Below are 71,698 nucleotides of genomic sequence, written 5' to 3' on the forward strand. Positions count from 1 at the left end.
CGTAGTGGGAAATGTTATTCATGCAGTAGTGGATCAAGGTATGCAAGGAGCAGAGGTTATGATAAAAGGTCCCGATCTCAAAAGAGACGCAAATATATTTATGAAGTTGTTCCAACTTATTGATTAGCATTAACCCTAGATCTTTACCCTTAAGAAATGAATCAATAATTTCTACTCAAGCTTCATCGTAGATTGTTTCCATTACAACCCAACAAAAAAAGAAGGGTTCTACTGGGACAGGACAAATGATGTCGAGCCAAGAGTACCTTCATTCCTATGTAAAATGGTGGACGTAAGTATCTAAATAGGTGCACTTTGGGAATATGCTATTTTAATAATTTTTTGACTTTTTGACTAAAATATGAGGTAAAAAACTAATATGTTTGGAATAATTTTTTAGTTTGTTACGAAAAGATGTGCACAAAAGTAGAGAGAAAAGAGAATCTTTGGCTCTGTTTGGTACAGCTTTGGAACGTTAGTTCCAGGGCTTATTTTGCACATGAGGTTTGTTTACGAGTTTCAAAATTAATTCCACACTCACTTTTGAAAACTCGGTCGAAGGCGGAAAAATTTGGACTAACCGAACCTCCTACCGGTCGTTCGGCCGGTTGACCAGAAAAGTGTAATTTTTTTTTTTTTGCAATTGATACATGTTAATTTTTATATATTTGAAAAAAATATTTTTTGAATTTTTTAAAAAAATTTATGAGCTTTAATAGAATTTTGAGTTGTGTGTTTAATTATGAGTTGTAAGTTTTTATATCAAATATTATATGTCACATCAAAAATTCCCCACTCAATTCAAAACTCATTTGAAAACTCTTTTACCAAACAAATTTTTCACATTCAAATCATAATTTCAAAACTCATAAACTCAAAATACAACTCTTTTACTCTCAAATCATATTTAAAAAGCTCTACCAAATAATACCTTTGACTTTTTGGTATAAGTTATAAATTTTTTAATTTTTTTAATAACCTTTTGACTTTTAAATTAAAACTATTGCATATCACAGGAGGCTTTATTTAAGAGATGGCAAACAAACTATAAAAGGGACCAATTGTTATAAAATTAAAAATTTCAAAAGATAAAATATAATTTATATTTAAAAAATTCTCATTTATAATTTATTCTAACTTTTTTTAAGAATTGATTTTTTTTTTTTTTTTTTTAATGTCCCCGATGAGGCCTCAATAATCCTTTAAAATCAGGATTGGGTTCGGCTGCCCACCGCGCAACTGCCAAGTGTAACACAGTAATCCTGTGTTCCCGAGCCCGTATTCCCAAAACTCTATAAGGAGGGGAGTCCTCTGAACGATTAGGGTTTTGCTAAGACCAGACCCATCTCCACTTTACCTCCAATCTCGCACTCTCTCTCTAGGGTTTCAACAGTAACATGGAACTTTCGAAGAAGCGCAAAGCCGACGAGAACGGTGGCGCATTCGCCGCCACAGACGGCGGCGCTCCGCCACTCCTCTCTCCCGACGACGCCCGCAAAATCCTGGAACCCTTCACCCGGGAACAACTTCTCGACATCCTCCACCCCGCTCTCCTCCGCCACCTCGACGTCCTCTCCTCCGTCCGATCAATCGCCGACTCCGACCCCTCCCGCCGCAAGCTCTTCGTTCGCGGCCTCGGTTGGGAAACCACCACCGACAAACTCCGCACCCTCTTCTCCTCCTTCGGTGACATCGACGAAGCCATCGTCATCACTGACAAAGCCACCGGAAAGTCCAAAGGCTACGGCTTTGTCACATTCAAGCACATCGACGGCGCAATCGTCGCCCTCAAAGAACCCAGCAAAAAAATCGACGGTCGAATGACGGTCACCCAGTTCGCCGCCGCTGGAATTTCCGGTTCCACGGCAGCGAGCGGCGGCGGAGGAGGCGGCGGCGGCGGTGGTGTTGATGTTTCGTTGAGAAAGATTTATGTTGGGAATGTTCCGTTTGAGATTTCTTCGGAGAGATTGTTAGGGCATTTTTCGGCGTATGGTGAGATTGAGGAAGGGCCTTTAGGGTTTGATAAGCAGACAGGGAAGCCAAAGGGTTTTGCTTTTTTTGTTTACAAGACTGAGGAGGGTGCTAGGGCTTCACTTGTGGATCCAATGAAGAACATTGATGGGCACCAAGTGATGTGTAAATTGGCTGTTGATGGGAAAAAGGGAAAACCTGGTGGTGGTGGTGGTGCTCCGAATGCGACCGGAGTGAGTGGTGATATTGGGTCTGGTGTTCCTCCAACTGGGTCGATGCCGGGTTCGATGATGAATTCGAACTATGGTGTCGGCCCCGGTGGATATGGAGGGTTCTCTGGTGGGCCAACAGGGTTGCCCCATCAAAATCCTCACTTGAATTCGCCATTACCTTCGTCGATTGGTGCTCAGGGGTTTGGGAATCAAGGACCATCTTCGTTTGGTAGTGGTAGTGGTGGGTATGGAGTGGGTTTGGGTGGTGGTGGTGGTGGATATGGTGGTTCACAGTATGGGGGGTCTGGTTCGGGTGAGTATGGTGTATTGAACAATGCGGGTTCTTCTATGTATAGGTTGCCACCAAGTTCTGTTGGAATGCCTTCTGGAGGATACCCAGAGAGTGGAAATTATGGGTTGTCTTCTTCTGCATTTCCAACACAAATGCACCAACCGTCGTCGGGTTCTAGAGTTCCTCCTAGTGGAATGTACCAGGGCATGCCACCCTATTACTGAGGTAATCTCTTGCATATTTGTTGATATAATTGCATTCATGTTTGATCTACAATGGTTCTTGGTTCACATCTATCAGGTTATTATTTATGCCTTGTTTCTATTGTCTCCTATTACTAAAGATGCTTGGCTAATCAACATGTTGGGTTTGATTCAATTTGTATTCCATTTTGGTGCTTGTTTGTCATTGTTGACTGCATCTCCTTGTTGGGGGGTGCATGTGTTTTGGTCTTCTACTTGATTGAACTGGTTACTGCTCTTTTTATTGTGTTAACTTTTGCATATTTTCTATAATTTGTTGTGTCTTGATTATCGCTTCATTTGTTGTCTTCACACCCCTCCCCCATCATGTCTCTGTAGTTGTATGGTCTTCTGATTAATTTTATTTTGGCATGCATTAAAAATTAATATGTTCAAGTTTGATCATGATGATTCTTTTTAGTTTGTAAGGTTGTGCTGTTATTGGAGCATCCGACTCCTTGCTCTGCTTTGTGTCCTGTAATGTCTCTTTGTTCTTTCTTTATGCGTCTGTGAGAAGTTTGCTATGTCCTGGTGGCTCAATTCTTTCAATTTAACCCTTTTTGATAGTCTGCTTGTCAATTTCGCTAAATTGTGGCTACTCAAAACTTTTCTTATTTGGATTTGGAAATCCCTTATTTTAAAGTGTGAAGATGATTCCATCTAATGCATTGGTGTTATTTATATATATATATATATATATAATAAATAAAAAAAAATCTAATGCATTTGTGTTAGTATTGTGATTTCTAAAATTAATTTTGGCATTTCCTATCATTGGTTTGTATTGTGATTTCTAAAGGCTCTGTGGCTCCCATATTGCATAGAAGCTACTCCTATGCTATGAAGTTTGTCATTTTTTTTTGGCTTGACATGAAAATCTGTAGTTGCTGGCAGTGTTCCTATTTTTGCATTTATGTTTAATGATTTGTGACACAATGGGTGCCGTGGTCCTTTTATTTGGTGTGCAATTTTGCACCATATATTCCCTGAGGTTTACTAGATTATTCTTTTTTCATTTCCATTACCTTATCCTCTTAAATTCATAACTTGTATTCTAGCCGGGTCTGTAACTCTATAAATGTTTCCATTTTCTTTCCAACAGGAAATTTTTGGGATTATTATGCTTAATCAGAATTAAAAAAAGGTTGCATGTGTTTGTGTTATGTGCCTTTTGTTCTTACTTGATTATGTTATCATAGTTTACTTGTTTATGTTAATCAGATTTTGAGAATTTAAATTCTAATGGTTTTCTTTGCTTGGCTGGATAAATGGGTTACTGCTTGTCCTTTTTGCTCTTTTTTGTCTCGTTTTCATGCTATTAGGCCTAAATATGAAAACTATATTTGTTAGTTGATGATTTTTTTGGGGGTTTATCAAGTTTGGTTGGTTAGTTTTTCAAAATGTATTTGCTACAAGGTCAATTCTATGTGATGTGTTGTCTAGTATGTGTCACCTTTACTTGTGTAGCAATTGCTATTTTGTTGCGAGATGCTAATTCAAGTCATTGGCTGGGCATGTGGCCTCCAAACCAACATAGATCACCAAAAATACATGGCTTGGCTGGTACCCACTTACATGAATGTGGAGGTTTTGGACCTTGTGATTATAGCTATGAATATGCTCACCCCCCTCTTCCCCTTTCTTTACTTTTGTTGGCTTATATGTTTGGATGTTGATGATGGATTGAGTTATATATGGTATTTGATTCAGGTGTATGACAGCTTCTTGGGCGCAAATGCTTTAAATGCTTGTGGTGATTTCGTGATTGCAGACAATGAAATCTTTGGTTGATAAATGGACTGCTGTACATTTGCTGCTTCACCTATAATTTTTGGTTATCGTGACGGTTGTTTGTTTATTTTGACTGGAGCTAGTCTAGAATCTAGATTCAGTACTTGGAAGGATTGCAGTTTTTGTGACAATTTTAATTGCTAAATGTTTTCCTGTTAGCTTTGTTATTAAATATAATTACTTTTAATGGTTACCAATTATTTTCTTAGTGCAATTATTCTAGTGAGTATATCTTTACATTCAATATGATGCCTAGATGGATTCTTTGCAAAATAGTTATTACGGCTCTCTATTTTTGTAATTATTGGTTTTTTAGGCACAGCATCTACATGTTGTGAAACGTGAGGCACATTTGAGCATATTTTTATGGATAACAATTTATCATATTGCTTACTGACAGCCTACATAGGTTGGTGTGGCCATGAAAAATCAGCTTTTTCGATGGACTTTTTTCAAATTTTGTTTAATTTTCTCGAAATTGAATTAAAATTGAAAATGTGGTCGTTAATGGAACTGGATTGTGGGACACATTTTGTACATGGACTAATGGGTTAGAGTTTTTTTAACGTTCATATACACTTTGTGTGTGTGTTTGGTGGGGAAGATGCCTCTCCTCTCATGAACATGTACATGTTAATTCTGCCTTTTTTTTTTCTTGCTCTTAAGAATCTTGCACACATAGAAGGGGCCACACCTTGTTGGACATTGAAGTTCTTGGATTGTTGGACATGTGTCTGATACGCACTTCTATGTGGCTGTGATGAAGAAAAATAATAATATTATTGTGAAAAATTAACGGTTACATACATGAACATTTATTGTTTGTTCTTCCATTTCCATGTCCTATTTTTGTAGTATTAACTGTGCCAAACATGCCTTGTTCATGTCCTCTGTCTGTCCCCATGTAAGCTTGTGAGTTGGGAATAAATTGTGTGATGTAGTGATGTTGATGATTCTTTTCCTAGCATGGATGTCTGTGATATGCTATAGATGTGTTTATTAGTTTTTGAAAAATGTGGTTGCGATCTTTAGTTGTGGGTTACCTTATGTGTAGATTGTAAACTGCTTAATGCTTTGGCAAGAGTGTGTTCTTAACCATTTGACCTCTACCTCATGCCTCTTTTGATATGTAAAACTTGAGTTGAAACTTGCCCCCGTGGTTCTTGCATGCCCAATCGTTTAAATTTTAGGGCTTGAAAATGTACCCTTTTTCCTTTGTGTGTGTGTGTGTGTGTGTGTGTGTGTGTGATAACTCCCCAACTGGTAAATTATTAGTTTCAACATTATTTTGGCTGGACAGAGAGACGTCAAGATCCATGTGTTTATTTAGTGCATTGCATTTTTCCTTGTAAATTTACTAGTTGTTTTCTTGCCTTTTTGATGAGTCAGTTTTATGCAAAACAAATTATTGTTTGCCCCATCACTCATTATACATTTTAAACTCTGCTGGGAACACAACGAATAATGAAGAAATGCCCCTTGGTGGAGGTGGAAGCTGTTTTTGTGACACTTCAAAATCTTATTATTAATTTTTTATTAAGCTTTCGGTAGCGTTCGGTTCACTAGAATGAAATGGATTGGAATGGTAAATTCTTTAGTCTTTAATGGTGAATAATGATTCTATTTGTAATATATTTTTTATCATTTTGATAGAATGATCATTCTATTCTTTTCCATTCCAATGAATCGGACATACTGGTAGATTATTGACTTAAATTTTTTTCAATAAATTGTAAAATTGTTTAGTGGCTTTTTTGTGTGTATTTGTTTTTTTTTAAAATTTTTTTGAACGGTGTGTGTGCGTGTTTAAGTTGTGAAAAGGCTGAACTTGTTGGTAAATAAGTTTGACAAATAGATTTTTGTTGTGAACCTCCAAAATGTTCTTTAAAAGTTACACGCAAGTGATAACTCAAAAATGCACTTCCATTGGCATGTTATGCCCACTATCTAAAGTTGTAAACTTTAATCCAGAAAACCCCTTTTTTTTGTAGCTTTTAAAAAAGAGAGTTATATTCCCTGACTTGTTCTTATTTTTCTCTTTTTATAGTATATATTTTTTAGGAGAGCTAAGGACTGAAGACTTTTGACTACTGATCAATGAAGGATAGAATGTAAAATACAGTTAAAAAGATCATGGAGAATCCAACTCAGCTATATCAACCTTATTGTTCAGCATGTTTCATTTCTTGGTGAGAGACTGAGAGGCAAATACCAGCACAAAGCATGAGGTCTATTTCAATGACCCATCAATGGAAGTGAGAGATTAGCAATGCTCGGCACATTGGATATTGATGTTATGATGATTACATTACCTTTATCATACATACACAGTTTAAGACAATAATGACGTGGCAATGATGTTGGTGTAACTATGATGAAGTGATGGATAATTTGACTTAAAATGAATGGTTATAAAACGTATATGTAAATTTTATTTGTGTAGCATTACATATTTGGTTTATAAGTAGAATTGAATACTATTCTTTTATTAGTTTGATTATAATTAGTTTTTTTTTTAAAAAAAGAATTATTTTGAGTCATTTTTGAAATTATATGTTGAAGTCGTGGATTCAGTCGTTTCGACCTAAGTTCAATTCCGCTTCACCTAAGTTCTTGGTGAGTTTCGATCAATTACGTAAATACCAAACAACTGTTTTGCCTAAGTTCGTTCCAACCAATTTTGTAAATACCAAACAATAATTATTGAAAAACGTAATTTTGTGCAATCACCAGTACACCAACAAAGTGAATTTGTGAATATTTGAATTTGGAAACTTTGACATTGGAGGATCTCAAGCCTTCTTTGGACGATGTTGATGATAATCAATATGATTGGAAGGTAATGCAAGTTCGTACTTTAAAAGAGATTAAGATCCATTTAAATATGTTCAAAGATTTATTTTCTTCTTGTTTTGTTTCTCTTAAAGTCTCTTTAGAGAACTTAATTTATTAGTGATTTGTAATATTGGAGAAATTTGTGTTATGTAGCAGATATACTATATTTTTAAGCCTCTTTTATATAATTTGTGTGTCACGATATTGTAAGCTTAAATTATTTGCTAATGTATAATATTTTTAATACGTATATAATATTTTTGCGATAAATGTGAGATGGTACCCGAAAACATACCGATATCGGTAGGTATCGTATTAATTGAAAAAATGATATTTTGTCCGGGTACAGAATTAGCAACTTTGAAACAAACAATAACATACTAAATAAACCAAAATAAAAAAATAAATAAAATTGTCCTTTAATTAAATTATTAAAGTTGTCTTACCAAAAGTATTCTAACTTGAACTCTCAAATTTATTTTTCAAGATAATGGGACCTCTATCGGATTAATAATTATATTCATTGTGGGTGTGACTCGCATACTACTAATTTTATACTTATAATATACATTCATTTTTTCAGATAAAATTTGAGGTGTATTTTTATAGTCCATAGCATTTATTTTTTAGATCACCACTCCGTGATTAAGCGGTAACGAAAATTATTTTCCATTGGCTAAAGATAACAAATGTATTGTGACAAAATTTTAGGAAAAGCACGACAAGAGGAATATTTCTAAAATGATCAAGAAGATTAGTATATTAAAAGCGGAGAATTGTAAATAAGTGTAAACAAACTAGTAATTATAAGTCACTCTATTTACACACAATAAATATTTCATTACACCTATTTGTACAACACTTTCTTCATAATGTACACATATTACAATGCATGTTATGGGTGTAATGAGAAATTTACTGTTTGTAAATAAATAGAAATGGTGGTGCAAAACACATATTTATTTACACCTCTATATTTTTATAATTAATTTCACTTGTTTTACTGATTTGCAATTCCCTTATAAAAATTCACACAGTTATCATTATTTGTAGGCATATATAAACAATTAATCAGTTAATAATTTGAGTAAGCCATTTAAAATTTTCTTTCTTCTATAACCTATAAACAAAAGAATGTTACACTAAACTTTTTTTAAAGACAAAAAAGTCGGCGAAATCATTTTTTTTTTTTTTTTGTGTGTGTATGCACGCTTTAATTTATGCAAAATTTGAGTTCAGACGTGTAATTTTGGATTTGAGTTAAATGCAGGAAGTTGGTAAAATTTTACTCGTATTTGCTAACATTGGGAATCTAAAATTTGAGAAAATTTTGGTTGAGTTTTTAAATTTTTTTTGAAAATTTATTGACAAAACTAAATACAAAAAAGAGGGCCCCTCTACCATATCTGTACAAATGAAAATTATGTTTTTTTATTTTTTATTTTTTCACTAAACTAATTTCTGAAAGTTTTTCAAAAATAAATTCTAAAAACTTAGTCTTGGTTTCAATTTTAAAATCAGTTTTCTATTTTTTTTTGTAGAAAAAACAGAAACTAATTTGACAAAAATAGACACCCAAATGAAAAATATAAATTTATATTAAAATGATGAGTATTTTTTCTTTTTTATTATTTCTTACCATATTAGTAATTGGTTTTTCTAAAAAAAAAATTAAAAAAACAGATTTTGCAAAATAAATTTTTCACTTTTGCCATATTCAACTGAAAATCAGAAAACTTAAAAGGGGAAATAACAAAATAATGATAATTTAAAAAAAAATGAAATCAAATTTAATTTTTTAAGAAAACAATTTCATAGTAGGTCTCATTCCTATTTGGGAAACATCAGTACTGCTAGACTCTCTCCCTCACTGTTTTAACTGTTTTCTCTGCTTTCCAAGTCCTTCTCGGTCTTGGAATTTTCCAATATATTTGCAAACAGATATATGATATATATCTATACATATATATATATATATATATGTTTTCCTTAATTATGATCCACAGAAGCTGTAGTTGATTGGGTTCACTGATCATCTTAGGTTTCTCAAAGGTCTTCGCTTCTGGGTTTCAATTCTTTGAGCTCTCGAGTCATCAAACTTCGATTTCTCTTTATGGGTTTTGTGTTCTTGATTTATCTTTCTTCTGTTTTTTGGGTTTTCTTATTCATCAAGTGAAGTTTTTGGGTTGTTTAACTCATTAAGTTTTCTTGTACATGAACTCATGTATCTTTGTGGTTCATTATTTGAAATAATTGATTTTTTTCTTCTTTTAATTAGTTTAATTGTAGAAAAGCCTAGGAATTGTTTGGAGCACTCTGTTAAATTTCTAGTGATGTTTGTGTGAAAACTTTGGTGACATTATTGGGTTGTGACTTGTATCTGTTTCTGCTAAGATTTTGATGCACCAAGTTATTTTTGGATTACTTTTTTAAGATTATAAAAGTTGGGTTTTGATTTTAAGAGGTAACGGTTAGATGTTTCGATGGGTTCCTTGATTAGTAAGCAGTTTATCGCATTTGGCATTAGTATTGTGATTTTCTCTAACACAGAAGATCTTGTTTTAAGGCCCTCAGTCTCACTAGTGTTTTTACCATTGCATTATGGTTGTTTGTCAATTGAATTTAGCGATGGAAGTGTTGTTGAGTTCAATTTAACCTTGTTAATAAAATTTACACCTTTCGTAATAAAACTACTATATTCTGAATTTTTTATACGTGGAGCTTCTGGAAGCCTAATTATAAAATCTTAGGAAGTAGATTCTGTAAATTTTGGGTATCCGTGTTGTTTATCAACAAGGATGGGATCTTTATATCTATCTTTATCGCTGCACATATTGTCATTTGTATCCACACAAGTACTTGTATGTAGGTGCAGCTCCATATATATTTTTAGGTAGTTATTTATTGTGATTGTCTCCATTTAGTCTGTGTGATTGGTTTTGTTACCTATATATCTTGAGGCTATTTTCAGCATTTAGCTGTTTCATGTAATTCTTGTTTTCCTTTATCTAAGTTACACTAATACAACAATCTAGCATCTGGCCAAATCATTTATGTGAGTGTTGACTAATTATTCATTTAAACTGAAGGCCTACAGTTGTTTATCACACTGTGTAGGTAGTGAAAGAATCATACTTTGTTCTCTCCCTCCCCAAGACCGACTGTGGTGTTTGCATTATGGATTTTAAGTATGAAGGTGTAGCCTGGGTTGCAGACATACGCCAGAAGTTTGAAACTCTTTGCTTGGATGTGGATGATGTCATGCATGAGCATGAGGTATTTTGTTTATCTTTCCTTTCTTTTTCCCTCTTCAAACCCTTGTACTTATTTTTAATTTTTTTTTAATGATGCAGTTTATTGCTTTGTTTATTATTGATCTTTTTAAATGGGAAATGCTCAGTGGGTAGTGGGTAATTCTTACTCTGGACATTTATCTGATCTATGAAGTTGTGTCATTCCTTCTTTTTTTTTTTTTAATGGATAGAATCCATGTGTGTCCCGAACTCAATCAAAATGTTCTGATTGACTCCTTAAACCAAATTTCTGTTTAAGATTGGGCATATTTTGTCTGCCGGCCATTGTTTTGGAATAATGATCTGAAAAGTATTTCTGATTTTCATAAATCAAATAGTGGTCGGTTTTTCTATCTGATCTACCTTAGAATTAATTGACTGGTCTATCTATAAGAATCTGAGCCTTTTGCCTGGTAGAATTTCTTGAATAATGCTGTAGTTTGTATTTGTTTTGTGTTCCTTATTCTGCTTCCATCAGGTTAATTTGATTGGATTAACATTCATAGGACTGTTAGTCATGGGATTATCAATCCCTTTAGATTGCATATCATAGCTCATGTTTGGATTGGCCCAGGATTGACAAAATCCTATCCTATCCTATCAATTTTTATGAAAAGTATTTCTGAAGCGAGATTGACAAAATCCTATCCTATCAATTTTGTAATTTAGTCAATTAGTCCAAACTTCTCTTTAGTCTCCCATTTTGTATCCCACCCATCTCTTGGGATTCAATAGTCGTCAATACCATGTCCTGGTGGACTATTTGTTTGGACTCTAATTTTCTTAGCCTAATGTGGGATGCTGGATGTTAAAATTTATCAATAAACCTACCACCACTACCACCTCACCTACTCCACTAAACCTAACCCACTACACTACTACCACCTCACCTACTCCACTAAACCTAACCCACTACACCACTACCACCTCACCTACTCCACTAAACCTAACCCACTACACCTACACCTACATCTATATAAGGAACCATTTGTAATAGACAGAAAAAATCAATACATCAATCAATAATATACATCAATTTTTCTTACATGGTATCAGAGCAGAGATAAGATTTAGACCTATATTTCTCTCACCGGCGGGCAGTCGGTCGGCAACCTTGCCTTCACTGCCCGCTGGAGATTGGTACACATACCTTCACTCCGCTGCCACAAAGTCTTCTCTTCCTCCGCTTTTCTTTCCTCTCTCAAAAATTCCCCATCATCACTGACGTTCCGACTCTACCATTTTCAAACCTTCATCCTCAACTTCGACAGAACTAGCATCGCCACCACCGTCACCTCCACTCCCCCCGTCGTCCGTTCAATGGCTCCCAGGCTACCGAACCAGTTCCGCAGCCACTCTCCAACTCTACGTCGGACGCCGTTGCCTCATCTTCCAGCTCCTTCACTCCAAGACTCCACCCACCTTCGCCGAGATCTGCAGTTCGGAGACATTGTGGGTCCGTTCGGCGACACGACGATGACGAACGTGTTCGTCGGAGGATTGGCTTGGGAGACTCCCAAGGAAGCCCTCAGAGACCACTTCGATGTCTACGGCGAGTTCTTGGACGCCGTCATCATCTCCGACAAGATCACCGGCCGATCCAAGGGCTACGGCTTCGTGACGTTAAAGGAAGCCGAGGCAGCTAAGAAGGCTTGCGAGGAGGCCACGCCGATCATCAACGGCCGCCGATCCAACTGCAATACTGGCTTCGCTCGGAGCCCGACGCCCCCGGTCCGCCTTGTCCTACATGGTGCCCAACTTTGGAAATAAACTATCACAAAACCTAACAATGAGTGAAGATGAGTAATAATTGAAGTACCAGTACATTTTTATGTTTTTATAAATATTTGCAAAGCTTTACCTGAAACCCTTTTTCTTTTATTTATTTAACCACACACACACTCACCCCACTTCTTCTCTCTCTCCTCTTTTTCAAACCCACAAATTCTTTTTGACAAAAGTGGGGCGGTGGCCAGACAACAAAAAAAAAAAAAGAGGGTTTGTGTCTGTGGATTAAAAACAAAAAAAAAAAAAAAAAAAAAAAAAAAAAAAAAAACAAAGGGTTTTAACAAACAGTGGGCTCTTAGATGCTTTGCTTCACGAGGCGCACACACATTTCATCATTACATTTCAAACTTTACACACCACCCTTCTCCACTCATGCTGCTTCACGCTACCTCCACTTTACCTTTATTTATTTTATTTTATCTTTTTCTTTTTTTACAAAAAAAATAAAAACTAAAAACTAAAAATAAAAATAAAAATAAAAATAAAAAAAAACCACATAATTTACAAATTTGCACAACACCCATTTTTATTCATCTCCGGGATCAATCCCGATCACCATTTTACACCACACAAAAAAAAAAAAAAAAAAAAAGAAGAAGAAGAAACAAACAACCTCATCCACAGGCGGGATTTTTTCTTCTCTACTCTGCCGCCGGTCTTTTCTTCTTGCCTCCGTCCTGGGCGGCCCTTGCCGGTGTTGCCTCCGTGTTTCCCACTCCACTGGGCATGATCACTACTCCCTGCTCCTCCACTGCAGCATATGGCAGCCCTCCAAATCGGAACATCACGGTGGCCTTCCGCTTCAGCTCCTTGTTTTCCGCCTTTAGCACACTTATCTCTGCTCGCGCATCCTTATACATGCGTTGGAGCAGAGCCAGCTGGGAGTTTAACTGTTGCACCTCATTTGTCCTGCTCTGCAGCCGGTGCGACAAGTTTGTGACTGCCGTCATCGTCTCCACACAGGACTTCAAAGTATACTGATTGGCTTCAATGTCCGTTTGCACTGCCATTTTTTGCTCCACCGACCGCATCGGAAAGTTCAACGGAGCAAACACAGAGGTGTTTGGTTGTGGTTCACTGGCCACCGCACCAGTTACTTCTCTTGTGGGCTCGTTTAGTTCTGGAAAGAGCGTGAGCAGACCACGGGACGAGGAGGCCATGTTTTGGGTAGCTGGACGGGAAGAAGAGGCCATGTTGCTGAGTGTTTCAGAGACGGGTTGGTTACAGAGTGTTTCAGACTGCAAAGGTTCAGAGGTTTCAGACTAGTTTGTTATGCTTCCCAGCCTCAGCCTCCGCTTCGATTTATAAAGACCCTGACGAAGCGGCAGACACGCGCATCATGCGCCGCTCGACGCTCGCCGACAACATGGGCGCGCCTTTTGATGGCACGTCTTTTGATGGCACGCCTTTTGATGGCACGCCTTTTGATGAATTGGGCACGCCTTTTGATGGCACGCCTTTTGACAAAATTGGGCACACCTTTTGAGGGTGTAACTTTTTCAAGGGTCCGACAAGACTCTGTAAACTGTCCCGACATTGATTCCGGTTAGCTCCTTTAAGGGTCCGACAAGACTCTGTAAACTGTCCCGACATTGATTCCGGTTAGTTTCTACAAGGGTCCAGCAAGACTCCGTAAACTGTCACAACAACTGTCACAACATTGTCTACTACAACGGTCCGACATGACCCCATAAACTGTCTTCTACAACGGTCCGACATGACCCCATAAACTGTCTTCTACATCGGTCTGACACAACCATCCAGTGTCCTCTACAACGTTATGACACCACCATACCGTGTCTTCACCATCGGTCTGACACGACCATACAGTGTCTCCTATCCTCTTTTATTTATATGTATTTTCTTGTTTTGTTCCTCTCTTCAAACTCAAGTTGGTTAGTTTCTATCCTCCTTGAGTTTGCGGGGGGCTGTTAAAATTTATCAATAAACCTACCACCACTACCACCTCACCTACTCCGCTAAACCTAACCCACTACACCACTACCACCTCACCTACTCCACTAAACCTAACCCACTACACCACTACCACCTCACCTACTCCACTAAACCTAACCCACTACACCTACACCTACATCTATATAAGGAACCATTTGTAATAGACAGAAAAAATCAATACATCAATCAATAATATACATCAATTTTTCTTACACTGGATTATTAACCCAATCCCAAGGCCATTTTCACCTAAACAAACATGGCCTATTCTCACATCAATATTCAATATTAATGTTGGACAGGAAGCATTTAGACATGCTGAATACGAAAAATTTCTATCTAAGCTACCTCCAAATAGATTTGGCTGCCTATGACAAATACAAGTCAGTCTGGCTTTTTGCCTTGAATAGTTGCTCTATTCTGAGATTAACTATATTCCATATTTTACGTTTCTGAAGCTTCTAATGTTTCTTATTTTAAAATTATTTGCGTACTCGGACAGGAAACATTTAAATATGTTGAAAACCAGTTGCAGACAGTGGGTGCCAATATTGAAAACCAGTTGCAGACAATGGGTACCAATATAAAACAGTTCTGTTCGGAATTTGTGCAAGATGTGCTCCCTGCATTTTCATCAGATCCCACGGAAGGGGTAACTCCTGAATCAACTCCTCAACAAAATAAAAATACCGATCCCACAGCTCTTGAAAGTTCAAAGGTTGGTGTTGAGTCTGTTGATATAAACCCTAAGAAGGGACTTTGCAATTGCAACAAATACTCTTCAGTCCATCTATTGTTTGTGGAACCTATGGAAGGGGTACATATTGATTCATTGTCCAAGCAACACTCTGATACTGGACTTACTTCTGGTAATGCATCGTTGGCAATTTCAGATGGTAATGTTCTGTTATCTTATTTTTTGTGTTAACTATATATTTATGAAAGTACATTATTTATTGACCTGATTAAAGGGCACAAATGCCGAAAATGGACAAACAATTTGGGATAGAGGGAGTATTATCCAAATATCAGAACTTCATTCGGAGCTTTGTTTCGTTTTCATGGAAAGGGGAAAGTTTCAAATGCATAAAAGAAACAATAAAAAGAACTTGGAAATCTGTGACAATGTTTGGAAACACAAGTTATAACCTATCCATTCGTATTCTAATATAACAATATATACTTGAACTAGTTGAGTTTCATTCACATAAAGGAACAAGTATATAAAAAATTAAACGTCGATACAAACTGAAAGTCCTTTAAGTAATATCAAATAAATCATTTTTATCAAACTCAAGTGTATATGATTCAAAACATGCCATTGAGATATTTACAAGGCAAAATTGGGTAAAATATAAAGGGAATCTGGGATCACATGACATCAATTATGGCATGTTCATCAATTGTTTCATATTTATTTGAGTCCTCATCTATATTCTCTGTTTGTTTTAAAGTTTTTCCTGTTTTACTACGAGCCTTTTTAATTTTTATATTTATGGTGTTGGTTGTGATGATAATGAAAAATGAAACATGCTTCTCAATAACTTGAATTTTCCTTCGGTTTTAAATCACAGAAAGATCAGATGATGTGGGTGCAGAAAAGTCATGGGACGCCCATGTTATTCAACCAGGCATGGAAACCGCCCAGTTTGGTGAATCAAAGCTTGATGACAGTTTTGTTGTGGTGAATAGCAATAAACTTTCTTCTGTTTGTTTCGCAATGGAAAAACGTCAATCTTGCAAGGTGCGACTTTCTGTTTCAATTTTTATTTCTGTTTGAAATTTGGTACCTTAATTAGTAGTCTATATTGTAAATCTGTAATTTGAAACCAAAACTTAACGCCGTTGGAAAACATTTTGTGAAATTTTTTTTCACGTACAATGAAAAACAAAGTCAAATGAAAACTTTTTCCGTGGTCAACAGAAAGACGACTTACTTGGGAGAAAACGTTTTCCATTTTGAAAGATGGAAAACATTTTATGGACTAAAGTCTTACCACTGCCACCACACCAGCACTGCTGCCACTGCTACTACCACCATCCCACCACCGCAGCTACCCCACCATCACCGCACCTATAGTAGTTTCAAGATCACAACCGAACATTAGAAAATTCTTTTTTACGATAGAATACTTTATGTAAAAACATTTTCTGCTGAAACAGTATGAACTTTCACATATAATTCTGCGTCAAAAGTTAAATATATTCATTGTTGTAAGATTATTTTAGTTAAAACTAAGCTCTTCAACTACTATATGATTTTATTTTTATTACTTTCAGAACAAATTTCGTAAGGTTTTCACTTCGAAAATGAAGTCAGCGAAAGAGCAGGAATGCGGGCAGCTTGCAACTGGGTACGAAGATCTTGATACAGGACTAAATCAGGCATTGGTGCCTGCTAGGAAATTGGAGACTGCAGATCCTGATGGTTTTTATGAGTCTGACTGGGAAATTATTTAGATAACTATCATACTATTTACTAATAATTGTGCAATTCCAAAATTGTTGTTTTGACATCTCTTGTGCAGACAAGGATTACAGAAGTGTAAATGATCACGGGGCTGCGTTGTTTTTTTTTTTTTTTGGGTAAAAAGATTGAATGAGATAGACTTAGCAATTATGAGGATTCATGCGTTTTTGTGGAGATACATGACAATTTTTGTACATTGACTTTCTTCTTGGATTGTTTTTCAGGGTCTTCTTGTAGTGGGTGATTTGTTACCAATAATACTTGCTAATTTGATGAGGAGGTGAATAAATGTAAAAAACAAAACCACCATGGAAATGTTTTTAGGATTTTTACCCTGTAGTTTATAGATATACAAAACATTTTAACAATGAGAAAAACCTTATGGAATGCTTTATATTATCCAAGATGGAGTTGCATGATGAATTGTGTGGTTGCTGTTAGAAGTTGGGATGAGTTCTACAAAATCATATATTTACTTTATTTGAAAACAAATGCATTCAGTTTAGGGTACCTTCCATTCTACATAATAGTTTGTGTGGTATAAAGTAGAGCAATGCGAAGTAGGATCTTTTGTTCTATTGTCTTAAATCACTTTTTTATTACACAACTAGTCTCTTCATCATACAATAAAGAAATAATTTGATACAAGAGAATAAGACCATTTGTTGCAATGCATCTTGACATATTGCGAAGTAAAAACACTGGCAATGCATTGCATTCTTGGATTTCCATTGTATACATTTTACCTTCTCAAATCTTGAAGTATTTCTAAAATCTTGCAGTGGTTGGAATCTTGTACACTTGATTGCTTGACAGTGTGCTATGCTTAGGGTGTGCTAAACAAGTCAAATTTTGTCTAAAAGAGCCAAAAAGGAAAAAAATTGTTTGTTTGTCATTAGCTCAAAAAGTTTAATATTACATCAATTTTTTTACTTATAAAAAAATAAATTTTTTAACAAATTCTCAAACATTAATTTTTTAAGTTTATAACAAAATTAAAAAGTCAAAAAAATACACAAAAAAAAGTTCAATCCCAAACACACTTTGATAAGTAATTATTTTAGTCAAAAAGTCCAATAGCCATTGAAAAACAAAAAGTTTAAACAAAAATATTAACTCAGAAAAAAAGTTATAGATTCCTTCTCATTCATTCTACAAAGTGAAAATTTCTTTCTCCTTCGTATTAACTTTTTCACATTTTCATTAAAAGTTAAAAAATTATTTCTAAACATATTTTTTTCACTTCATATTTAAAATTTTTTTAAAAAAATCACTCAGACGGATCCTTCCACTATATACACATGGGAGAGTGACAACATGTCACTTAATTCTCCATACCACAGTATATGATTCTATAAAAATGGAATTTAATTTTTAATTTGTTTTTGTGTTGTTGTGTTTGTTTTTTTTACGTGTTATGTGGAAAAGAGAGGTTAGGGTTTGTTTTTCGGTTTTCATGTTGATTGAGAATTCGCGGGAATATGGCGGAGAGTTGGTTGGGTCCCCCTCCTCTTTGTAAGGCATTACACCTCCACCTCCACCTCCACCTCCACCTCCACCTCCATCATCAATTCTCCATTCCTTCTCTCTCTTCCCAATTCTCTCTCTTCCCTTCTTCGTCTTCCTCTTCCAAATCTCTCTCCATGGCCTCTACTCGCCCCTCACTCCATTCTTCGGACTCCAACCCTAACCCTACTCAACCTTCCCTGCTCGTCTTCTCAGGTCTGATTCTCTACCTCTCTCCTTTCCCTTTCCTGTTTGGCTTCTCAGAAAATTTGTAGTAGCCCAGCCTTGAATGCGAAATAAACTATTAAAAAGGGTTTCTTTGGATTTGTTGATTTTTTTACTTCATTTAACCTAGTGGGGCACACTTTATTATTATTATTATTATTATTATTAAGATCTCTGGTTTGTTTAATCTTCATATTTGATTGAGTATTGTATCTTCTTACTTTGATATCATCATCAAACTGTAAGACCTAGTGATTTCCATTGGTAATGCAGTGGCATTGCCAATTCATTGACTTTTTAGAATTAGATATTGTTACAAGTTATGCATCTAGCATTTTTGTGAACTAAGAGTTGAGAAATGGTTGGGCGTTTATTTTATGTTGCCATGACAAGTATGTTGTTCACCACTCACTTAATGTTGAATATTATCTGTTAGAATTGAAATTTATCATCTTTAATCCGACTAGTATGGTTCTCATTCAGTCATAGGCTTCATTGCAATTTTGTTCCGTTCTGTTCTGTTTTCGCTGCCGGAAAAATTGAATAATTTAGTGTGACATTATGCTATATTAATATTAGGTGTTGTGCTTCTTGTAATTAAGAATACCTTGATAAAACCATTGTGGGTGGTCTTAGAAACCAACAATCTGACTCTTCCGACCTGGGCCTGGTGACAAGGACCATATGGTGCTTGTGGAGGAAGTCTCATTTCTCATGCTTGCAGATGGAGCTGATCTCTCTCTCTCTCTCTCTCTCATGTGTGTTGAGCATGTGGGAGCATGCACATGTAAGACCACGTGTGCAAGTGCATTCAATTGTAGAAAACATGGAGTCTCTATGCTCCAAATCCTATTATCCTTTCTTTCCCTCCGTTCATGGGTTTGTACCCCAAATTCAATTTGAAACATTTAATTCTGCATTGCAGGGGCCTGAGTCATTAACAAAACTAAGAATATGGTAGATCTTGTTGAACCAATGAAATCTTTCTAGACTCTTAGGGCTTTAGCCATTGGGAGAGCAGAGGTGGTATCTTGTTTGATCTCTAACTTTAAAACCAGCATTGCTATATCTTCAAGTAGCACTGAATCTATCACTATGAAAATCAAGGTTTTGTGTGTCTAGGGAAAAAAGTTGAATGTTTGAACAATGGGTTTATGGTTTGGTTGTTTTGAGTGCATGTTTAAAGTTCTTCTTCATTATTCTCTTTGTAGTTTCTTGTTTGCATGAAGGTCTATGATGCTCTCAGACATACAAATCAAAAAAATCTATGATACTTTGAGGTTTATCCAGTAGTTTGATAGTGCTTCAGGTGGAACTGCTTTTAATGGTGTTGTTGAAGAGCTCAAGAAGTTAACAACTCGTGTTGCACACATTCTCCCTGTTTCTGATGACGGAGGAAGTACAGCTGAGATTGTTCGTGTTCTTGGTAAGTTTAAGAAGTACATGGCCTCATGTTGTTTTTCATCTTTCTTATTATTTCCATTGGTTGTAATCAATTAAATGGACCTTATAGATATCAATAGAGCAAATAAGAAGTGCAGGATTAAAACATGAACCACCAATTGAAGTTTCTTTATTGTCACAACATTTTGTTGTTAGTGTGTTCTAGGTGCCAGCATGTGGAATTGGTGTTGTTTTTCTAAACTTATTGTAACAACCCTAATCGGCATTCGCAAGTGGTGAGTCCCACATCAGAAGATTGTACGGGGTCTCTTTGGTATATAAGTGGGAACAATGAACCCAAGATATATTTGGTTAGTTATTTGTCGGATTAAGTTATGCGCTTAAGCTTATGATGTGGTCATGCATATACTTGATTACAGAGTATAGAATCAGTCCTTTTTCAAAGATGTGCAAATCATGTTATTAGAGTCACCATCTGTGACTAAATTTAGGACTAATTTAGGACCAGTGTTTGTTGGGATATTATGTACTTTTGATTTTAAAGTTGGTGTACATTTAAGAATATGTTTACCATGGTGAGTGGAACATAACTAGATGGGTATATTTTAGGTGGTCCGGCTGTTGGAGACATACGGTCTAGATGCTTGAGATTGTCTGACCAGAGCACATTTGAGGCTCTTGCTGTGCGAAGATTGCTTGGTCATCGCTTACCACTTGATGCACAAGAAGCCAAATCAGAATGGTAAGATTACAAATCCATTTTTTGTTTGTTTGTTTAGTATGGTAGTATTTCGAGTCTTGATAATAGATAATGTTTTTTCCTTCTTTATTGTGGTTTAGGATGTCCAATGTTATTAATTATGTTGCCTGATGTGTTGTCCGGGATGTAACTTTGCACACATATTGAGTGTTTCTATGCTTCTAGTTTTTTTGTGTTTAAGCAGTATCCATTTTTGCTTTACTCATCCTGGGTAGTTTTACTATAACTTACATATTCTCTCTCCACAAACAGAAAACAAACATGAATGATTCAGTCCGTAAATATAGCAAGAGCAATTAATTTAAGGAAGTGGCTAAAATAGAAGGGGGAAATTTCACTTTATCCCCTTGTAGTTTGAGCATGTGTGCATAGCCCCACTATCATTTGGAAATAACCACCTAACCCCTTGTGGTTTGTAAACTAAACGCACACTTTTGTTAATGACACTTGTAAATTGACTGCATGACCCTCAGTTTCTTCCTTCCTTCTGAACTAAACCACACATACACACACAAACATATATACATATATATGTATATAATATAACAAAACGATCACCACCAAGGCACCAACTCTCACCCTCTATGCCACCCCGACTTTCCCTTTGCCTTGGTTAAAACTAGGCCATAAACAAATTGAAGTTTATGTGCTTCAAATTGACATTGCCTATGCGCTAATAATTTTCAAAGAAAAAAATCACTGGGTCTTTGCTTGAAGGATTTAGGGTACCACCGTATTTGCTTGGGGATACATGTGCATTTAATTTGTGAACCCAAAAACATCAAAACAAAATTGAGAGTTCTAACATATCTAGGAACCCCACCTTAGATTCGTACGTCAATTTGTCTTTCCAAAGGCACTTTGGGAATCGTGCTTAAAACCTTGGCATTAAACACTTCATTTAGCAAATTGGTCAATGGAGTCCTTGACAACATCACAATTTAAAAGGGTGGCTAGGGGGTGGGGAAGTGGAGTCAGGGGAGGGGAGGGGAGGGGAGGGGGTGGGGATGGTGGTTGAGTGGAGTGTATGTGTGTGTGTGTGTGTGTGTGAGAGAGAGAGAGAGAGTTGTTGGTATTTGTGAAGGTTTAGAATGGTATTTTTTTGTCTTAAATATGATTACTCTCAAAACATGCGTGTGAGATACATTTTCTGTTTAAAACAGAAATTGTGGCGGTGCAGTTTTTAGTCCACAAACCGCAAGGGTGGTTAAGTGGCCATGCACAAATGACCCAAACCACGATGCGGTAAAGTGAAATTTGCCCAAATAAAAAATTGGCACGAGTTCAAGGTGGGACCTACAACAACTTTGCATTAATATGTTTGTACTTTGTACAATCATATTAATACTAAGGCCCCGTTTGGGAACCCTCACATTTAGCCAAAAAATCAGAAAGTTACTAAAAAGGCCAAAAAGCCAACAACCCATACTAAAAAGTCAAAGATTCTCTTTTCTCTCTACTTTTTGCACATCTTTTCGTAAAAAGTCAAAAAGTCATCTCAAACATACTAGTTTTTTTTAGCTCATATTTTAGCCAAATAGCCAAAAAGTTACTAAATTAGCCTATTCCCAAACGAGGCCTTAGTGAACCAGTCAAAATAACAATAATATTTAAGAAGAAACAAACATAAGTTTTAAGATGTTGACACTGATGTGGATATTTTTCACTATCACTACACCAAATTCCTACATGTGTTCAGCCTATGGAATTAGATAAACTAAACTAAAAATACTAATATTATACTTTTATGCTATTGCTTTAACTTAATGCCAATTGAGATTTGTGCTAACTTTTTTAGGTCAAGGGGCTTCTTTTGGTGGTTTAATAAAATTTCATTTACAGGTATGATATTGTGGAAGGACAGCATTCTCTTTGGAACGGTGTCTCAAAACCCTACAGGGAAACTATCAGAACTTTTTTGGTTTATTTTCAGAATCAGGTTTGCCACTTTTGCTGCAACATCAAATTGTCAATAATTTTGTTTTATGGCATTTTGTTGAGTACGGGAATTAAACTTTGGATCTTGTGAATGTTGTTCCTAAGATTTTCCATGTGTATCATTGTGTCTTGATTTGATCTATTTATTTATTGCGATTTTGTGTGACATGCCTATGATGAATTGATATATATTGAATTGGTAAACTGAACAATTATCCAGCGTACAGTTAATTTTTAATTGGTAGTAAGTTAAAAGTTTGGCCTATTCAACCCCATTCTAGGTACAATCGTCTGCCCCTGTCCATTCCATCATCTAATAGAGTAATGTTGTCCTACATCTCATTGCACCTTTGGTTGCTATTGTGGGGTATATGTGATGCTGTTTGCTGCTTCTCCTTTCAAATTTGAGTGATATGCACATGACTTTTGTACTTTTTACTCATCAAATTTTGTTCTCACACTTTTTATCAGCTCTTGTGAACATGTTTGAAGAAATGCTTTTCTTTGTGCAGATCCTCCGTCGGTCGAATGAATCATTTTGTTTCAGCAATGGGAGGTACTTTGTCACCTCCTTAGTTGGATTATGAGGTTTCCATTTGTTGCATCTGTATCTATTATTACAACTTTTGGGAATTACGTTGATCATTTTTTAGTTATAATGGAGTACCCTGCTCCTGTTGGCCATGTTAAAGTATTTGAGGTTATGGAATAAGAAGATTCTAGAGTTTGAACCATAGTGTTGAAGTTGTTGTATAAGTCGTGAGTTAGTTAAGGGACATGATTATTGTAGAAATATTCAATGTTCTTTTCTTGATTAGCAACAAAAGAAAACTTTTATTTTTAATATTCAATGTTCTACTTTTATTTTTAATACTGCCTCTATCCCAAATTGTTTGTCTATTTCCGGCACTCGTGTCTTTTAATACAAATAATATATTTTTATAAAAAAAAGAATTTCAATTTTCCCCACAAATTAAAATATCTCAATTAGTTCTTGTAGATAAAGTCTTCAAAATCATTGAAAAAGAAAAAATTAAAAAATATAGATGATTTTTTGGAGTTTGAAATAATGAAAATGAACAAACAATTTGGGATGAAGGGAGTAGTAAGCTTGTGCTTGAGGAACTCGATATAAGTATCTTTGAATCAAAATGCTAGACTATTGATGTTTGCATAGTGTATTATGTTGTTTTGTTGTTTGGTGGGTTTAGGAAGGGGAACCACATAGGATTTTCTATGTTTTGAAGAGAACAGGTCTTCTTCCTTGTGTGGGAGTAAAACCAACTTAAATTAATACATTCACATAGTAAACTATACAATTTTATAGGAGGGTCTGAGATCTAAAGGGATTTTCTGGGTGTAGTTGTTTTATGGGATACTTGTAGGGGATGGAGCTGTTGTGTTTCCTTCAAAGAATATTTAGGTGGTGGGATCACCGTCTAAGGTAGCTTTCTTTGTTTGGACAGCTGCATTAGGTCGTATCCTGACTATTGATAACTTAATTCGGCAGCGGCATGTGTTGGTAAATTGGTGTTGTATGTGCTATAGGGATGCGGAGACGGTGGATCATTTGCTTGTTCATTGCCTAGTTGTATCTCAGCTTTGGAAATTGATTGTTGCTTTATTTGGTGTGGTTTGGGTGCAACCGGGGTATGTGTTGGGGGTTTTACAAAGTTGGGAGGGGAGGGGAGGGGAGGGGAGGGGGGAGGGGGAGGTGTAAGAGGTGTCGAAAGGTTTGTGTACTTGCTTCCTATTGTCTGCTTTGGTTGATTTGGTTGGAGCGTAATAGGTGAGTTTTTCAAGATGTGTGTCATTTAGTTCTTTGGTTAGAAAGTAGGTTGCTTTTAGTCTTGTATAGTTGGGTTAAGGGTTTGGTGGATCCTAATGTTTTGGCTTTTGTAAATTTTATAGAAGATTTGATTAGTTAGTTTTGTTTGCCTCGGTGTGGGCTGTTGGTTTTCTCTTTGTATTATTTGCATCGCTTTGATGCTTTTCTAATGAAGTTCGATTATTTATCCCCCCTCCCCCCCAAATAATTTTTTTTAAAAAAAAAAAATATACAATTTTAGCCAAAAATCACAATATAAAACTTCAATGGATAAAATTCCTTTATAAAATCAAACATGCTTTTCAGATTCAGGTCTAAGACATGACCTTTTGCCTTTCTATATTTGGCGATTAATCTATGTTTAAAAGGCCCTTTATCCTTTTGTAATAATTTAAAATTTAATTTTGGTCAGAAAAAGTATATTGATAATAATGTGTAAGAAAAATTTAAAAAGTTAGTTTAAAAGAAATGAGACAAGTTAACAAGTCCACATTTTCTCTTTCTAAACTTTGTCTATTGCATGCCTATATTTCTACTTTGCTCTTTATTTATTTCTGTAGAAGGAATAATGCCATAGGAAGCTATTTGGTTTTTGGTTCCCATCTTTATATTTGAGTATATGCAATAATGCAACCTTCGTTGGAGGCAAAATGAGTGAAGTCTTATTTATGTTGTTTAACAGCGGCATTTGGTTCTTGGCATATTTGTGTTAAATATAGAAATTAGAGTACATAGAATCTTTTTATTTTTAGTATTATGTATATAATCTGTGATTGTGTCAATTACTGATTTAGTATTGTTTCCTTGTTTATGTCGTTTCCTTATTTATATCGTTTCCTAAATTGTAACATGAATCTATTATGTATACATGACCTCTACCTCATTCATGGCTAAACCAAATAATTCTTTTAATTCTTTTTGGTATCAGAGCTAGGTTAAGTACCTAGTAATTTTGCTTCATTTCACCGGCGGGCGGCAGCCTTGTGTTGGCCGCCTGCTGGACCTCAACCCATTCCATGATCATATTTTCTTTCAATATCACTTTGTGGTGATCTCTTCTCTTATCCATTAGTTTAGTCCTATCCCAAATATCTCTATCATATTTTTTTTTTATTCGCAATCCATTTTTTTGTGTTTTTCTATTCCACTTTGTCTTTCCCTCTATTTCAACCTCAAATAGGTTTCTATCTCCAAACCTATTTAAGTTTAAGAGGGGGTATTATACTTATATCATGATGAGCATGGTGATATACCATGTGAACCACCTAAGCTGCCCCATCTGGCGCACAACATAAGTTGCCCCCTTGGCGTACCACCTAAGCCGCCTCCCTGGCGCACTTTCTAATAAGCCACCCTTTGCCGCACTCAGTCATTTGTTGCCATTATCGTTCAGTACCACGTCAAAAGTTATGTGTGTGTTACACTTACTAGTTCAACATCTAGTTCTCTACATCGGTCCGGCATGACCCCTTTAAACTATCTCGACATTGATTCTGGTTAGTCTCTACAACGATTCGACATGACCTCTTAAACTGTCCCCAACATTGATTCCAGTTAATTCCTATAACCTATGAAGCACGGACACCTCTCCGAGGGCTCCGTACCAGTGTCGGACACGTGTCGGACACGGACACGCGGTGGACACGTGTCCGACACGCAGCAGAGAGTGTCCCCCTTTTTTTTTTTAATTTTTTTACATCCGGACACATTCTAGACACGTTTGGACACTTTGGGACACGTTCGGAGGTAATTGCATAATTTACAAAACTTTTTTTGGGGTCGATTTGTAAAAAAACAAAAATAGAGCAATGTTTGCCTCATTCGATTAGAACAGAAGAGAAACGGAGAGAAAGAGAGGACCTGGTCACTTTTCAGTGGTCGCTCGTCGTAGGTCGTAGCTCGTAGCTTATAGCTCGTCGTTCGTCGTCCGTAGCTCGTCGCTCGTCGTCGCTCGTCACTTGTCGATGGTCCTCGTCGGTCGTCGCTCGTCGTAGCTCGTCTCGTCGTCACTCGTTAAGGTACGCTGCTCTTCTTCGTTCTTCGTTCTTCTTCTTCTTCGTCCTTCTTCTCCTATCTCTCTCTCTCAGTCGCTCTCTCTCTCTCTCTCTCAGTTTGATTTTATTTGTTCTTTTATTTTTTTTTCCTTTTATATACTGAGTGATGTTGATCCCCCTCTCTCTCTCTCTTCGATTTTTTTTTCTATTTTCTTTTTCTGTCTTCAATTTTTTTTTTCTATTTTCTTTTTCTGATAATATATATAGATATATATTTGAACAAAAAAAAATCTTTTTTTTCCTCTTTTTTTTTTCTATTTTTTAGATATTATTATTTGCTTATAAATAAATTATTTTTATTTATAGAAAAATTTTAATTTGTGAATAATATTTGATATTAAAATAAATAAATAATATTTATATTTTTTAATTGTACATCTAATAAATAAATAAAATTATATATATTAAACGTGTTCCTAGCGTGTCGTGTCCCCTATTTTTTGAAAATTTACGTTTTTCCGTGTCCGTGTGTCGTGTCCCGTGTCCGTGTCCGTGCATCATAGCCTATAACGGTCCAGCATGACCCCTTTAACTGTCTGAACATTGATTCCGATTAGTTTCTACAATGGTCTAGTATTACCCCGTAAATTGTCCCGATATTGATTCCGGTCAGTTCCTACAACGTTTCAACATAACCTTAAACTGTCTCGACATTAGTTCAGACTAGTTTTTACAACGGTCCGGCACGACCATAAACGATCTCCCGGCATTAGCTCCGGCTTTTGATGTCGACCAGGGTCTTGTTGGCTGCCAACCAAGGTGTTTCCTGGCCATAGATGCTTCAGTGACTCTTCTAGGAAAGTTCAGTCCTTGTTTTTTTCCCTTTCTAGGGTGTGGTGTTGATATATTAAACACTTTTTAGCCTTTTTTTATTTAGTGGACTACCAAATTTGTTCGGTAGCATTTATTTAGACTAGCCGTTAAGTTTTTTCCGGCTTCTTTCAGTCATTCATTGGCAAATTGCGATTGTTGAATATCTTCACACCAGTTTGAGAGGGAGTGTTGAATATAGAAATTAGAGTACATAGAATCTTTTTATTTCTAGTATTATGTATATAATCTGTGATTGTGTCAATCACTGATTTAGTATTGTTTTCTTATTTATATCGTTTTCTAAATTGTATCATGAATCTATTATATATACATGGCCTCTACCTCATTCATGGCTAAGCCAAAGAATTCTTTTCATTCTTTTGTTTGGTGTGTAAGAAACTTTATTACTCTTGCTGATAAAAAAAAAAAAAAAATTCATTATTCTTGCTGTTGTTGCTGCTTCAGCTACTGCTTTTGTGGACCTGTCATGCCCTGAGATGCTTACCTGTCTATGGTTTTCTTTTGCCCCTATTTTGATTCTTTGCAATTAACTATTCCACCTCCATATTTTATAATTCCAACAGCCTTTTCTATATAACCTCTTTGACATTTGGTGCTTCATTTGTTTTTGATTCTCTCCTTTCGGAGGTTGACTCAAGTGTTGTTGTTGGGCATATGTATTCATCATTCTTATTTATTGGATTTACATTTATTGTTGCTATTTATTATAAGCATTTTCAGTTGGTGGGGTTGTGATTATGGTTAAGCTAACCCCCACAACCATCAAATTTCCAGCATTGGAAATTTTTTCTTTGCAGGAGCTCGCATATTCTTTGAGTCTTTAGATGCTGCAATATTTTTGTTTTCACGCGTTTCAGATATTCCTACAGAAAGCCTGGTCCTCCCAGTGATTTCTACTAACGACAGGCTTACATTGGGTTGTGAATTGTGGGTATGATTATCAGCTTATGTTTTGATGTGTGTAAGTTCAGGATATGCAGGCATATTTCCTGTGATCATTTATCAATTTACCACCTGATAGAAAGGCTCCACGTATTTTCTCCATTAAGACTGTAGTACATATGTTGAAGTATCCAATACTGAGAATTGGCTTTTTCTTTTTTCTTTGTTAATTTGTGTATCATTTTATTTTATTTTATTTATTGTTTGTAAGATCTGTAAATTGCTGGAAATATTTCTTGAAAGAGTAATGGTGGGCCCAGGCCTTTAAAGTATAATAATTGACGTGAGTTGAGCATAAATGATTATCAAACTTCTTTCGGCCAAATGTACTAAATAATACTGCCGGGTGCATAGTTTTCAATTAGGGTAATGTATCTTTTATTGTGTTGTGCATCATATCCGTATGTTCTATATTGTGTACTGTGTATCCTTACGTTTTAAATAATCTTTGAGAAAAGGTAGAAAAAGATAGGAATGAATGTATGAAACATTTACGTATTGCAAGAATGAGGCGTAAACTATAGATAATCAATTAATTCCTCCTATAGCATTTTTAATCTGAGGAACTTCACAGCCCAAAGCTTCTAATTTGTGTACGAATAGTTTTTTAAATTAAGGTCAAGTTTGGCATACACAAAATAATCCATCTTTTTATCTTTTTATCTTTTTTCCATTACATCATCTCTCTACTTTTCTGCACATCTTTTCATAAAAAGACAAAAAGTACACTTATTTAGGTCATCCCAGACAACCCTTAAATATTGAGACCTTTTATTAACACTTCTTTTCAATATATATAATGTGGAAAAAAAATTCTTCCTATTTTAATATAATAAAATATAAAGGTATTTGTAATGTAAAAATGAACCATTTATTATTGGGAAATTTACTTGAAAATCCCACTTCAAAAATCTGTATAACGTGAAGTCCTTTTTTTTTCATAGACCGGTAGGTCTTGTTCATTTGGAAACATTTTTCTATGAGATCCTATTTAATATATTGTTGTGTCACGACATTTTTGCCCTTATTGATTGTTGGGCTCATATTTTTTTGGAATGTTGTTTTTGAAATGTGGCATAAGGGTTGATTGAATGTGGAATGTGGTGTGCTACATTTTGGGTGGATTGAATGTGGAATGTGGTTCGATTTCCATAATGGGCATGCTACATTTTGGTTCGATTTCCATAATGGGAATGTGACATGCTACATTTTGAATCATTAAATCTAATTTTTTTGTATGAATAACCTTTACTGTGAAGCCTATGAAGTAGACGGTTTGGATCATCAAAATAAGTCCAAATTAAGGCCCACAAGAGGTGTATGGAGAGATGAAGTATGGAGGGAAGCTTATTCCATTTTTGAAATGTGGCATAAGGGTTGATTTCCAAAATGGGCATGCTACATTTTGGGTGGATTGAATGTGGAACGCGGTTTTTGAAATGTGGCATAAGGGTTGATTTCCATAATGGGCATGCTACATTTTGGGTGGATTGAATGTGGAATGTGGTTTGTCCAAACTAGCAATGTGACTACAAAAACCTTTTAATGTACTTTTTTGAAATGTGACATAAACAACTAAAATTAAGGAGGGAATCTTCAAATTGATCATATCATAAAAATAGTGGTAAATGTGTCAATTTACGTAAACAAGAACTTGTGTGTTCATGAAAATAATTGTGGGACTAGTTGGTCTATAAGTTCTGATTTTAGGATTTATGGGTCAATGCCCCTTTATTATTATCTTCAAGTATGTATATATATATATATATATATATGTATTTATTTGTGCTCTGGTGTGTCCCGAATTTTTAAACATTTTGTGTTTCTGCGTCGTATTGTATCCATGTCCCATGTCCATATCCATGCTTCTTGGGGTGCCACCGTATTAGTTGGACTGCATGTAGACAAAACTGCCTAGCTTAATATATAGTATAGAACTATAGAATAGGTTGATGATTACCAGCAAGAAAAGTGATTGTCATCTTTGTGTCTCTTGAGTTTATTGCAACAAAAAGTATCTTAGCTATTTTAAGTCTCACTAGAGGCATTGTGATGTGTTCTTGTAAAAAACGGTATAAATGCTGAAAGTAACATCTTCAATGTGGACATGCATTATTTAGGTATATGTCCTTGGTAGAGAATATACATCATACATGGTTTCATCCTGCAGCAAAAAACTTCTTTTCAGCTGTGTTATTGTTCATTCTAAATTCTTTAATTCCATTGAACATATGTGCATTTAGAATTGATTATATCCTACTATTGCACTGTATTTTGGACTCTCTGTGTGCATTTTTACTTATGTTGGATTTGTGCATAGCATGTAAGTTCATAGTATTAATACCAATTATGAAAATAAACATATCCTCTCCATAAATGTTTCCTTGCTCATGGTGAACTCAATTAATGTTACTGCAATGGTTTTTGGGGAAAACATAAACTTAAATTCATGAATTATGATTGGGAGTTTTTTTTAATTAAAAATTTACATTTTTTTGTGTAATTCATGTACAGGATGGTACTATCATACGTGGTCAGAATGAAATATCTCATCCAACCAATGGATCTATGGAACCTATAAACAAGGTATACATTTTTTTTCACCACCAAAAAATATGATGTGTAAGTGTACCATCGGTTTCTTATTAATACAGTTATGTCTCTCAAGTAATGTTTTTCCCTTGTTCATTAACCACCTTTGTTAATAGATTTCTTTTTGGGTAGATGAAATAATTCAATATGAAAGTTGTACCGAAACTAATTTGATTGGAAGCATAAATTATACTTTTGATATATGGCTGACTGGTGTAGAACCAGAAAGCAGTAGCAGAAGAAGAGAGAAGAAGAACCAGACAAAGAAGAAAGGAAGCAGAGATGAGGAAATCTGAGATATCTAGAAATCAATCAATATTTGGTTATGCCAAATCAACCTACATTTCTCACATACACAACAAACAATATCCAAGAAGAAAAACAAAAAAATTACTCTAGATGAATCTAATATACTGAAGATAAATTTAATAAATAAAATCCTAATAGCATTAAAATTTCTAGTGTGGGATGGATGGAAAGTTTCTAAAAAGTTTCGAAATGTGTCCACAAATACGGAAGCTAAAAAGTCATTAAAGTTTAGTTTTTTTGTTATTCATGATTTTGCATATGATTTGGTCATCGTAGCACGGCCTTAGTTTAATGTTAAGCAAATTTTTGGAAACTTTTTGGCTTCTGTATTTGTGGAGATGATGTGGAGCTAGACTTACTGCATATTTTGCAAAAAATTGGGAGACAGCCATTGGCTCAGATTCCATAAAAATATCACCTTGAAAGAAGCCACTCAAAAGGAATTCTTCAAACCCTGACAGGGCCGCGCTCCCCCTTCACTCTGGGCTAGGTCTGCCCCTGAAGTGAGCTATCATAGAATGTCACTGCAGGGGCCAATGAATTAAACTCACTCCCTTATTGGTGACTTTTGAAAACTTTTAATTTGGCAGTATGTCCTTCAGCCACTATTTTATTGTGATATAGCAGGCATTCTGCATTTTGTTTACTGCACATCTTTAAGAGTTGAGTGCACTAAATTCTTATAGCTTGCGGTGGTGTGTGCTGGTAATCATGAAAAGAGTAGCAGTGGTGGTCCAGAGATGACATCAATCCTTGTCAAATTGAATTCTGGAGATAAATAGTTGTTAAAATTATTACAACCCCATTGATTTTGGGTTAGCATCATTTTTATGAAACCTGAAGAAGATTGAAATAAATCTTATTCTGGGCTGTTAAATTCCTACCAAACAGTAATTTAAGGGCTGAAACTGAAAATTGAAATTCAAATCCATCCCCTATAATCTTTAATTTTGACTATGCTTGAGGAGTATACGTTCTTACCACAAATATGCAGAATAGTTTGAACCTATGTTACCTGGAACGTGGATTGTTCTAGTACGGGGAACGGGAATGGGAACGTGGTACACCACATGGTATGATAGGGGTAGACTTGTACATATTATACTGGCGAATTTAAGGTACTTTTAGATAATTTTCTATTAATTATCAAGCATCTAATAAAATTTAGTTTTTCTTCTTCATGTAGCAAAACATTTCTACGAGTATTATGACCCATTTTTTTTGTTTTGTCTTGTCAAAACTTAACTTACCTTAGATTTTAATTCATTATATTTGATTTTTTCCTCCTAAGGAAACATTTAAGGAAATTTATTGGAAAAAACTTTTGAGATCGTTTTAGATTGCTAAATTTACTGTTTTGGAACATAAGTGTACCATAATTTGGAACATGCATACCAATACGTAATTCGCTAGGGTATTAGAGTTTTTTGGTAACATAGGTTTGAACAGTTGGTGAACATAAAACCATTTGTGCGTGTTTTGTTTTTGCAATTTGTTGATTCATTTTTGGCATTCATATTCCAGATTTCTTATTCATTCAACTGCTTATGGATAGGTAAGCTCTTCAACTCCAGCACTTCCTTCAAGAATAAAGCGGGTGTTCTACATGTCAAGTGAAGGCAACAATTTATTGCATGAGGTAAATAGTACATCACATGCTTGTTGGTTATACCATGCATAGTGGAACAGATGTTATTCTCATAATGTATTATTTTTATATCCATTCCTCACTTACCAAAAAAGACCTATTCTTGTATGCTTGCCATTAGTCATTACTATGCTACAAAGGTCCTATGTGTCTGGAACTCATTTTATTCAGTGTGAGAAATCAATGATTGAAAAATAAATAAATAAAAAAATGAAGAGAATGAGTTTGTCATTTTACTATGATGACATTTGTACACTATGAATTGCAAAGGATATTCTTGTTTCATTCCTTGTTGGATTGATCGACACATCAATAACATGTTGGATATTTTGAAAGTCCAAGTTTTCACTTTTATGTAAGATATGAATTCCATAGAAATTAGACGTCATATTTTGGAAAATCATCCTTTTCCCCTCACCCTGAGTAATGTGATGGTTAATTTTTCTGCCCAATACTGAATCTGTCAAGTAATGAGATGGTTAATTTTTCTTCTTTTTCCTAGAGAACTATGTTGGTTGTGTGACAAATATTTTCTCGAACAATAAGCTATGTGATATGCTACAACTATCATGATTTTCTTGTTTCAATGATGTATTTATTTATTTTTAATTTTGAGCTTTCATTTTAATCCTCATCTAGTTTTACAACTTCTGTTTGTTTGAGAACCTCATGTCAAACCCCACCTTCTTTGCTAGCATGCTAAGGCAATTGATCCTATTCGACTAGTTCTGATGTTTACTGAGCAAACATACTCTGGTTACCTTCTTATGGCCTGTGCTTAAAGCAACTGCAGTTTGATGAACCAGAAATGTCTAGTGGAGTGAAATTTTTATTTTTTCAGTTGTGGTTTGTCTTACATTTTTCAGTATTACATATTTGGTCTAAGATGTTGCAGTGTAGCCCTGAACTTATTGAACAGCAATAGAGTGTGGAGTATATGTCTAGTGGAGTGAAATTTTTATTTTTTCAGTATCACATATTTGGTCTAAGATGTTGCAGTGTAGCCCTGAACTTATTGAACAGCAATAGAGTGTCGAGTATCAGCATCCACAGATGTTCTTTTGAGTTGCATATTCTTTGATATTAATACTTCATTTTAAAAGTTCATGTTAGTATATCTATGACTTATTTTGTCTGCTGTCTAAATAATGTCTGTGCTTTCTATTGAATAGGTTTTTCCCAATGTAAACCCAACTGTCCTGGATCAGTTGAGGACGATTGACTGCATCATTTATGCTATGGGATCCCTTTTTACTTCCATCTGCCCATCTCTGGTAACACTATCAACCAAACTGAAATTTTTTCGGGATAGTCTTTGCAATTTTAATTAGTTATTTATTTTTTGTTTTTAGTAGGCAAGCTTGTATTACTAAGAAAAACTAGAAAAAGGTGAAGTGGATATACAAATCAGTTTTGTCACCAGAAGGATCATTGTCAAGGCCCATTACAGAGATCTTTTTGTGATATTATAATATTATGGGGTTATTATAGAAACGTGAGTCTTGGGCTATTAAAGCAGCTGAAAATACGTGAACAGTGCTTCTTTGCTCTCTTATTAAAACTTGTCAGTCATTTAAAGGATTTTTAATCTCTATGGTTGCTACTTGCTATGTCATACTTCTATCACATGCTGGAGGTTTGGTGGCTTATCTACTTCATGTTTTAATTTGTTCATCTATCAGCTAATCAATTCAATGGAACTATTATTGACAAAGATACTTGGAATCCATAAATAAACAGAGGCATATTCTTATGTTTAATATATTTAAATTATTTGCTGTACTAATTATGCGGTGTATATCTAAGCTTATCTACTAATCTAAAATTTGAATGAAAATATGTTCTTGGAACTCTTTCTGTTGCCTTATTTTGATCACTGTTGTGGGTAATGGTTCTCTAATCTTGTTTTTTCTATTGATACGAAACAGTTGTCATCAGTGGTTTGTTAATTGGGAAAACAGAAGAAAGCTTTTAATTTCTATCTTGTACTGATCATTCTCCTTACATAGGTTTTACTTGGCATTGGGGAGATCATCGCTTCAAGGTCTTGCCCCAAGGTAATCTTCTATCAAGGCATCATGTGTATACTCTTTGACTAGAAAAGAGTCTGTTGAGTAATTATTGTAAATTTGGTTGATAGTTCATGAAGTTACTAAGTCCTTTGTGATTGGCTCTGCTGAAAATATTCAGTTGAGGCCCTTAATTCCTTTGATGTTCGGAGGGCATTAATTATTTTCGAAGACTCTAGCTATTAACCACCTATTGTGGCTCTTATTATGTAGGGTTGTCAACATTGTTATGTTGTATTAATGCATGTACTTCCTTTATAGGTACTTCTGTTGAATGGCACTCATGACCGAGAAACTAGCGGCTTTTCTGCTGCTTGCTTTGTAACTGCCATTGCAGATGCTCTAAATCGAACTTATGGGGATCCTCATAATTGTCTCAAGAACCTTGTAAGTAGGTAAATTGATTTGTTAAAACTGTTTACATGTCAAGTAAATTTATTATAATAATATCATAAATAAATTTCTTTAAAGTATGCTTGTTAGTCTATAAATTGGCAAAACAACTTTATTAGCAATGAAATTTTTTTTTCTCAGGTTGCTTGTGTATGTTGAGGATTCTAATTTGGTATCTCGAAAATATGTCAATATTTCTTTGTTTGTTTGTTGTTTTCATTACATGGAATATGTGCAAATTAAAGGATTTTTTTTGCTTTCTGGAGGTTTGGTTGCTTGTGTATGTTGAGGATTCTAATTTGGTGTCTCGAAAATATGTCAATATTTCTTTCTTTGTTTGTTGTTTTCATTACATGGAATATGTGCAAATTAAAGGATTTTTTTTGCTTTCTGGAGGTTTGGTTGTATGAGGAAAGTCAAGCAGAGGGCTTGTAAGTAAAATTTTTTTTTGCTTACTGGACTCACTCGCAAGAGTGTTGATCATGGGTCCTACTAAGAGATGTTTGCACTACATAGGTGATATGTTGCGAGTGTCCAAGAAGTTTCATTGTAGTGCCCAAAGTTATGCAATTTATTTTCACTATCCCCTCTTCAACGTTGTACTGAACATTTCCGATTCTGCTATCGTCTCTTTATTTACACCACTCTCTTTAATTCTGGCTCTTATCTCCAAAGTTTCCAACTTTGAAATGTGAATGTCATTGCCATCCGTGTACAGGAACTAGCTTTCTAGTATATCCAGAAAATGGTGATAGTTTTACTGTGAACTTATGGGCAACATCTCACTTTAAATTATCATTTGTTTTCTCATACAGCCAAGTCAATACATCAATACACTTTTGGTGCCCAAAGATGGTCAAATTCCCGTAGTTGCTGAATCCTTAGCCACCCAAGGAATCTTTCGTGTGGTATGTGTTTACCATCTTCTAGAGCATTTGATGTACAATTAACCAACATGTTTGTTGTCAGTAGAGAAACATAGCTGTTGATAGCGAAACATATTTATGTAAAAGGTAGAATTCAAAATAAATAAATAAATAAATAAAATTTTGCATATAAAAAATAAAAAATAAAAAGTTTTGGTGGCATCACTGAGTCCTTAAGCTGGTGAATGACAAAGTTCCCTTTGGAAACTAAACCATTGGTGAATGACGAAGTTCATGAACGATCTTTACCCAAGTCCTTTTTATTCAATAATTTGTGGTAGCTGCCTAATTTTAGCAAGATTATGATTTTAAAATTAAAATCTTCATTTACTTTGCAGAATGATGAAACTCTCTCTACTTGTGCACAACTATCCCAAGTGTTCTGATTTAAATCTTGCAGATCACTGTTGATTCTGTCCGTGATCCAAATGTGGGTGTAGTTTTTGAACCCAAATCATTAATACAAGCCCTCGGTGACTTGCTAAGTGGATACACAAGCACAAATGCTATACGGGTTTAGTGAATCTTTGACCAAACAAATGACAAGCAAGGTGTAGCGAACGAATATACATCTGATTGAAATATTGGCTTTAACAGGTCATCTTTTTCTGAGGTACAAGTTTTTCCCATCAATCTTCAATTGCACTGGTATAGATCTTATTCTGTTTTATACTAAAATTTGAATATATTATTTGATACTAAGGTAGATTTGTCTCCCTCCGTTTTGAGGATGAAACCAATTCATAACCTTTTTTTTTTTGCCCGAACTACATTTTCTCGAGGAAGTATTGGAGGGGGTGATTTCTCTTGCATTGTTGTATGCTGTGAGAAATTTATTATAGGTATTTATTTGTTTGTTGAGATGTTTATGCCTTCAAACCAGGTGTTGCCATTAGAGATGGCAATTTGAAACCGGCCCGACGGGGACCCGACCCCCCGACCCCGATTGGGACGATTTTTCCCCGAAAAATACCCCCGACAGACCGGGGATGGTATTAAAAATTAAATCCCCGATAATTTTCGAGCCGGGGACGGTGATAGCTCCTCCAAACCCGGCCCCGCCCCGAACATCCCCGAACCATCTTTACAGATATATACATATGCTAAGCTTTATTATATTATATATTATATATATGTGTTTAGGCTAGGCTTCCACTATCAGATCTCAACTTTATTATATTATATATTATAGATATGTTAAACTTTATCTCAAATCTGTCTTTCACTCTGACTCTTCACTCTCTCTCTCTCTCTCTCTCACTGAACTCTCCACTCTTTTCTCTCTCACTGAACTCAAGTCTTGAGTGAACGATCCACCACACACAATCACTTCGCTGCTGTGTGAGAAAAATGGAGTGAGAGGGAGCTGCGTGAGAAAAATGGAGAGAGAGGGAGAGAGAGAGAGCCGATCCTTCGCCGGAGCTGATCTCCTCCGCCGAGAGAAGAGAACCTCCTCCGCCGACTCCTTCGCCGATCTCCTCTTCACAGCGTCGATCTCTATCCCTCTCTCTTTCTCTGTGTTATACACACATATATATGTATATATGTATATATATTATAGATTGAAGCATAGATCTTGAGATCTATTCTATGATGATGATAATATGTTGTTGATCTCTTCTTTTTTTTTTGGATCTGTTGGTGTTTTTTGATCTGTTCTGTTCTTTTTTTTTTTTTTTTTTATCTGTTGTTGATGATGATACATGATGATCTGTTGGTGTTGATCTCTCTGTTTCTCCATGTCGATTTTTTTTTTTTTTATCCTTCAGCTTCAAAGCAGTTTTCCAAAAAGAAAAAAAAAAAAAAAAAGGGTCGGGGGTTGTTCGGGGTCGGGGAAACCCGATCCCCGTTGGGGGGCGGGGACGAGGGCGGATATAGGTTCCCCGTCGGGGATCGGGGCCGGGGACGGGGGGATTTCCACCATCGGGGATCGGGGACGGGGAGTGTGATCCCCTGCCCCGTCCCGCCCCGTTGCCATTCCTAGTTGCCATTCTTGAGGATGCAGAATGGGAAAAACATGATTTGTATAGGAAGTTCATAGTCATGTAAACCTTGTATGCTATGTATTTTAACTACACTGTTTATAAGCTTGTGCTTGGAAATTTCTCTTCTTTTAAAGTATTTTGAAAAATGGGTAAAATCTCAAGAATGATTTAGCTCCTCATGTATCTGGTTCTCTTTAACCCTTACTGGTTCTCACTTAGCCCAATTCTATAACTGTTCTTTGACTGCATGAGGTGCCAGAGGGCCTGCATTTTAGGGCAACTGGATATTTGTTTGATGACTGCACTTTCTTGAGCCTACTCATTTTTGTCCAATACGTCTTCATAGCCTCTGATCCTTTGCAATAAGACTGGTGTCTTGTCTTCGAATATGTAAAAGCCAACCTCACAGCAAGTGGTGAAAATTTTGTCATGATAATCGTATTTGTGTCGTGTCATTTCAGATAATCAAACCTTCAACGTGTTTGTTTTTTTTTGTAATCTTGTCGTGCCATATTAGATTTGTGTCCATTTCATGTCGTGTTGAGGTGTCATAGAAAAAATTTCACTCGCATAATTAGACAGTGACGTCTTTGTAATTAAATATGATTTTAATTGATATTTTGTTTTAAAATGATGAGTCTCAGTAGAGATATGTCAATCTGTTACAAATTTTATTTAATTCTATTTTTCCAATCTCAAAAAGTTACGTCCTATTATTTATTATTATTTTGTTTACTGGGTTGATTACAAAATCATAGATGAAAAAAATTAAATTATCTCAAATGGAAAACAAAAAGATTATATTGACCTTAAAATTAAATATGCTGACACTTTGTAATGAAAACAATATTAAAATGTGTAACTAACTATCTATTAAACGGGTTATCTGTATCAACTATGTATTATGTGAGTTTGACACTGAACTGATCTCTTTATTTATGGTGTTATAGTTTCATATAATAATTGGGTTTGTGTAAAAAAATACTTGCTTTTAAATTGCTAACCTGTCTTTTGCTCCTGTATTTTGTTTTCATTACATTACATCTATGGAAAAATAGAGAACAGTGAAGTTGCAATTAGTACTAGCTTTTTTCCATTCCATTTCTAGGAGGCACTGCAGACAAAAGAGAACTCCAAATGACCTTCACTTATTTGTTCCTATTAGTTAAACATTTAGTTCAGTAAGTGTTTTAAAAAGCTCTAGGCGCATCAAGGCGCCAAGGTCACCTGGAGCTTAGGCGCCGTGGCGCGAGGCATGGCGCAAGTTATAGAAGTTAAGCAAAACATTAATATAGCACAATTTTCAAAGTAAGCAAATATTTAATATATATATTATTAATTTTTTTAATAAGAAGAGAAGAGAAGAAGAAAAAAAATAATTAATTTTTTTGATATATATATTATTTTATTTATTTATTATATTTTTTAAATAATGTGTTTTAATTAATTTTTTTATTTTATTTTATTTTACATACATGCGTTTATTTATTTTTAGTACTATGTATAAGTATATATTATATTTTATATATTATCTGTAAGTATATTATATATTATATAATAGGTATTATATAGTATATTATATATATATATATATATATGAATCAAAAAGATAGAGAGAGAGAGAGAGAGAGAGAGAGAGAGAGATCGCAATGAGAGGAGGCGAGAGAGCGATATTGAGTGAGACAGAAGCGAGAGAGAAGACGACGAGGGTTTTTTTCCACTAGAGAGAGAAGACGAAGAGTCGTACCAGAGGAGATGAGAACAGGAGTCGAACCTTCGTCGTCTTAGAGATCGCGATCGCGATCGGGTTTGCTCTTTTGACCCAAGTTTTGATCATTTTATATTGTAATGAGAATTTATTCCATGTGGGTATTCACACCAAAACCAGATGGGCTGTAGCAGTAGAAGAAACGCGAAGCGCCAAAAGCGCACGCCTCGAGCCTCAGAAAAAAACGCATGCCTCATCGCCTCAGCTGTGCCTCCTCTATGTCGCCTCGCCTCGCTATGCATGAGGCACAGAGCTGCTCCTTGCCTCGCCTTGAGCTTAGGTGTGCCTTTCAAAACACTAGTAAGGTCCAAAACTATGAGAAAATATCTCATCACAACAATACAAACAGTAAAAATAATATAACAGAACATTGAATTATATAACGGAACATTGGCTAGGCAACTGAACTTCTGTTGTCTCTCTCATAGACAACTTGCCGGTCATAATGGACTTCCAGACCGATCCTGAATTCACTTCCAGACCGATCCTTGAGAAAGTTATTTGAATGTAGGTTCTATAAATACCTGTGTCTCTCAAAGGACTAAGTGTGCCCTACTAATTCACATTACTGATAAACATATCCATAATCACCATCAATATGAAGTTGATTTTTGCAGCCTCGTTAATTTTGGGGATGTGGGCTACTCAAGTTGTGTCTCGTACATTGCCTGAAGTGTCAATGGCAGAGAGGCACTAGCAATGGATGGCTCATTATGGGCGCGTCTACGAGGATGATGTAGAGAAGGAAATGCGTTTGAAGATATTCAAGGACAATGTGGAGTTCATGGAGTCTTTCAACAGTGTTGCTGGAGCGAAACCTTACAAGCTGAGCGTTAACCAATTCGCAGACTTGACTAATAAGGAGTTCTAGGCCTCTTATAATGGGTACAAGAGGTCTTCCCTTCCAAAGGCATCTAAAACAAGTACGTTTAGGTACAAGAATGTGACTGTAATTCCATCTAGCATGGATTAGAGAGCAAAAGTTGACTAATGAGGAGTTCTAGGCCTCTCATAATGGGTAGAAGAGGTCTTCCCTTCCAAAGGTGTCTAAAACAAGTTCGTTTAGGTATGAGAATGTGACTGCAATTCCAGCGAAAGGAGCTGTTACTTCCATTAAAGATCAAGGTCAATGTGGTAAGGCAAATGTGACGCCTCAAAGAACGTCAAGTACTATAGCTATATTATTGCATATCCTTAAATACCCTAAGTCAAACCAACTATCTTATTACACAAATATTTAAAGTGAAGCTCAGAAACGTGTAGTAAGTGAACTTTGAACATAAGGATCTCACGATCAATTGTTAAGACTTAAGATCTAGTCACCTTTTGAACGTAGCGAACAAGTGTGTATCATTTCAAAAGCATTGTTATATGATAAGACCAAATACCTACGACCCTAATTAAATTACCTTACAATATCTTAGAGAGAAAGAAGGGAGAAAAGGAAACTCTAAGGAGAACTTAGCTCAAATCCATCATAGAAGGTGTTCTAATGTAAGATTTGATCTTAATTCTTGTAGTAAACCAATGTACCATCTAAGATTAAGAAGAAACTAGAATCAATTTGAGTTAGAGATGAAGAAATAAAGAAAAAAAATAAAGAAGGTTAAGATAGGTTAAAATAACAAAAAGGTGGTTGTAACAGTTCGGGTCGAGATCCAAGTTTTTTGTCAAAAATTGGACTTAGTTCTAAAAATTTTCAAAGTGTAAAAATTGGATTTTTCAAAAATTGTGATTTTGAAAATAATATTTGGCGGTAATTGTTCCTTATGTATTAAATAGTCTAATTAGATTTTATAAGATTTTTCTACGAGGTAATAATCACTTTACTTCAACATCAAACTTAGAAATTTCAGTTAGAAAATTATTTTTGTACTAAAATTGGGGAGTCACTTTTTTAACTGGATTTTGATTTTTTTTTTTTTTTTTGTTTCTTTGAATCCAAATGGGGGGTATTTCCTTATTTACATTGTAGATTTAAGTAAATGAAATATAAATATAAGAGGCTAAATGAAAGCATTTACTTAAATGGTTACATATGGAAATAACTTTGATGTGTTGGGAATGCCTTAGGCACTGAGCTGTGTGACTAGCTATGTTTAGGATGACCGCTCGAGTGGTCAAGTGGTCGCTCGAGCGGAGACGCGAGACTCCTAGTATTTTCACTGTAGATTTGCAAAACTTCTGAGAGATTGCGTTCATTGCTCCAGCAGTAAAATGTTCGCTCGAGCGGTCTGTTCGGATTCAACACTTTAGATAGTCATTTTTGGCCATATTTATTGATTCTTCCAGATTCTTTCTCTTCCTCTCTCTTTTTTCTGCCATTGTTGAGCTCCAAACCTCCTTAAACCTTAGATTTCATCTCCTTAGAGTGAGAATCTCACCCTAATTCCTTATACAAAAATGAAGAGCACGAAGAGGGCTTCATATTAATCTGAGCAGATTGTGTTTTCATCGACGTGGATTTTTGGGTCTCTTTCTCTCCTTGCTAGAGGTAGAGATTTCTTGCTTCTCTTCAATATCTTCGTATAGATAGATGGGTGGTATGCTTCTATTGCATAAAACCTTGTGTTAAAAGGGATTTCCTTAAAAAGCATGTAGAGAAATGTTAGGATTTCTAACACAAAAGAGTTGACTTATGATTTAAAGTTGATTATGGAAGTTTTGAGCTATTGAAATATGATTATGCATTTTGGAGTGAAAAACCCTAATTTTTGTCCAAACCCTAGTTTTGAATTTTATTTAAACATGGGTTCTTCTTCAATTGGCCTTAAATTCTTGAAATTGATTTGATACTTAGTTGAATTGAGTATGAATGTTGATTATTAGATGTTGTGAGAACAATCCTTGCGGGATGGGTTCATGATATAGTAATTGGTGATGGAAATTTGTGTTACGAACTATGGAAAGTATATGATTCTAAATGGGTTCATTAATTGAAATGAAAAGAGTTGATATTGAGGTGTGGGGAACATTGTGGAAAAATAAGTCATGTTTGTTTATAAAGGAGAAACTTAATTTTTGTTGTTAAATGAGTTTTGGTATGATTTTCTGGATTGAAATGAAGAATTGATGGGTTAAAATTTGAAAAGAGGGTCCGTTTCCTTCCGACTTGGGACCGGTAAAGCGTGGTGCTTGATAGAGGTTCTGCATTCCTTTTGGAGTAGCACCCGGTAAAGCGTGTGAATTGTTGGGCTATATGGAGATTCCGCTTTTCTTCCAATTAGCCGTTGGTAAAGCATGGTGCTTGAAACAGGTTCCAATTTTCCTTTTGGAGTAGCTCCCGGTAAACTGTGCGGGTATGGCCTAGGTGAAGCAGGTTGTTAGCATGTGGATATTGTTGAGAATTGTTGTAACAATTCAGTTATGTGATTGTGATAATTGTTAGATGTAGATTGAAGAGTGTAATGTAGAATATTTTGTTAATGAGTTGACTCTTATAATCCAATTATATGAAATGTGTTGACATATGTATAAGATTGGTGTTATGTGAATTATGTTGGGGTGAAGGGTTGTAGTAGAAATTGAAATGTGTAAATGGACAATATTGAAAACAATCGAACTTAATAACTACAATGTGCGAAATGTGTGTGGTGTGTGGTGTGTATGTGTTTGGTGTTTTGTGGGTAATGGTAAGGTGACGAGTTGTGGTGTAATTGATGAGTGTGAGATATGAATTAGAAGCAGTAAATGATTAGTCGGTTTAAAACCTTTATCTAAGGAAAAGAGATTTAAGAAAATCATTGGAATGAATTTTGATGAGATATAGAGTTAAAAAGGAGGTTTTTATGAAATGTTCAAGTGGGATTTTGTGAAAGCGTATCCATTTATGTAATCTATTTTGCATCTAAAAGGACACATTATTTATATATGTATCACTTGATAGTATTCATGATCACATTTATCTATTGATTATTGCTGTTGAGAATCACTGTAGATCTCTACTGGACCTTCTTGTTTAACCATTTTTCAGGGACTGAGTTGGGCACAATAATTGGAAGATCAAGATGTAATTTATTGTGTTATGAGCCCATCTTGTGTAATTGTAAGTGAAAGATTAAAGGGTTGTGGTGTTGAGATGGTTCTTTCTATGTAATTAATTATTTTGAAATCTATTATGAAAGCCTTTGAGGCATGTTTTCTGAATATTTGTAGTGAACATTTTTATCATTGTAATTATGAGAGTGAGAACCTCATTTATCCTATTTAGTTTGTGTTGCTCCTATAACTATTACTGGAAAATGAACTTTTATAAGAAATTTGGTAAATTATCTGTGAAATAAAATTGAAGGCGTGACAGTGGTCCTAATTCATGCGAATATAATATTGTTCTTGTTGTTCTTGATTCAAAAGGGGTTGTATTCTCACACTATCATAGGATTTTTTACTATAAACTTGATTTCATGTTTTGAAAGAATGAATAATAAGGGTTTGAATAAGAGATAGGATTCATAAGAGTTCTTGAAATAAATTCATAATTGGACCTTTGTAGCATGTTTTGAAGATTATGATGATTTGGAAAGAAATATATTTTCATGATCACCTTAATGAAACGACAGGTTATTCTTTTCTTTTGAAGAACTTGAATATGAAACCTAAGGATGGAAAACTAGGCAAACAATGAAAAGTTAGGGAAGTTGCTTGAGTTGAGAAATTGAAAGCCTAGGTAATTTAGTAAACCTTAAGTGAAGAGTTTAATAAGTGAGGTTAATTACGCTAACTAAGTTGGGACTTAAACAAAATTAATTAAAACTAAGCCTGATTAACTAACCTAATGAGATAATTAGTAAGCTAAGCTAATCACTCCTACAAATACCAGAAAGATGGAGAAAGTTGGAGAGAATTTGAGAGAGTTGGTGTTCTTGAAGAGCTTGGTAGAGAAACAAAAGAGAGAGAAGAGAAAAAGAGAGAAAATTTAAGGGAGCCAAGATTCAATCCTAGAAAACCAAAGAAATTCATAAGAAGGTAAGAAATCTATCCCTCTTCCATGTTTCGTTATCAAAACCTAGCTAGGTAATCAATTGAACTAAGTTTTGAAAGAATTTAAGTGAAGAAAAATGAGAAAGTTAGAACCTAAGAAAAAGTTTGAAGATTTGTTGGAAAGAAACATGTTTTGATTTGTTTTTATCATAGATTTGAAACATACAAGTGTTATGCCATGAACCTACACCATTTCTTTATACTTAGAAACCTTCAAATGAAGGAATAAAGAGAAATTTGAAAAAGATATAAAGATTGAATTAAATCTTATCTTTTGGATGTTTTGATCTTAAAACCATGTATATGAATGAGTTTTTATCTGTTTTACATCATGAATATGTGTATTAGGATGGTAAGAATCATATTTGGGGTTTTAAAAGCATGAAAAATGTGTATGGGACCTCAAGAACAACCAAGAACAGCAGCTGCTGAACTTGCCCAGATTTTTCCGCATGTGCGGCATGATGCACCACACGTGCGGCCAGCCCTCTGCACGTGCGGAATTTGTTCCCGCACATGCGGCAATCCCTACCTAGAAAACAAATTTGAAACAGAAATAATGCGGCAGGTTCCGCAAGTGTGGCCCAGTGCTCCGCACGTGCAGATTGCAAGGCACTTGGCCGTTTCGTTTTCTTTTCATTTCCTTCGACCCTCGGACACCCTATACGTGTTTTGAACCTAATCAAAATTTATTATGACTAGAAGCTAATCAAAATTAAGATAAGGTATGAAAGAAAACTCAATTAAAAAGTTTGATTATTAAATCTTTGTTTCATCGGTATTTGTGTTCTTATATGTAGGCTGAGGCCATTATGGAGTATTGTTGAGCACGAGCCATCTGTGAGTAATGTTATTGTAAAACTATGTTTGAAAATTAGTTTTGAAAACATTGGTGATAGATATCATGATTTTGATAATTCTTTATTTTGATTATGAATCAGTAAATATCCTGTATTTTGCTTAAAGTTATCAATGGCATCCTTAGATAGTCCCAAACATTTGGAGGGATAGTCTAAATATACCATGACGATGTTTGAGCTCCACCGCCACCGAAGTGTGGATTGTCTAATCATACCCGGGTCGATCATTCCATTAAGAGGCCCTAATAGATGCACCATGTATCATGCTTTGTTTATGAGATAATCTTATGAATTGTTTGAATACTATTGGAAATGCGATATGATAAATGGTTTGGAATTCATTCATTATCACTTTATTATAATATTATTCACTGAGCAATGACTCACCCCTCTCTTTTATATATATATATGTAGATGACGAAGAGTTTCAGCACGAAGGAAAGTTTTTTAGAAGCCAATCTTATGTGTTTGTGCTAATTTTGTGAAACTTATGGCATAAGTACTGTATTTTATTTTATTATTGAAGTCATGTAGTTATGTAAGATAATTCCAAGAGAAATGTATACTTTCATTTCATATAGTTACGCATTGCTCTAAATGGATGCTTCAAATTGACTCAATATAAGTATGTAATTGCTTCCGCACTTAAAATTAAAAATTTGTCCCAAATATTCTAAGAGTCCACGCGACTACTGGCTGGTCACCTCACCATCCTGTTTGGGAGGGATTGGGTTCGTGACAACACAAGAAGCTAATTAGAACTTATCTATAGCAACTACTGGGCAACAGGAATGTTGTGCCCTAAATGATAATTTTTAGACATTACATTCAAAAAACAAGAAACAATTTTTTTACGACTTACGCTGTTTTGAGGCGCAACATCCCTGCTGCCCAAAATTTTAATACTAGTATGTGATTTAACTGACCTAAAAACCTTTGATGCTATTCGAACAATACAAATATCGTAGGATGTTGCTGGGCATTTTCAGCTGTTGCAGCCACAGAGGGAATTCACCAGCGCTAGCTTCTCTGCATAATAAATTCTGAATTATATAGTAAAGAAATGGCATGTCATTTTCTTCTATTTACAGAAAGATGGATACGGATACAAGTCATGATGGACATGCAAATATGACATGTCGGAGACATGTTGAAGAAAATATATATAAATAGGGGAATTACACTAACGGTCCCTATAATTTGGGATTTGTGTCATTTTGGTCCCCGACTTTTCAATTGCGAAACATTTGACCCTGAATTTTGAATCTTGTTCCAAATAAGGACAGTTGAAGATAATATTGGATTTTTTAAGGGCAAAATTATCAATTTGATAAAATATAAATTAATTTGACAAAAATCAATGTCAAAAAATTATTTTTGAATTTTTAAATATTATTTTTACCTACTAAAGATAAAATTGTATAAAATTGATAAATCTTTTAGACATTTATTTATTTTTTACCAAATTAATTTTTATTATGTACTTGGATGATGATCATGTAAAATTAATTTTTAAAAATTAATCATGTAATTTTTATTAATATTTATTAATTTTACATAATTTTATTTTTGGTGGGTAGAAATAATTTTTAAAATTTTTAAATATTTTTTTTGACATTTATTTTTGTCAAATTAGTTTATATTTTATCAAATTGACGATTTTGCCTTTGAAATTAAGCAATGGTATGTTTAATTGTCCTTATTTGAAACAAGATTCAAAATTCGGGGTCAAATGTGTCACAATTGAAAAGTCAGGACTAAAGTGACACAAACGCCAAACTTTAGGGACTGTTATATAAATACATCGGTATGTATTATAAATCTAATAAAAAAGCAACATGATTTTAAATTAAAGCAGCGATAAAAGGAACACAAATAATAATAATATTACCAAAGTATCCAAACAAGGAAAGCACCAGTGTGACTTGTTAGGTTAACGTTGTACTACCAAAGGCGTTATTGTAATTGAAGCAACTTTATCTGTTTATTTTTGGACAGTTGTGTAAGTTCTCAACTAAATGTACACGTTCTCAACTAAATGTATACATTTGGATGTTGATGCGAATTCCTAAATCAAATCATCCATAATTTTTCATAATTATTCAAGACCATCTATAATCTTGAGTTACAATAGGATCTCAGTTCTTTATCCATGGTCATTTTATGTGTTGTGTGTATGTGTTTGCTCATTCCTGCTTTTGACAGGGAGCTTCTATTTGCACACCACCATTTATCTCATCACACATTATTACTCGGATAACACCACACATTATTTTGACTGTTTTTGCTTTTTTTTTCTTCTCAATTCACACCACCTAATTCCCATAATACCATCATCTCCAACCTTTTACCCCTACCCCTAACCCTAACTCTGAAGGAACCCCTCACTGCAGCCACCTTCGACGTGGCCGGTGCCACCTCCTCCCCTCCTCGCCACCACCTCCCTAGCTCCCAGCCCTCCGTTTACTTACCTGTCGCCCCACCTTCTCAAATCCTAATTACACAAGAAACGCTCTAAAGTCTGAAATTATATTACTGTTTACAATTACACATCCAGGGCCGGTCCTGGCCTAAGGCCAGTAAGGCCTGGGCCTTAGGCCCCAAAATTTTGGCCTAAAAATAGGGCCTCCAAATTTGGTTTTGGCCTAAAAATAGGGCCCCCAAATTTGGTAAAATATTATAGGCTCAATGTTTTTTTTTTTTTTTTTTTTTTTTAGGATCAATTTAAAGGGCCCCAAAATATTTTATTGGGTCTATGTATGGTTTAGCCCATACTTATTATAAGTGCAGTTTTTTTGCTTATATTTATTAAAATGAATATATATATATATATATATATAAAATGTTTGGACCAAGAAAAACAATACATACAATATATGGGCCCTATTTTTTTTTTTTAACCTTCTTTATCTATTAGATTTTAGTAGAATAAATAATTTTGCACAAATTTTTTTACCGAGGTCTTTATCAGTTTTAATTGAATAATTTTTTACTAATTTTTTTTTCCTAATTTTGTTTCATTAAATTGTTTTGTTTATAATTTTAATGATTATATGTGCAAGTAAATTTTTTTGTGGCTACAAATAAATAAAAAAGTTATAGCTTATCGTTTATTCATGAAATTTTTTTTTTTCAATGTAAAAGGGGCCTCCATTTTCAAAGTTCGCCTTAGGCCCCCTAAACCTCAGGGCCGGCCCTGTACACATCTACCAAGCTTTTGTTCACTAGGCAATCTAGAAGCACAAGCTTGGAGACAAATACTAGAATTTCTGCCTTAGAACCCAATTTCCACAGTAATAAACATGATTATATGAGCAAAATTGAAATTTTTACGAGTTATATATATTTGTGCATTGATAAAAGACCATTCATTATTTCTTGAAGCTCAATTTCTCCCTGGATGAACCATATAATCAAAAGAAATCATGAACTAAAATAAAAGCACTTGTCTTCCATATCCACATGATAGGGAAGAGCATAAACCGAAACATTTTGAAGCAACAAAAATAGTGTTATTAAACCATTAGCACCATATAAAAATATTCCTCCTAGAGTAAGCAGCTTGCAATATTTTGATTATAGCCATTGAGATATGACTCTTTTCAAGGCTTTCTGTCTTTCCTAGTTAACTTCATCTAAAATAGGGATGACCTGTATACTCAACAGTCCATGGGCCAACCATTTTACTGACTAATTCAAGGCCAGTTGCCACCTGGATAAAATGAGAAGGTAAATTACACTCACCTCCCCCGCCGTTTAACTTAAGAAAAATATAATAAGCTTCACACTTATGAACCTCTATTGTAGTAAGGGCTAAAACAATCGAAACTAATGTATATGGTGGATAGATACATAAATAAATAAAGATAAACATACATTTTAGTAAAAAAAGATGACTATTATTTTTTTTCATTCATACGACTAACGAATTATTGATGAAAAATGGCCTAACTGTATTATATCAAAAGTGTTGGGTTAACTATAATTTCTCTAAACCTCAAGGGAGGTGAGTGTAATTTACCCTAAATAATATTGCAAGGAGGAGCCACAAAAATGATATTGTAGTTGCATATGCAACAATGAAGTTGAAATTAGTACTACTTTCTTTTCTTGAGTCCATTTCTAGAAGTCACTGCAGACAAAAGAGAACTCCAAATGGACTTTAATGTAATGCCTGATTGTCCCTAGTATTTAAATATTTAGTTCAATAAGGTCCAAAACTGTGGGAAGATTGCTCATCAGAACAATACACACAGTAAAAATAATATATAACAGAACTTTGAATATATGTAACGAAACAGCAGCTCTGCAACGTAACTTTGGTTGTCTCTCTCATAAACAACTTGCCGGGCATCTCTCGCGGGACTCAAATGACACTAGGAATGCAGTTTCAGTTTCATACCAATCTTTGAGGAAGTTATTCAAATGCAGTTCTATAACCTGTCTCTCGAAGGACTAAGTGTGCATACTAATTCTCATTATCTGAAAAACAAATCCATAATCACCACCAATATGAAGTTCATTTTCGCAACATTGTTGATTTTGGGGATGTGGGCTTCTCAAGCCATGTCTCGTACGCTGCCTGAAGTGTCCATGGTGGAGAGACACGAGCAATGGATGGCTTGTTTTGGGCGCGTGTACGAGGATGATGTAGAGAAGGAAATGCGTTTCAAGATATTCAAGGACAACATGGAGTTCATCGAGTCTTTCAACAGTGTTGCAGGGGCGAGGCCTTACAAACTAGGCATTAACCAATTTGCAGACTTGACTAATGAGGAGTTCCAGGCCTCCCGTAATGGGTACAAGAGGTCCTCCCTTCCAAAGGCATCTAAAACAAGTTCGTTTCGGTATGAAAATGTGACTGCAGTTCCAGCTAGCATGGACTGGAGAAAGAATGGAGCTGTTACTGCCATTAAAGATCAAGGTCAATGTGGTACGAGAGAAGACCCTAATTAGAACTTATCTACAACAATTGATGGACAATTTGGATGTTGTGCCTCAAAATCATACGATTTTTTGGATTTAAGTTAAAAATAATTAAAATTTCTACAACTAACTTGAATTCCAAAATTGCGTTGTTTTGAGCCTAGTAGATAGAGACCCCAATCTTAATATATTGTTACTAGTTTATGATTTAACTAACTTAGACCTTTGTTGTTATTCGAACAATACAAATATTGTAGGATGTTGCTGGGCATTTTCAGCTGTTGCAGCTACAGAGGGGATTCACCAGCTCAAAACCGGTAAGTTGATCTCATTGTCAGAGCAAGAGCTAGTGGATTGCGACACAAGTCAAGATCAAGGTTGTGGAGGTGGTGAAATGGACAACGCCTTCAAGTTCATAATAAACAACAATGGGCTCACAACTGAAGCAAACTATCCTTATGACGGAACTGATGGAACTTGCAACACTAACAAGGAAGCCTCGCATGCAGCCACAATCACTGGTTATGAGGATGTGCCTTCCAATAGTGAGTCGGCATTACTCAAGGCCGTGGCTATACAACCTGTGTCTGTTGCGATTGATGCCAGTGGATCTGCATTCCAACACTACTCAAGTGGTGTTTTCACGGGAGACTGTGCAACTCAATTAGATCATGGTGTTACAGCAGTTGGATACGGGACTAGTGATGATGGCACCAAGTATTGGTTGGTTAAAAATTCATGGGGCACGAGCTGGGGCGAGGGGGGATATATTAGAATGCAAAGAGACATTGGTGCCGCTGAAGGGCTATGCGGCATTGCCATGGATGCTTCCTATCCAACTGCTTGAATTGCAAGAAATACCTAGTTTTTTTGCTTATGTTTGTGTGGTGTGCCATTCTGGTTTTGGTTGTGTATGAGGTTGTATGGTAGCTTCTTTGTACAATAAATTCTGAAATATATTAAGGAAACTGCATGCCATTGGTTCTTCTATTTATGATTATTAGATGGGACACGAACATGCAAATAGGGATGGCAATCTGAAATCGGCCCGACGGTGACCTGACCCCCCGACCTTGAATTCAGTGATTATTCACCGAAAAATATCCCTTACGGGCCGGGGATGGTATTCAAAAATTCATCCCTGATGATATCCGAGCCGGGGACGGGGATAGATATTTCAGACCCGGACCCGGCCCCGCTTTGTCCCCGAGGTAAAATTACGATTTTGTCCCTGGATATATATATGCTTGTATTTGTTTAGGTTTGACACAGACACACACATTCAGCCTCCCACACACGACACTCCTCTTTCTCTCTCTCTCACTCGCCACTGGTCTCTCCCTCTCTCTTTCATCTGTCACCGTCGTGCCTTCCTCCTCACCGGCGATCCTCCGTCACCACCGAGCCTCCCTTACCGCCTCACCTCTGCCGTTTACCGTTTAGCCTCCCTGTCTCTCTCTCTCTCTCTCTCTCTCTCTCTCTCTCTCACACACACACACACACACACACACACACACACACACACGATGACGGGGCTGTTGCTCTCTCCCTCACCGCGAATCCTCCCTCACTGCCGCTTTTCCGTCGCTGCTCTCTCTGTTTAGGTATCTCTCTCTCTCTCTCTAGGGATTTCGATCTAGGGTTTATATATATGTCTATATATTATATATATATATATATACACATCTGAGTGTATATAGGGTTTCGATCTAAGTGTACATATATATATATATATATATTTCGATCTAGGGTTTTCTTCAAACTCTGTTTTTTTTTTCCTCTAAATTTATTTATTATATATATATATATATATAAATATATCTGCTTATATATTTTTATTTTAGATATTTTTATTTTAGATCTGTTTATTTTTAGATCTGTTTATAAAAAAGTTTATTTATTTTAAATCTGTTTATTTTATATATTATTGAAGATGATGATGTTATTCTGTGTGTAGAAATTAGGTTCAGTTGGTTTGCTCACTACTGACATTTGGTTTGCTCATCCAGGTATTTTCTCTTTATTGATTGATGTTATTTTCTCTTTATTGATGATATATTATTGAAGATGATGATGTTGATGATGTTATTTTCTCTTTATTGATGTTATTATGTGTGAAGATATTTGTTTGTAGTTGAATTGTTAATTTGTTAATTTGTGTCTAGATATTTGTTTGTAGTTGAAATTATGTGAAGTTGATGATGTTGATTGATGTTTAGTTAATTTGTTTAGTTAACAATTGATTTGTTAATACAAATTTGTATTTTGTTAGTGAGAATTTTAATGACATTAGATAATTGAGTTAAACATAATTATAATTTTCTTATAGTACAAATTCTTATGACAAATTACAAAGTTTGTAACTAAATGTCCTTAGCACACACTGCAGTCGTTAACATAATCTTACCAATTTTTAAGATGAAAAGAAGGCCAATTTTAAAATTATTTGAGTGATATTAATTTGCCAATGAATCAAATTGGTTGACTTTGGTTCATAATTATACTTCGTTTCATAATTAAAAATGAAACCAGCTTCTCATGTAAGTCTTTGGTAATAGAGCATAAAAACAAAATTATAGCTTTAATTAATTGCAGTTGTTAATTGCACTGTGTTTGTATGAAGGATAATTATTTACAAGTGCTTCAAATTAATTATAAAACGAAAAGTTTTATGAGTGAGTCATATTAACTCACTTTTATTAACTAATTAAAGATAATAATAATAAAAAATGACTCTCTCAAATATGTTATGATTTCATATTATTATCACATCTGTTTTAAGAATATTTAATAATTTTTTTGTGAAGCACTACATCAAGACAGCCATTATTGAAAATGGAAGCAAACATTAATATGTTCAAAATTGGGTGTAAATCAAGACAGCCATTACACTTTACACCTTTTGTATTTGGACATTTTTTTTTAATTTCTTTGAGTTGAATGCTAAAGTAGAGTTTGAATATTTAAAAAAAAAAATCACTAAAATAAAATAAAAAATTCAATTTTCAGAAAAATAGTTTAAACTAGACTGATGGTTTAATGAGTTTTCTTTTTTATATTGTTATGTATGAGTTTTCTTTGATATTTCTACTTTTCTAAATTTGTTATTTCACTGTTAGAAGTTTGAAACTCTTTCATTTTTTGCCTTGGCTAGATTTCAGAGAATAGCTATCTTTGTAATCTACTTTTATGTTACCTCTGTTAATATTAATTCAATCCATATTATTTTTATAAAGGTTAAAAATGTCAGATGTTAATTCTCAAGCACCAGTTAACTCTGAAGTACCCATTAATTCTCAAGTACCTGTTAACTCTCATGTACCATTTGAGAGTGACTTATCACAACATTCATCGCCAGCTACAAACTCACCGTCTCCCCTCTCTAATCAAAATGTTATTGATTTAGAAGAAGAGTCTAATACTACTTGTGGAGGAACTAAAAGAAAACCTAGTGTTGTATGGGAACATTTAAAAAAACAACAAGTCAATGGGGTGTGGAAGGCAATATGTAATTATTGAAATAAGCATCTTGGAGGTGATTCAAAAAATGGAACTAGGCATTTGCATGATCACCATAAGAGATGTACTAGGAAAAAAGTGATGGACATGAGGCAAAAAGTGTTAACGAACAATTTTAGTAGAGACAGTCCAAAAATGAATTCTTATAATTTTTATCAAGATTTTGCTAGGAAAAAGTTGTCACATGCCATAATCTTGCATGAATATCCCCTCTCTATCATAGACCATGTTGGTTTTAAACGATATTCAACAACACTTCAACCATTGTTTAAAGTGCCTTCTCGAAATACGATAAAGAGTGATATTTTAAAGATTTATGATTATGAAAGGGTGAACACATTGAGTTTGGTGGAGCATAATAAAAGTAGGGTGGCAATCACAACTGATATGTGGATTGCTAGCAATCAAAAGAAAGGATTCATGGCTGTCACCGCACACTTTATTGATGATTCATGAACATTACAAAGTCGCATTTTGAGGTATATTTTTGTAAATTTACAAATCATTTAAAAATTCTATCTTATTCAGTTCAATTTGCATGTTATTAATACTTGTTTATGAATATCATATTTTAGGTTTATTTATGTTCCATGTCCACACACAAAAGAAGTTCTTTGTGATACTTTGCTTGAGTGTATGATGGACTGGAATATTGATAAAAAAATCTCTACTGTGACTGTTGATAATTGCTCCACAAATGATGTTATGATTACCATGTTGATGGATAAGTTAAGTAATACATCATTTTTGTTGGGTGGTACTTTGTTTCATATGCGTTGTTGTGCGCATATTTTGAATTTGATAGTGAAAGATGGATTGGATGTCATACGAGTGGGTGTGGAGAAATTTGAGAGAGTGTAGCTTATTGGACAGCAACACCAAAAAGACTAGAAAAATTTGAAAAAATAGTCAACCAATTGCGTATTCCACATACTAAGAAATTAGGACTTGATTGTGCAACTAGGTGGAATTCAACCTACTTGATGCTTCAGACAGCCTTGTTGTATAAGGATGTCTTTTCTAGGTTGAAAATTAGAGAGCCCCAATATAAGACTTTGCCAACTGAGCAAGAATGTGAGTTTGCTAGAGAGATTAGTGAGAGGTTTAAGATTTTTTTTTTTCTATAACAGAGTTGTTTTTTGGTACAAAGTATCCCACAGCCAATGTTTGTTTCTCAGTTTTATGTGAGAGTAGGATGACATTGTCTCAATGGCTCTCTTGTGAAATTGAAGTGATTAGAACAATGGCATCAAAAATGGTAGAAAAATTTAATAAACATTGGTTAGTGATACATGGTGTTATTGGAGTTGCAGTTGTACTTGATCCTAGGTATAAGATGAGTGTATTGGAGTTTTATTTTGAAAAACTTTATGGAGACAAAGCTGAAGATGAAGTTGATAGGGTTCGTCAGATTTGTTATGATTTGTTGCAAGAGTATCAGCACCGAGTTGGTATGGAGACCGATGTTGTTGGTGACTCTTCTACTCATCCAGAAATTGTTACAGAGACCCTTTCAGAATTTGATTGGTTTATTAGTAGAAAGAGAAGTAAAAAAATGAAGAACGTAAGATCAGAGTTGGACCATTATCTAGAAGATGATGTTTTGCCAAGAATTTCAGGTTTTGATATTTTGAATTGGTGGAAAACTAATGGACCAAAGTATCCGACCTTACAGGCAATAGCTAGGGACATTTTAGCTATTCCTGTATCCACTGTTGCTTCTGAGTCAACATTTAGTACTAGTGGAAGGTTGGTGAGTCCATATCGTAGTAGACTTCATCCAAACACATTAGAAGCATTAATGTGTGCACAAAGTTGGTTGTGGGGTGCAGAGATGAAAGATATTATTTCATCTAATCTACATATTATTATTTCACTTTTATTATTTATATTACCATGGAATAATTTCAATACTGAATTTATATTCTTTACTTTTTAGGAAGTTCAACATTGGAATCGGTGGGCTATGCAACTATATATGATGATGATGAGATCGACTCGGAAGAGTCATGTGCCACTTTTGTGTTAGTTGTCATCTTTTTTGTTTAAATTGTTAACATTTTTTACATTTTATTATTAGTATTAATTATTTATTTTTTTCCTTTTGTTATTTAACAGGAATTCAAGTTGAAGGAGATGATGAAAGTTGTTGTGTGGTTTGTATGAGAATTGGAGAAACAATGCATTTGATTTTTTATGTTGTAATGGAATTTTTTTCTTTTTTTTTTAAATTTCAATTTTTGGGTAACCTATCCCTTGCGGGTTGTGCTTGAGACTAATTATTCTCTTTGCAACTTGTTGAATTTTCTTGTGTGTGGGCTGCTAGACATCTGTTTTGTTGTTTGTGTTATTTTGTTGAATAGAATGTTTTTCTCTCTGCTATGCTAAATGCTGCTGGACAGGTTCTTTTGTTTAGAATGGTGCTGGACAGATTCTTTTGTTTAGAATGCTGCTAGACAGATTCTTTTGTTTAGAATGTTGCTGGACAGATTCTTTTTTTTTTTTTGAGAACTGCTGGACAGATTTATTGATTTATATATATTGATTTGAATAGGACTAGTTATTTATAGATGTTATTTTGTTCTTTACAGATACAAAATATGTTGACAAATATCATATTTGAAATATGTTTGAATTAGATGTTTATAGATTTTTTTAATTTGAAAATTTGTCACAAATATGTTTGAATAGGATTGTTTGAAGAGTTACAAATATTTGAAAATATATTTCAGATTTACAAATATGAAAATATATTGGACAGAGTTACAAATATGTTTACAGAAAATATGCTGGACAGAGTTACAAATATGTTTACAAAAAATATGCTGGACAGAGTTACAAATATGTTTGAAAATATATTTCAATAGGATTGTTTACAGATCAAAAAAATAAAATAAAATAAAATTACCACCGGGGATTTTTCGGGATCGGGGGCGGGCTATGGGTCCCCGTCGGGGATCGAGGGCGGGGACGGGGAATATCTCACTTTCAGGGATTGGGGACGGGGAGTGTGGTCCTCGGCCCCGTCCCGCCCCGTTGTCATTCCTACATGCAAACACGATATTTTTCTAAAAATTAATGGACCTGATAGGGACGCGTTGTATAATATATATATCCAACAAAAAAAGCAACATGATTGTAGACACAAATTTTAAAATGTGAATTATTTCAACACATTTCAAAATTTTATGTTACAAATGTCCACTGTTTAGTTTTTGGACTAAACAATGTTGATTATTTGAATAGCAGGTTCTTATTTTCGATTTGTATTTTAGATCGTTAATTGCACATTTTAGACAAATGAAACCTCCGATTAATGAAGAACAAAATAAACAACAAAAGACAATTTAAGAAAAATAAATATTTTATTGAAATTGTTATGGATTTTGAACCCTCGAATACAAAATACAATTCTTGGGTTTGGAACCCTTTACCTATTCATCGCCATTAGTGTAGACTCTTGAGTTCTTTAGGCTTCTCTTCTTTCTTGTAACGACTTCTTTAGCTCTCAATTTCTTTCTTTCTTTCTCTCTCTGATATTTTCACTTCTGATTTTCTGATCCCCCGTCTTGTGTGATGGTCCTCATATTTATAGAGGGCCATCAGGTGATAGGAATGCTTCATCTTCAATTTGAATTTCAAATTGAATGATAGTGCCATTTGAATTTTGAATAATAGCGCTATCTGATTAATCGTATATCTGATTAACCGGATTGATCTTTGGGGTTTCATCCTGTGTGGTGTCTTTTTTGTAGGCTCTACAGGTGTCATCTTTCGTAGGCTCCACGTGTCACTTGAGTATCTTGAATAACGTTGTTGAGATACAACGTCGTTTTATTTATGTACTTCAATGGATCATATTGATCTTTTTTAGGAAGTGATTGCCTACAACAATCTTATCGTAGGCTCTATGTGTGTCATTGACTGTACTTGAAATTTAAACATAAATTTGGTTGAAATTTATGTGCCAACAAATGCCCCTCGTGACTTGCACAAGTGAATTTTCTTAACTGTGCGAGTTACGACAAATTGGCACTTTTATCTAGATCTTCTTTAGATCTTGGATGGGATTATTTCTTGGCCTTGGTCCCTTTCTGCCACTTTTCAGGCTTTGTATTTTTTTTAATGGGTTGAGTGCTCCTTATAGTCCATAGGCCTTTTATTATTATTATTATTTTAGGGTATGGGCCTATTTTTTATGGACTTCGGCCATTTTTTTTTTTTTTTTGTGTGTGTGTGTGTGTGAGGGTCATGGGTAAGGTCTAAAGATTTAATTGGACATTTCCTTTTGTGGGTCTCTAACTTGCCCGCATTTTTTTTTACAGTAGATTTTTTTTTAGGCCATCATGGATTTTTCTAGACCATGGACCTTTCCTTTTCTAGGCCACCATTTTTTAATCGGGCATTTTCTTTTGTGGGCCTCCAACTTGCCACCATTTTTTTACAACACATTTTTTTCCTAGACCATCATGGACCTTTCCTTTTCTAGGCCACCATTTTTTTAATTGGGCCTTTTCTTTTGTGGGCCTCCAATTTGCCACTTTTTTTTACAGCAGATTTTTTTCTAGGCCATCATGGATTTTTCTAGGTCATCATGGTCCTTTCCTTTTCTAGCCCACCATTTTTTTTTTTAAATTAGGCCTTTTCTTTTGTGAGCCTCCAACTTGCCACTTTTTTTAATTTTATTTTTATTTTTATTTTTAGGATATATATATATATATATATATTAGGAGTTTGTCTAAATGGAATAGGATGGATTGGCATTAGTAGGATTTCTAATCCTACACAAACTCTTACTTTTATGGGGTATTTCAAATCCTACCTAAACTCTTGCTTCTTTGAAGTATTTTAGGAGACCACTACCTCCTTTCTTAAGCAAGAATTTTTTGCTTATATAATACCTATCCATGCATGTGGACAGTAGATATTTTTCCTCCTATAACTTTGTTCTTCCAGTAGAATTTTTTTGTTTCCAGCAATTTTTCAGTAGCCCGATTTTTTTTTTTTTTTTCATTCTGCAAATTTTGTAGTGCATATTAGGTCTTCATCCTTCAAAAGTTGTCTGGCCATTGTCTTTCTTCTTTTCCCAAACGAAGGCACAAAAGAATTCCTTCAAATTCCTTTTAATCAGGTATACTTTCATCATAATATTTGTTGCTTTCTTTTCACCCCTTGTTTTTACTGCTGCCAGTTTTTTTTTTTTTGTTGCTGCCAGAAGAAAGTTTTAACACCCATACCAACTTCATGGATGTCACGCTCATAAATTTTGCATGCAATGGCATCCCTTGGCCTAACAAAACTTCTATCTCTGCATGTTTTTAAGGCATAAGATTTCTTTTCTTCAAGAAAGAATAAGTTCTTTTATGAAGTCATGCAATATGCCTTCTATCCATAGCACCTTTTTTTTCTTCTCTGCTGCTGCTACCATATATTTTTTAAAGCAGCAATCTGTCTGGTTTTCTTTTACTCACTTTAGCAAGATTTTAAGCAACAATATATATGTATATATATATATATATATTTTAACTCACAGTAGAATCAAGTAAGCAGATTTTTTTAAATTATTTTTTTTTTTTCTGCTACTACCCATTTTTTTTTATGAGCCCAAACAAAGACCTTTCTTGTTTAAAAAAAAGAAAAACCTATTATACCCTTTTGTGTAACAGCATATATTTGTTTATTTAGCAGATTTTGCTAAAAAAAAATATGAACATACTTTTTATTTATTTTTTAATTTTTTAATTTTTTTTTAAAGCCTGCTGCCTTTTATTTTATTTTGTATTAATAGCAGCTCCTTATACAATTGGTGCTTGGCTTCATAAGACTGTTTTGATCTTCTTCCATGAGGGTCTTTCAACTGGCCATTATGACAGCTTCAAATCTTTTCTTACATTGAATTTCCACTTTTTGCTAATTTATCAAACGTGCATCCCTTCTTAGTTCGACAAAGGCATTAGCCATATAATCTTTCTATCTGCTGCTCCAATCAGATTCAAGCTACTTTAATGAATTCCACCATTCAATCTCCCCTTTGATCACTTTTAGATCGTTACTGGACAATTCCATTGGAGAAAGACTTTCAAGCATAGGGCAGAAAAAAAAAAATCTAATTGGAACAAAAACTCCATTTTTTTTTTATATAAATACATGTTGTCTTTTATTTTATTTTGTATTGGTAATTGGCCCAATTGAACATTTTTTTTTTTGAATCTAATCTAATCAAAGCATGCCCCCCTCATGATTCATGCAGGTGAATTTTAATTGTACGAATTACGATTTTTTTTCCTTTTTTTTTTTTTTTTGAAAATCAAATCAGCCTTGCCCCCTTGTGATTCGTGTAAGTGAATTTTAATTGTACGAATCACGATGCCTAATTATTTCATGTCTTTTTTTATCTCTTTTGTAGGCAACACGCATGGCGTCAGAGTTTATTTGCAGGTGTCATTGCCCTTTCCAACCTAATGGCAATGAGTAGCTTGAATCCTTGGCATTGATTATGTCCTTTCACCCCAATGGCTTGATTGAATGTGTCCTTCACCCAAATGGCTTGATTCATTGGCAGTGATTGTGTCCTTCACCCCAATGGCTTGATTCATTGGCATTGATTGTGTCCGTTACCCCAACAGCTTGATTCCTTGGCAGTGATTGTGTCCATCACCCTAACGGCTTGATTCATTGGCAGTGATTGTGCCCATCACCCCAACGGCTTGATTCCTTGGCAGTGATTGTGTCCGTCACCCCAACGGCTTGATTCTGTGGCAATGATTGTGTCCGACACCCCAACAGCTTGATTTCTTGGCAGTGATTGTGTCCGTCACCCCAACAGCTTGATGCCTTGGCAGTGATTGTGTCCTTCACCCCAACGGCTTGATTCCTTGGCAGTGATTGTGTCCGTTACCCCAACGGCTTGATTCCTTGTCCTTCACCCCAACAGCTTGATTCCTTGGCAGTGATTATGTCTGTCACCCCAACGACTGGATTCCTTGGTAGTGATTGTGTCCGTCACCCCAACGGCTTGATTTCTGAATGTGTCCTTCACCCCAACGGCTTAATTCCTTAGCAGTGAATGTGTCTATCACCCCAATGGCTTGATTCCTTGGCAGTGAATTTGTTCGTCACCCCATCGGCTTGATTCCTTGGCAAGGGGCTTTCGTCAATTTCTTTATATTATGACATTTTGCCTTCACTGACCTCTTTCTTTTTCTTTTTCTTTTTTTTTGTTTGGCCATACACAGTTTATACTCTTGCGGGCCAGGAGTATCCAATGTTTTACCACCTTAGATTTTGGTGGGGTATTTTAGCAGTTTAACCACATATAATATCGTTGGTGGTCTTCGACTTATGTTTGGCCGTACACAGTTTATACTCTTGCGGGCCAGGAGTATCCAATGTTTTACCACCTTCGATTTCGGTAGGGTATTTTAGCAGTTTAACCACATACAATACCGTCGGTGGTTTTCGACTTTTGTTTAGCCGTACACAGTTTATACTCTTGCGGGCCAGGAGTATCCAATGTTTTACCACCTTAGATTTTGGTGAGATATTTTAGCAGTTTAACCACATACAATACCATTGGTGGGTTTTTTTTTTTGTTTAGGCCCTAATTTTTGCCTAGGCCGCCCTTTCGGGTTTTCAACCTAGCAGGCTTTCTTAAGGGTAATATCTTTTTAAGAACCTTGCATTGGTTGGGGGGAATGATTCTTAACAAATAGGCCCCATTAGAATAAATAGGCCCAATTAGAACAAATAGGCCCCATCGTTATCAACAAATAGGCCCCATTAGAATAAACCTTCTTAATCACATAAGGTCCTTCCTATTTGGGCTCAAGCTTTCCTTTGGTTCTTCGTGAGACTACTGTGGGTGTTCTAACCATTAGTACCAAGTCTCCTTTTTTAAAAGAGCGAAGCCTCACCCTTTTATTGAACGCATTTGCCATCCTTTGTTGGTAGATCTCCAAATTCTGTTAAGCATACAACCTTCTTTCATCTAAGGTCTCGAGCTCAGCCTACCTCACTCTTGCACTTTCATCTTCTGTTAAGGACTCTTGTATTGCCACTCGCAATGATGGTATTTGAACCTAAGTGGTAACACTGCTTCTCCTCCAAAAACTAACGAATAAAGGGTTGTTTGAGTAGGAGTTCTATGCGAAGTCCGATAAGCCCACAAAGCTTCTTGTAACTTTTCGTGCCAAGCTCTTTTGTTCTTATCCACCATCTTCTTGAGAATTTTGCACAATGTCTTGTTGAAAGCTTCTGCCAAACCATTGGCAGGTGCATGATATCTTGATGAATGGTTGTTTTTAATTTTGTACTTGGCAAATAACTTGTTCAAAGCATCACTCCTGAATGACTGTCCATTATCCATGATGATACTTTCTGGAATCCCGAACCTGTAAATGATATGGGTTCGGATAAACTCAGAGACAACTGTGCTTTTTATATCCTTTAAAGCCACGGCCTCTGCCTATTTTGAGAAATAGTCAGTGGCAGCTAGGATGTATCGATATCCTGCTGAAGATGGAGGTACAAAAGGACCAATAATGTCCATACCCCATGCTGCAAATGGCCAAGAATAAGTTGTTAAATGTAAAGGCTTTGGGGGTTGGTGGAGAAAGTTCCCATGGAATTGGCAGACTTGACATCTTCGAGCATAATCTATGCAATCTGCAATCATAGTCGGCCAATAGTATCCCAACCATTTTAGCTGCATATGTAATTTAGGACCACTTTGGTGTGCCCTACATACACCTGCGTGTATTTCTACCATTACCTCTTGAATACGCTCTTTGGCTATACACCGCATGTACATTCCATCCAAAGACCTTTTGTATAACCCATCTTTCCACAGGACGAATTTGGTAGCCCTACGTCTCACTTCAATTCTTTTTACTTTATCTTCAGGTAGCCTACCATGTTGAAGGTAAGCTATGAATGGTTCCCGCCAATCCTCCTCGCTTTCTCCCTTCGTGGTGACGATCAAGATTAGAACCAAGTCAGAAACTTCTTTTAAAGATTGTAACACCCTTCTGTCATCTACCGTAATAGTAATTGTTTTGCTATCTGGTAGGGTCAATGATGCAGCCAAACTTGCAAGTGAATCAGCTCGAGCATTTGTTCTTCTCTTCATATGAAAAATATGTGTTTTCTTGAATTGCGAAAGCAATTGATCAGCCCTTTCATGATATGGGATGAGACTTGTTTTCTTTACAATGTATTCTCCACGGGGTTGCTTTACCACCAGTTCTGAATCTCCATAAATTGAGAGTTCTTCAATACGAATTTGTAATACCAATTCTAATCCAGCAATTACAGCTTCATATTCTGCCTCATTATTGGAACATCCTTCACTTAAGGCGAAAGAATGAGTGATTATAGTATTGTCTGGAGTCACAAACACAATTCCAATTCCAGCTTTATTGTTTTTAGGATTTTCTTGTTTCTTGCCATATGGACTCCTTGAAGCTCCATCAAAATACATCTCCCATCCTTTCTGGATTTCTACTTGCATAAGCTCTTCATCTGGTAAATTAGTTACTAGAGGTGAGTCATCAGGTATAGGATGTGCTGCCAAAAAATCTGCTAAAGCCTGCCCCTTTACAGCTCTTTGGGGAACATATTTAATTACGAATTGTTGGAGAATTACAGCCCACTTTACAATTTTCTCTGAAAGTATGGGCCGTGAAAGTATATATTTCAAGGGGTCTGCTCTTGATATCAACTTGACTTCATGTTCCAAGATAAAGTGCTTTAGTTTTTGCAAGGCGAACACCAAGGCAAGACATCTCTTTTCGATAGGAGAATAATTAACTTCTGCCCCAATCAAAGTACGACTCAAGTAATACAAGGCATTTTCTTTCCCATGCTCATTGTGTTGTGCCAACAGTGCCCCTAACGAACCATCCAGGGCTGTTATGTACAACAAGAGTGGTTTCCCTTTTATTGGGCTCATGAGTACTGGAGGCTTCAAAAGATACTCCTTAATACTATTAAAAGCATTTTGGCACTGCTAATCACATTCAAATGGAACACCCTTTTTCATCAATCTTAAGAATGCCAAGCATCGACCAGCCAAGTTAGAAATAAATCTTCTGATATAGGCCAATCTCCCTTGTAGCCCCTTCAATTCACTTAAATTTCGCGGAGGAGGCATTTCAGCAATGGCTTTAATCTTAGTAGGGTCAATTTCAATCCCTTTGTTTCAAACCACAAACCCTAGAAATTTTCCTGAGGAAACTCTAAATGCACATTTTAGTGGGTTCATCTTGAGTTTGTATCTCCTCAAATGTTCGAAGATTCTTCTCAAATCTTCCACATGGTTTTCCTTCTCCTTTGTCTTGACGACAAGATCATCAACATAACATTCAATGGTGTCATGGAGCATATCACCGAAAATTACAATCATCGCCCTTTGATACGTGGCCCTAGCATTTTTCAGGCCAAAAAGCATTATCTTATAGCAAAAGACTCCTCTCGGAGTCCTGAATGCAGTCATTTCTTCATCTTCATGTGCCATTCAGATTTGATTGTATCATGAGTATCCATCCATAAAAGACAAGGTTTCATACCCAGTAGTTGCATCTACAAGAAGTTCAGTGATGGGCAAGGGAAAGTCATCTTTAGGACAAGCCTCATTGAGATCACGAAAATCAATGCAAACCCTGATTTGACCATTCTTTTTCTTGACCAGCACTATGTTTGCTACCCAGGTTGGATATTTGACTTCCCTGATAAATCCTGCATTGATAAGCTTATCGACTTCAGCTTCAATTTGGGCTGTAAGCTCTGGTCGAGTTCGCCTCTGAGGCTGTTTAACTGGCCGTTTCTGAAGGTGAATTGCAAGCTTATGGACTGCAATCTCTGGATTAAGACCAAGCATCTTACTGTAGTTCCATGCGAATATGTCACGATACTCCCTTAAGAAGGAAATATATTATCGACCTTCTTCTTCCTTTAAATTTGCACTAATGAAGGTTGGTTTGTTTTCTCCTTCATCACCCAGATTTACTTCACGAAGGTCATCCACGGTGGCTTGGCCTCTTGCTTTAAATTCTGTTGGTGCAGGTTGAGATTTATCTTGGTCAACATCTTCCAACACATCTTGAGTGATAGTCATGTTTACTGGAAATTTTTCCTCATCCCCCTGATAGCCTAACCCTTCTGTCCTGGCGGTGATAATACCACCTTGCTGGATAGCCTGCCTCTGCGAAGGTGTTAATGCAAAGTCAAAGGGTGTCATTGTTCCTGGTATTTTTTCAGGATCTAAACCAACTTTTACCAACATCTGTGTAATTTCTGCACTAAAGGTAAGCTTCTCAAAACTCGAGATGTTTTCTTCTGGCACTTGTTCAACTTTTACTTTCTGTTCAACATCTCCAAGTGAGTGAAATATGATGGATTTCGACCCTTTTCCTTTGGAAGGGACCACAATCTTATTATATTTCTCCACATAGGTGCATTTTGCCCTCCTTAATGGCAACACGAACTCACCTTTGAGATCCAAAATTAGATTTATTGGGGCTAGAGCCTTTGCCACCAGTTTCCTTTCGGACTTTGGCACATATCGAAAAGTTCTTTTTGTTGAAACTGGAGTAGACTCTAGAGCGTCTTTGACATTCGGAGTATCTTCAGACTTTTTCACATCTTTTCCTTTTCTTTGTGAAGTCTTTGTATAGAAGCTATCATCAGCATAATAGGCGTCTACTTCTCCAAATGGATCATTGTCAGCCATAATTGTCCCCTCTTTTTTGGGTGAAGGCAATGGGTACTTGATACATTGGTGATAAGTTGATGGCACTGCATGATGATTATGCATCCATGGTCTCCCAAGCAAAGCATTGTAGGAGGTGTCTACATCAAGGACCAAGAACTCAGTGCTTTCTTCAATATCCCCAAACTTGGTTCGCAATTCAATCTTCCCCATTGGGCGTTGTTCATTCTAATTAAATCCTTGAATGACCAAACGACTTGGGCGAAGTTGTGAAATTCGAACCCCTAATAAGTTTAAGGCCCTCCAAGGCATGAGGTTTACCACAGATCCTCCATCAACCAGAATTCGAGAAATTTTCACATCATGGATAAGCCCAGTGATAAACAAAGGCCGATTATGGTCTGTCGTTTCAGCACACATGTCTTTGTCACTAAAGGTTGCCATAACCATGCATGTAGCTGTCTTCTCTTGATTTCTACCCTCAATTTCTTTGTGGAAATCCTCTGGCTTGGACAGGGCATATATTAAAGACTTTCAAAGCTCTGGAGACATTTTCAGTGCATCATATATGCTCAACAATGCTGGAATTTTCTTTAGATGAGCTAGTACATCATATTTCACTTGTTCTTCCTCCAGCAAAACCTATGGAACTTCTGACGTTTGAGGGTCTTGAGAATTTCATAATTTCCTCCGGTAGGTCAAGTAAATTTGACATACTTCAGCCACCGCCTTTTTGTTGACCTCAACTTCTTTTGTTTCCTCAATTGTTTGGACCATGTTAACTGGTCCAGCTGCAGGGTGATCATCATCATCAGTCACTTCTCCATCTTCCTGGAGCTGCATTCTTCTCCTATTTCTTAGGTACCAGGAGTCACGCCTATAAAAGCATTGGGATTTTACAAAACCGTTCTTCATGGCCTTCCAACTAGGCACCACCACCCCTTCGATGGAGCAATACCAGTCAAAGGCGATCCCCTCCAAAGAAATGGGGAATTGTTTTAGGCAAAGTGCTTGATTTTGAGCTGTTTTCCCATACTGTTTCAAAAAATGCCTAATATATTTTTGAGGATCTCCATACCCCTTATATAGGACAAAATTCGGAAGTTCGTATCCTTTAGGAAATGTGTTGGCTTTACCCATAAAGGGAACAAATCCCTTGGGCGATAAGTGCCCATCTCTCGAAGATCAAAGGTAGTTTCAATCTTCTCCTCAATTGTGCCTTTTATGAAATCATATGTTTGAGAAGATATACCTTCGTCATCCAAATGTTCTGACATCTTAATTTTTATTGGCCATGGTTTATAAAATGTCCTATAGAATCGATCAGCCATGGTGTCCCAATGTGGGATTAAATTAGGTGGCAGGCTGAAGTATCAATCTACCGCCCATCCTTCCAAAGAAAGAACGAACTGCCGTAAAAGTAACGCCTAGCTTTTTACTGTGTTTCCACATTGTGCGAGGAAACGAACCAAATGGCGCCTTGGACAACCTATCCCATTATATAAAGGAAAACAAGGTACTGCATATCCTCGTGGGAACTGAACCCATTCGACCCAATTAAGGAAAATGGTGTCCAAAAATTTGATTTCTTTCAATAATCAAATTTTGATGGGCTTCAAAACCCTTATCTTTCAAAGAGACTGTTACTTTTGCTTGATGTTCCAATTCTCTTCTAGCTTCAATTTTTGTTTTCTCATCATCACCTGGATTGCGAATGATATGTATTTCTCGCTCTTCAAAATTTACATCCACAGTGATGACATTACAAGGAAAGTCAAAGTGGTCACTTGATACACTTTCTCCATCGTATGTCCTAGCTGGAAATATGTATGGTGAACCATCAGGAGAAAAGTCAAGTTTCCAATCTTCATTAGGATCCTCAACTTGAGATGACTTTGCTTGTTTACTTGAATGCTTCCATACTTCATCATCCGACTTACACCTGCCATTCACCTCATCATCCTTGAAGTGTAGTCATTTTTTTGCCTTTTTCATAAGCTCAGAGTCGGACCTACACCCGGTGTCTCCTTGTTCTGTTCCCCTTACATATTCTGGAGTGTTTTGATAGTACATTGGTAGTACTGGCGAATATTCTGGAGAAAAGGCTTCTGGTGTATACTCTAGAAAAGCTGGTGTATACTTTGGTGAGGCTGGTGTGTATTCTGGAGAAGTCGGTGTATACTCTGGTGAGTCAGGCATGCAAATAGGAGATGTAATGCAATCTCCTTCCCTAACTTTTGAACCAACTTCACCCTCATCTTCCTTGTCATCACTCAAAACAATGATGGTTAGCCTAGGGGCCAAAGTAAGCTTTTCCTCCCTCATTTTATCATAGTATGTTTGTAACTCCACAGATTAAAATTTTGAAGGCAGAAATTCCTCCAATGTGATTGAGACAAGGGGACATTGCTCTAACTACTCATCAGGGACCAATTTCTCCATTTTTTCCTTCTTTGGGTTCTTCTTTCCTTTTCTTTTACTTACTTTGGCTTTTTTCTATTTCCTGGAAACTTTTGGTTTTTGCTTTTTGGAAACTTTTGGCCTTTATGTTGTTGAAGTAACCATATTTCTAGCTTTCACTGTAGCATTTTGTTTTTTCTTCATGCTTTTTGACTAATAAACAACCCATTTACCTTCATTATCATTTTCGATAGTGATTGGGTTAGCTGATGCTTTCTCTTGAGGAGGGAGCTCGATAATTTTAGAGTCCAAAAGTTCCTGAATTTTATCTTTCAGAACAAAACACTCTTTTATCAGATGGCTAATCAAACGATGGTAGGGGCAATACTTTGGATCATTGGTCTTTCCTACCTCATGTGGTCTTTTCACCTCAGGGAGAGCAATCAACTTTTGCTCCAACAGATCTTCAAATAGGTCTTCGACCAGATCATCCGTGAAAGAATATTTCTTCTCCAACCTCTCTTTTATAGTCACCTTTTTAAATTCCTTGGGCTTTTTAGCCCCTACTACAACAGGACCCTTATTTCTGGTTTCAATTATAGCTACAGTCGAGGACTCAACCCTTTCAACAGCCCTAGGCCTCCTTCGTTTAGCTAGATGCAGCTCCATATCATGAGCTTTGGTGCATAGATTTCGTTGAATCCTTCAAAATTTTGAGCCATAAGAGCCGTAGAGAGCTCATGTCGGAAGTTGTTAAGGCATATCCAAATTAATTCTAATTGCGTAAACTTTTGAGGACAGACAAACGTCAAAGCTCGCCATCTTGCAATGAAATCTGTAACAGACTCATTGTCACGTTGCTTGGTCTCAATCAGTTTTGGTACTCTAACTCGCCTTTGTGTATTGCGGAACTGTTTAAGGAACTCCTTTACCATGGAATCCCCATTTGGGATTGATCCCTCAGGAAGATTATAGCATACCAAGTAAATGCAGAACTTTCAAATGATTAGACAAATAGTTGCATGCACAGGGCTTCATTCTGGGCTATTGGCCCGCATCTTGAAAGAAAATGGGCCACATGTTGTCTTGGATCTCCTGTTCCATCAAAAATTTTGAAATCTGGTTGGGAAAAACCAGAAAGAAATGGAACAACATCTACCCATGCTGGGTAAGGTTTTGTAATTATTCGAAAGTTCTTATCATCTTTTTCTTTGACTTTCTTTACTTGTCTCCTCACCATATCATCAATCATGGCCATGAGCATTGGATTCATACCACCACTGGTTAGATCAAAGTAACAAGGACCACTCCCTCCTGTGGCTACTGTGCTTTGTATGCTAACGGATGTCCCACAACAGGTGGTGTCATTTGTTTAGGTGCACTTCCTGGTCCTGTCATTTGGGCCTGCAACTGTTGCATTTGCTCCAACAGAGCAACCGTTTCCCGTTCTCTTCTCTCAAGTTGTTCTTGTAGTGTCATGACCCGAACCCGCCCCCGTGGGTTAAGGACATAACTGGCCAGTAATCATGAGATTACCTACGGCCTCCAACCAAAACAAATGTATTTTAACAGAGTTAATGGGGGCCAAACGGAAGCAGTTCAAAACTTTGTCCATAGAGGTGTGCTTACATGGCACATTCAAATAACCAAACATATATACATTAATAACTCACAACAGAAATACAGTAGCATAAGTTCTGTACAAACAGGATCATCCAAAAACTAAGTTAACCCATGAAAACTATATACAGACATATGCAAAGTCCTCGCCAACATGACAAAAATAACATAGCATAGCAGAAAGGCGAAGACGAGTCTCGTGCGTGAGACACTAGGGCTGACTCTCCAAAACTCGGTTGTTCCACACAGACTTCACTGGGGCTGGGTCTGGACCTCTCTTGGCTCACCTACAAACACATGAATGAGCGTGAGCGATAGCCCCGTGAATAATATCAAATAAGAAGATACAAACGATATGTAGAACAGCATACTCCGAACGGCCTTGGGCCCAATTCACATTTTTATTTAACATTCATATACACAATTTAAGTCAAGTGACTGTGGTTTCAAACATACTGGCCTTTGGCCCATTTATCTTTCATTCCTATCAAAACAGCCTCTGGCCCACTCATTTATGTCAAAACGGCCTCTGGCCCATCCATTCATGTCAAAACGGCCTTTGGCTCATCCATTCATATCAAAACAGCCTTTGGCCCATCTATTCTTTCTTGTCAAAATGGCCTCTGGCCCATTCATTCTTTCTTGTCAAAACGGCCTCTGGCCCATTCATTCTTATCGGACATTTGTCCACAATTCAAACTAGCAAATCATAAGGCATAAGGCTTATAAGAAAATAAGCAATTGGACAAATGACAAGCTTCTAAATATCGATATTACTCACAATGATCGGTTGGTTGGTTTGCCCTGGAGCTCGACCCTACACAGTCCATGAACACAAAAAAGGGTCACCAATAATTCAATCCGTTCTTAAATTCACATTTTCCTCTTTAGGCTTTATTCTTATCTCTTTAACTCAATTACAATGCTCAATGCGTGCCTAAGAGTACTTACAAGTGAAGGAGAACGGAAAACGAAACACAGAACGCATAAACAAAATTTCAGAAAACAGGGTCCCTGCTCGAGCGTGGACTTCCCCGCTCGAGTGGACCCAATTGGTCTGCAAAAGTGCTGGTTGCATCAAATTCACGCTCGAGCGTGAACTCGGGCGCTCGAGCAGAAGGTCTGTCTACATAGCTCCCCGCTCGAGCGTGGACTTACCCGCTCGAGCGGACCCATGCCTGCAGAAAAAATACTGGGAGCATAAATTCCCCGCTCGAGTGTCGGTTCCCCCGCTCAAGCGGACATCATAAATTCTGGGTTTTCCAGAATGGTTTCTTGAGTTCAATTTCGACATTTCAACCACATTTCTTACATATTATGGCTCCAATTTCACGCATACATATACCCACATGATATCAACACCAAATCATAACACAATGAAGCTCTATTTCTTGAATTACTTACATGCATGCCTCAAATTAACCCAAACTCATCACCAATACATCAAATGCAAACATGCAAAGCTCATACCTCCATGATCTACTCTTGCATGTGAGAAGTATTCATTCATATCAACTTAATTGGTGAAGAGATGATCAAATAGATGGATTCCATACAAGATTCAACATAGATTATACACATTGTGTTCAAATATGGAAATTCATAGTAATTTCCTACATGCATGCATCTATTGGCTTCAAATACAACAAAATCAA

The 71,698-nt window shown here is 35.8% G+C and overlaps 5 protein-coding genes across 18 annotated transcripts; all 5 read left to right on the top strand.

The window, feature by feature from the left end:
* The first annotated feature begins 1,200 nt into the window (after positions 1 to 1,200).
* Positions 1,201 to 6,956, top strand: LOC114292333 (UBP1-associated protein 2C). 2 transcript variants are annotated; one of them, XM_028236273.2, is made up of 2 exons: positions 1,201 to 2,700; positions 4,428 to 4,722. In XM_028236273.2, the coding sequence occupies exon 1, from the start codon at positions 1,398 to 1,400 to the stop codon at positions 2,697 to 2,699; it is 1,302 nt and encodes a 433-aa protein (XP_028092074.2). In that variant the 5' UTR covers positions 1,201 to 1,397; the 3' UTR covers position 2,700; positions 4,428 to 4,722. The 2 variants fall into 2 exon arrangements, with proteins under 2 accessions (XP_028092074.2, XP_028092075.2); XM_028236274.2 differs by lacking the exon at positions 4,428 to 4,722 and adding an exon at positions 6,556 to 6,956 and having other exon boundaries at positions 1,234 to 2,700.
* Positions 6,957 to 9,143: 2,187 nt separating this feature from the next.
* Positions 9,144 to 17,028, top strand: LOC114292320 (uncharacterized). 4 transcript variants are annotated; one of them, XM_082886572.1, is made up of 6 exons: positions 9,170 to 9,395; positions 10,461 to 10,619; positions 14,883 to 14,898; positions 14,932 to 15,276; positions 15,955 to 16,124; positions 16,661 to 17,028. In XM_082886572.1, exons 2-6 carry the CDS (start codon positions 10,521 to 10,523, stop codon positions 16,838 to 16,840), a joined length of 810 nt encoding a protein of 269 aa, XP_082742698.1. In that variant the 5' UTR covers positions 9,170 to 9,395; positions 10,461 to 10,520; the 3' UTR covers positions 16,841 to 17,028. The 4 variants fall into 4 exon arrangements, with proteins under 4 accessions (XP_028092042.2, XP_082742697.1, XP_082742698.1 ...); XM_028236241.2 differs by having other exon boundaries at positions 9,144 to 9,395; positions 14,883 to 15,276; XM_082886571.1 differs by having other exon boundaries at positions 9,158 to 9,395; positions 14,883 to 15,249.
* A 1,114-nt stretch (positions 17,029 to 18,142) lies between these two features.
* Positions 18,143 to 44,236, top strand: MEE18 (maternal effect embryo arrest 18). 10 transcript variants are annotated; one of them, XM_028236257.2, is made up of 14 exons: positions 18,143 to 18,572; positions 19,891 to 20,007; positions 20,595 to 20,727; positions 22,588 to 22,684; positions 23,196 to 23,239; positions 28,174 to 28,330; positions 30,856 to 30,927; positions 32,798 to 32,881; positions 34,063 to 34,164; positions 34,900 to 34,947; positions 35,221 to 35,346; positions 36,168 to 36,260; positions 36,679 to 36,891; positions 44,005 to 44,236. In XM_028236257.2, the coding sequence occupies exons 1-13, from the start codon at positions 18,332 to 18,334 to the stop codon at positions 36,796 to 36,798; spliced, it is 1,434 nt and encodes a 477-aa protein (XP_028092058.2). In that variant the 5' UTR covers positions 18,143 to 18,331; the 3' UTR covers positions 36,799 to 36,891; positions 44,005 to 44,236. The 10 variants fall into 10 exon arrangements, with proteins under 10 accessions (XP_028092058.2, XP_028092060.2, XP_082742695.1 ...); XM_028236259.2 differs by lacking the exon at positions 44,005 to 44,236 and adding an exon at positions 43,124 to 43,505 and having other exon boundaries at positions 18,173 to 18,572; XM_082886569.1 differs by having other exon boundaries at positions 18,223 to 18,572; positions 35,221 to 35,354; positions 36,617 to 36,891.
* A 6,021-nt stretch (positions 44,237 to 50,257) lies between these two features.
* On the top strand, positions 50,258 to 51,775 carry LOC114292330 (senescence-specific cysteine protease SAG39). The gene is made up of 2 exons (XM_028236270.2): positions 50,258 to 50,804; positions 51,055 to 51,775. Exons 1-2 carry the CDS (start codon positions 50,297 to 50,299, stop codon positions 51,642 to 51,644), a joined length of 1,098 nt encoding a protein of 365 aa, XP_028092071.2. The 5' UTR covers positions 50,258 to 50,296; the 3' UTR covers positions 51,645 to 51,775.
* A 3,796-nt stretch (positions 51,776 to 55,571) lies between these two features.
* On the top strand, positions 55,572 to 56,447 carry LOC145799351 (zinc finger BED domain-containing protein DAYSLEEPER-like). Its single transcript, XM_082888913.1, has 3 exons — positions 55,572 to 56,130; positions 56,256 to 56,340; positions 56,435 to 56,447. The coding sequence occupies exons 1-3, from the start codon at positions 55,572 to 55,574 to the stop codon at positions 56,445 to 56,447; spliced, it is 657 nt and encodes a 218-aa protein (XP_082745039.1).
* The last annotated feature ends 15,251 nt before the right edge of the window (positions 56,448 to 71,698 follow it).

This window comes from Camellia sinensis, chromosome 9 (genome assembly GCF_055761805.1).
Source record: "Camellia sinensis isolate YWXY chromosome 9, ASM5576180v1, whole genome shotgun sequence".
NCBI lineage: Eukaryota > Viridiplantae > Streptophyta > Magnoliopsida > Ericales > Theaceae > Camellia > Camellia sinensis.

Bases quoted from the DNA above. Each gene is read 5' to 3' on its own strand.
- LOC114292333 (XM_028236273.2), top strand. From the start codon at position 1,398: ATGGAACTTTCGAAGAAGCGCAAAGCCGACGAGAACGGTGGCGCATTC.
- MEE18 (XM_028236257.2), top strand. From the start codon at position 18,332: ATGGCGGAGAGTTGGTTGGGTCCCCCTCCTCTTTGTAAGGCATTACAC. The intron at 18,573-19,890 runs GTCTGATTCTCT...ATAGTGCTTCAG, and splicing joins TTCCCTGCTCGTCTTCTCAG to GTGGAACTGCTTTTAATGGT. The intron at 35,347-36,167 runs GTAAGTAGGTAA...TTTCTCATACAG, and splicing joins ATAATTGTCTCAAGAACCTT to CCAAGTCAATACATCAATAC.
- LOC114292330 (XM_028236270.2), top strand. From the start codon at position 50,297: ATGCAGTTCTATAACCTGTCTCTCGAAGGACTAAGTGTGCATACTAAT. The intron at 50,805-51,054 runs GTACGAGAGAAG...CAAATATTGTAG, and splicing joins TAAAGATCAAGGTCAATGTG to GATGTTGCTGGGCATTTTCA.
- LOC114292320 (XM_028236241.2), top strand. From the start codon at position 10,521: ATGGATTTTAAGTATGAAGGTGTAGCCTGGGTTGCAGACATACGCCAG. The intron at 15,277-15,954 runs GTAATGTTCTGT...TTTAAATCACAG, and splicing joins ATCGTTGGCAATTTCAGATG to AAAGATCAGATGATGTGGGT. The intron at 16,125-16,660 runs GTGCGACTTTCT...TATTACTTTCAG, and splicing joins AAAAACGTCAATCTTGCAAG to AACAAATTTCGTAAGGTTTT.
- LOC145799351 (XM_082888913.1), top strand. From the start codon at position 55,572: ATGGTAGAAAAATTTAATAAACATTGGTTAGTGATACATGGTGTTATT. The intron at 56,131-56,255 runs GTTGGTTGTGGG...TTTACTTTTTAG, and splicing joins AGCATTAATGTGTGCACAAA to GAAGTTCAACATTGGAATCG.